Genomic DNA, 68,437 nt, shown 5'->3' with positions numbered 1-68,437 from the left:
CAACAATATATTTGGTTTGTGAGAGAAGGAGGCCAGAGGTGGTAGAGGTGGCTTCAGGCCCCAAGAAATAAGAGAGCAACCCATATCAGTAAGTTCAAACTTTTGACCAAGTGTAAGAACAAATGAGGAGATGAGAGAAAGCTGATTCCCTATCAGAACAATATTTTCAACATTCAATAAGAGAACCATAATGTCAGAAGAGCGGCCAGAAATAAATAAAGAAGGATCAGCTCGACTCTGAACAAACCCAAACTGGAGTAAAAAGCCACTATGTCGCTAAAACCAAGCACGAGGAGCCTGCTTAAGACCAAAATTGACTTTATGAAGCCGGCATAAATGAGTAGGGCGAGTTGGATCAACAAACCCCGGAGACTGAGACATAAAAACAATAGTGTCCAAATAACCATGAAGAAATGCATTCTTTACATCCAGTTGATGAAAAGGCCAACCAAAGGAAACTATTAGAGCAAGAATGGTCTGAACTGTTGTGGGCTTCACTACAAGACTACCTGGTTGTTGATGGAACCCCTTAGCAACAAGGCGAGCCTTGTACTTCTCAATAGACCCATCTGACTTCTGTTTAAGCTTAAAACCTCACTTACATCCAACCACATGTGGCTGAGAAGAAGGAACAAGAACCCATGTCTGATTCTTGAGAAGAGCATTACATTCAGTAACCATGGCCTCACGCCATTCAAGAAAAATGAACAACCTGTGAGAAACAAGTTGGTTCTTCGGGAGTAAGAGAAGCATGAGCCAACAAAGCACGGAGAATAGAATACCGAATGGTGCCGTCAGTGCGAACTCGAGGGCGAAAAGTACCAGCTTGGTGGCAAGTAAGCATAGGATGACGCACAGCAACATGGGAACCAGAATCAGAAGTATACCCATCAACAGTGGGTTGGGGAGCTGTAGGGGAGGATGGTGCAAAATGAGACAGTGGATCATAAGGTGGACGTGGGCGGTTCTGGTATGTCCGAATAGGGGCCACGTGTGGGGAAGATGATGCTTTTGTAGTCAGTGGCAAGATATGGGATTTGGCAAAGTAGCATGATGGGGCACAAGAGGTGAAACGGGGACTGCAACCCATTCACTAAGATGAGGCAAACATTTCTGTGCAGCAAAGGAAAATGAATGCTCATCAAAGCGAACATGGCGAGATATGTAGAGACGATCAGTGGTGCGATCAAGGCATTTGTATCCTTTATGCTGCAAGCTGTAACCTAGAAAAACACACTTAACAGTTCTTAGTAAAAGTTTGTTAGTCATATATGCATCTAAATGCGGATAACATGCACAACCAAAAACTCGCAACTCATAATATGAAGGAATTTTTCCATAAAGACGAGAATAAGGGGAAGATCAATGAAGAACAGGTGAATGAAGATGATTAATGAGAAAAACAGCAAATGAGACAACATAAACCCGATAACAATTAGGAACCTCACTCGAGAGAAGAAGAGTGCGAGACATGTCAGCAATGTGACAATGCTTGCGTTCAGCAAGGCCATTCTGTTGAGGAGTATGAGGGCAAGAAAAGCGATGATGAATTCCATAAGAGGAGCAGAGTGCTCGAAATGCCTCGTTATCATATTCTTTGCCACCATCACTTTGAAATTGTTTTAAGGAAGCAGAGAATTGAGTCGTAATGTATGACAAAAAATTCTTAAAATGAAAAAGAACCTCAGACTTATGTTTCATGAAATATAGCCAAGTAAACAACACATAATATTTATAGCCTTTAACATAAGAAATAGGATATTGCCAAACATCAGAATGCATAAGAGAAAAAGGAGAATCAGTACTTACTTCATTAGAATTTTTAAACTGAAGTTGTGTTGATTTACCCAAAGCACAACCTTTACAAAAAGATTTTTGGAATTTAAATTGGGAACCTAACATGTGGTTTTTGCCTAAAAATGACATTATTTTACTAGAAGGATGACCTAAGCGACTGTGCCATATAGATGATGACTGAAGAGAAGTAGATAAACAAGTAATACAAGATGGAAGAAATGGAAGCTTGTAGATACCGTTCTTACATAGGCCCTAAAAGAGGAGAGAACCATTAGATCGATAAAAAATATAAAAGTGTTGAGAATCAAAGGCACCTAAAACATTATTATCACGACAGAGTTGTGCAATAGACATAAGATTTATACACATGGAAGGAATCACATAAACATTGTTTAGTTAGAGCCGATGAAGAGTGACATGTTACCCGTATAGGAAATAGGCATCTGATCTCCATTGCCAAGGTGAACTGTATCATGTCCATTGTATGGGAGGCATTGCTGGAGAAGGCTCAGATTCTCAATCATATGAGTGCTGGCACCTGTGTCAGGATACCAAGAAGGGTCATGTAGAGAATGAGTGGTATAAGTGGGACCAGGTGAAGGAGTGGTCTGCAGCTGTCCTACAATCTGTAATCCAGCAAATGCAGTGTGCAAGGAGTTGGGCACATGTGGACGGGCAAACTGAGAGAGCATAGGACATGTTGAAGCAAAATGACTTGAGTCATGACAGAGCTGACAAGAGGCAGCAGGTGCTGTACCCAAAACACCAAGAGCTAAGGAACGAGAACCAAAGTTGTTTCAACGACCATTATTCATGTGGTTCCAATTACTGTGCCTGTTATTGTTTTGTGAACCAGAATTTGAGAAGAAAGGCCGAGAGGTACCCTGGGAGGCAAGCAAGGCAACCGGCTGAGAGGAAATGGTAGGTCGAGCGGGACTCTTGAGTCAGAAGACGAGATCGTAGAGCACTAAAATCAGGAAGAGTGTCTAGGCTCTCAAGAGCTGTCACCAACATCTCGTACTCATCACCAAGGCCTTGAAGAAAGATGTTAACCAAGTCTGTATTAGAGACTGGTTCTCCTATGAAAGCTAGTTGGTCATGTAATGACCCAAACCGGTGCCATCCTTTTTCTTAACAGGTCATAAATCGATTTGGCCTCCTGAAGATAATATAAGACAAATCTAGTCCCACGAGAAATCTCATTAAGACGACGCCGAAGATGAGAGGAGTTGGCGGTTGACTTTTAGTAAAGTATTTGGAGATAAGAGACCACAAGGAGGCAAAGGTTTTGCGGCCAACTATAGAAGCAATAATGGGTTTTGACAAAGTAGCAGATAGTGTACTAACAAGAGTCTTGTCTATGTGAACCCAATGATTATAATCAGGAGAAGAGGTGGCTGGACATAGATGAGTGCCATCAACATATTTGAATAAATCTTGTCCAATAAGGAAGGCTTCAACTTGATGATACCACAAGAGGTAGTTATCATCATTAAGCTTCATTGTCACAAGGTGGGTGATGTTGGGAAGTGAATACGTGGCCATGGCAGCAACGGTTGAGGAGGCAGTCGGGGAAGAACTCATCTTAGAAATAGAGGAAGGTGGGGGTGCTGTGATTGTGGTGGTTGGAATCTGATGCGACAAATCTAGAATGGTTGGGCAGCGACGGAACGAGACCGTTTAGGTGTTGTGCGACAGGCCTGAGAAGAAGAAAGAAGATTGGCGTTGCACCTAGAGAAGAGAAGAGAGAAAATAGCAACCCAAAAACCTAAGGAAAGAATTTGCGCTGATACCACGAGAGTTCGTGAAATCTGAATTATTAGTCTTCTCACTGTTGGAGGAAAATATATATGCAGCCAAGCTAACATTACAATAGGAAATATATATATATATAAAGGAATTCCTAGTCTATAGGGATTGACAATTAATATAGTTGACTGGAGAGATATAAACGGTATATACATCAATTAGCTATAAATCAGGGATGCTATCTAACAGAAGTTATAATTTTCCACCTATTTTAAAAAATGTTTAGCATAAAAACAACACATCAACATACAAACTATTATAAATGGCTTGTAACTTCAGTGGTTAAAAAGGGTCATCTCTACACTCAAAGTATTGTGTTCAATTTACGCTTGGAACTAGGGTTCAAAACTCTTAAACCATGCAACCTAAAGATCCATAACTCGGGATAGAATTTGCTGTTCTTTTGTTATGCAACGGACATGAAAGGTGCAAGTTCTTCACTTGATGAGAGACGAAAACGGAAATGTGCCAAGGTTAAAAGCAGTCTTACTAACACGGAAGGTAACTCTCATCAGAATGGTTAACGTCATTGATTCTATTTGTATTATGCAAAGCCTCCTTTGGCTAGTGTTTTGGAGTCGCTCTAAATGGGGAAGTGGGAAGTTGGTCTACAGTTTGCTGATTTTGTAGGAGCAATTTATTCAAATGTTGCTCACCAAATTGAGCATCATGTTGCCTTTGCTGAGGCTGTAGCGAATACAACTAGATGCAAAGAGGTGTCAAATGTTTCTTGTTAAAGCCTAAACCTGACTTGGTATTAAGCTCTTCATCTACTAGAGGAAAACTTACTTACGCCGGAATGTCAATATGGTGGCATACCTAATCAATAACATATTGTCATGTATTTTAACTTTCTCATATAACTACACGTAACTGACAATATAGCCAACATCTATAGATGGAGAGCTTAATTTTAAGATGGGGTGGCAAGTTTTGGGTGTGACTTCAGAGCTGTCAAAACATTAAGAAAACATAACCATTTGGGAAAGAGAGAGTGTCTTTGAAACCATATTGACACCATGTAACAATTCTGAAATGTATACACCAATCCAGAAAACATAGCCATTTCTGATTTCTCTTCAGTATTTTGTTAAATTGTACAAGTGGCAGAATATCATTGGACGGCGTCATCAACACTTCGAAGACAGATTTCTCTCCATTTGGGCGGAGCTTTTCAAGCAGCAACTCCCCTCGTTTTCATGGACAACTCAACTCTTGATATCTCCCCTCAGACCTTCCCACCTTCTTCTTCTCATTGTTCACTCTCATTATCTCTCCCTTTCTGCTTTCTCGCTCCTCAGCTCTTCGGGTCCCAAAAGCCTTCCCTTTTCTGTTCACATTCAACCCTTGTTCTTCATTCATTCATTCATTTTGATCTTGTTCTGAGACAATTAAGGTATTTCCATGCCCCAGTATCAAATTTTTATCTTTGAATAGTTTTAGAATGGCAGCAACATCCCATCTCTTTGGGTTGCTGTGGTTTCCTGGCTGATGCACTCTACTGTCTGATTTTGTCGAAAGAGTTTTACCATTTCCAACCAATTTTACCTTTTTTGTTGTTAGTATTCTGCAATGGTAGTGACGCTAATATTGGTTTTTGTTTGTTTGGTGCAATTGGGTTTACTTAGGTCGCTTTGTTTTCAAAATGGATGCCATAATGCCCATTTGCAAGACTGTAACTCCAAGTCCTGTAAGTACCTCTGTTACCCATATTTATTGTACTTTTGGAATTGGGTTTGGTTTTGAATGTTGAGTTGCGTTCTGATTCGTTGGAACTCGAGTGGGTAATCAATGGATCTTAATTCGAAGTTGATAGTGTGTGATACTGAATCATGTAAGATGGATGCTTATATATAGTGAAATGGATCCACTTTGCAAATGCGTGTTAGTTAGTTTAAGTTCCTAGGTACTGAATTGGTTTACTTTTTATTTCTGTATGGACTGAAGGATGTGGCTTGGTAGATAATTACCTTTTATATCTTCTGTTTTGTAGGAAAGTTCAAAACTTTATGCTTTATCCAATGCAGCCAAACAGATGATAAGTGAAAGATCCTAACCGACTACTAGGGAAAAGTAAAATATTGGAGATCCTAGATAAATTAGCATTTACGAAACCAATGAGGTCTGCTTGTTATATGGTCTTCAGAATGCTGCACCTTTTTGCTTTTATTATGATCTCCAGATCTGTTTTCTGGTTTATTTATTTATTTACATTTGTTCTTGGGTTTCTATTGTCAATGGAAGGGCTTATTTTTTGGGAAAACTAGAGAGATACGGAGTTCCAAATGTAGCTTTATGGTGGGAAATAAAGTCAACTTTTTAAGGCAGAGAGCTCAGGGTGCTCAAGTTAGTTTCAAATCCAGGAAGCATGGGGGAGCTCTCCATGCTACATGTCGAGCTGAAAAAATTCTGGTGGCAAATAGAGGAGAAATTGCTGTTCGCATTATTCGAACTGCCCATGAGATGGGAATACCTTGTGTGGCTGTTTACTCAACAATAGACAAGGACGCACTTCATGTGAAATTGGCTGATGAATCAGTTTGTATTGGTGAAGCAGCAAGCAGTCAGTCGTAAGTGGTTGATCAGTTAAATTTTGTTTCATTGTTTTTCCTCCTTTTCTCCCTCTGTTATGCTGTGATTAAATGAAAAATTGGAATAGTTTAACATGGGGGTTATGTGGAGAGAACAAGGAATCACTTGTGCACTACATTCTTTAGCTTAGTATCACAATAAGTTTTTGTTTATCCTTTGTCTCAGTTTCTGTTACAGATGACAATGGTTGAATGGTGCACTTTGATCTGTCTTTCTACAGGTACTTGGTTGTTCCAAATGTTTTATCTGCTGCTATCAGTCGGAAATGTACAATGCTGCATCCCGGATATGGTTTCCTGGCTGAGAATGCATCATTTGTTGAAATGTGCAGAGAACACGGAATCAACTTTATTGGGCCTAAGGTAAAAATCTTGAGAATGCATCATTTGTTGAAATGTACAATGCTGCATCATTTGTTGTGTTTTAATTGCATTTATCTCACTCTAAATATTCCCTATGTCTTAGTGTGAATAGTGATTGATCCATTTAGGTCATGAACACATGGCTCTGTATTTAGTTACTCATTAGTTAATTCATGTACTGATGTGGGACAACTGTTTGTAATTCGGGTTACAGCCTGACAGCATCCGTGTTATGGGTGATAAATCGACTGCCAGAGACACAATGAAGAAAGCAGGTGTTCCAACTGTACCAGGAAGTGATGGATTACTAGAGGTTTCTACTTTATCCTCAGTTATTATACATTTCAACACCTCCAGACCTAGGTGGTCATATGAATTGATTTTGTGTTTATTGTTGTCATTTTTTTCTTTTTTGTCAACAGAGCACAGAAGAAGGAATCAGGCTTGCCGATGAGATTGGCTTTCCTGTTATGATCAAGGTAAAGTGTCTTGTCTTAATATATCTCATGATAATCAAAACTCATTATACCTTACTGTGTCTTGGAATTTGCGGTGCACACCCTTTCATGTTAACTCTGAAAATTCAGAAGTTAAGAATATTTCTTAAGCAACAAATTGAATTTTGTTTTTCAATAAAACCTTTTGATTTAATATTATAGACATTTATTAAGTATCAATTGTAAATGTGGTTAATTTAGAGGAATACATGCCTATTTATGTAGGTTAGTCGCTCGAGAATTGTGACTGTTTGATTAGGAAAGACAGAAGGCTACCCATTAACCTTGCTATAGTGCTAGACTTTGACCATTTACTATCTCAATGAAGATGAAGATAGTTTTTACGGGTTTTAAAATTTGAGTTTGAATCATGCATGGAGTGGCTAAGAAAGACTTGGCTTAATTCCTAGTACCTATAGGGAATTCGGACTGTTACCTCTGATCTCCAGATAAGGTCCTTTTCATCATTTGGCAGAAAAAATATAAACGATCTTATTTACTAGTATGGTATTTATCTATATTAATGAATCAAACATGAAAATTTTAAGACTTCAATGAACTATAAGTTAACACAGTTACGAGATGAATGGTTATTTTAGGATTCTGACGTTGCATTGATATTATCCTTCTAACTCTGTATTAACGGAGCCGATATACTTGTTATCTGTTATTTGATTTGTTTCTTTGAAGTGATAAGCATGTTTTTCTATTTAAGGCAACAGCAGGAGGCGGAGGACGTGGCATGCGTCTTGCTAAAGAACCTGAAGAGTTTGTGAAGTTGTTACAGGTATGCATCATCTTCCTATTTTGTCTTTGATGATGCCTTCTTTTTTTGTTTGTCTTGTGTGAAAGCATTTTTAAAATCATCTTTGGAGGTATATTTTAAATTTGATATTAATTAAGTTTAACTCTACAACTTTGAACTGTTGGGTTCTTAGTTTACTTGGTCTTGTTTACTGCAAATGAATCTTATATTTTTGTATTTCAATGTTGCTTCCATTATCTTAATTTTCTTCCTCAATTTAATTGTTTGCAGCAAGCAAAGAGTGAGGCTGCAGCTGCTTTTGGAAATGATGGAGTTTATTTGGAAAAGTACATCCAAAATCCTAGACACATTGAATTTCAGGTAATGTACTTGTAAAATTTCCTGGTTCTCTAATGTTATTCTTTGTATATATATTTTTTTGTCAAGTAATGTTATTCTTTATAATTAGTATTCGATTTGACATTTGATGCCTGCCTGCAACCCCTTGATCCATCCCTTGTGTACAGGTTCTTGCAGATAAATATGGTAATGTTGTTCACTTTGGAGAGCGGGATTGCAGTATCCAGGTATTTCAAGCAGCCTTATTGCTTGCATGAATCTCTGTGAAGGTTTTATTTTTAATTATTGTAATACAGTTTGTCTTCTTAAAAATCTTACTTCTGATTTCTTTAAGGCAAGCAAAAAAGGTCATAACCATACCATATAACTAACTCTTTGCAACTCTAGGATGTACTATCTATTCATTTTTTTCTTTTCTTAAGAAACTCCTTCCATTATATGTGTTGAATGGGATCATCTCAGAGAAGGAACCAAAAGCTGCTGGAAGAAGCACCCTCCCCCGCATTGACCCCAGAATTGCGTAAAGCTATGGGTGATGCAGCAGTTGCTGCAGCAGCATCAATTGGTTACATTGGTGTTGGAACCGTTGAATTCCTTTTGGATGAAAGAGGCACCTTTTACTTCATGGAAATGAACACACGTATTCAGGTTAAACTAATCTTTCAAGGATGGCTTTGTTTGGCAAAATTTTTTTTGCTTAGTTATGCTAAATTACTTTTTTTTTTCTCCCGCAATGGAACCACAGGTTGAGCATCCTGTGACAGAGATGATTTCCTCTGTTGACTTGATTGAAGAACAAATTCGTGTAGCTATGGGAGAAAAACTTCGATACTCACAGGTAATGAGTAATTAATTGTGGTAGGACATATATGACACTTCCTGTTCAATGTCTGATGGAGGTTGCTCCACTACAGGATGAGATAGTGCTCAGAGGACACTCAATTGAATGTCGTATCAATGCAGAAGATGCTTTTAAAGGATTCCGACCTGGGCCAGGTATGTGTACATAGCTATGTTCTGGTTCCCTCAGTCATTTCTGTTATCTTGTATTGGTTTTACCGGGTGCAGCCAAACCCTGATGAATGGGTTCAAAGTTAGTTCAGCAGTCAAGGTTTCCATGGATTTTATTACGTTCGTGCGTGCACTGGATTTAACAATGACATTTTGTACTCATTTTATCTTTAGCATACGTAATCTTTTGCCTTTTTTACAGGAAGAATAACTGCCTACTTACCATCTGGAGGTCCCTTTGTTAGAATGGATAGCCATGTTTATCCTGATTATGTGGTTCCTCCAAACTATGATTCCCTTCTTGGAAAGGTTTGTGGACCAATATACCGTTGCTAGTCATGGTTTCTCATATACATATGTACAGTATAAATTTTAGGTTTCAGGCTCCTTTATCTAATCACTTTGGCAATTTTTCTCTCTTAATGTAGCTTATTGTTTGGGCACCAACAAGAGAAAAGGCAATTGAACGAATGAAGAGGGCTCTTGACGACACTATTATAACAGGTAAGTAATAAAGTTCATTGTTGTAATCCTTCCGTTTTACTTACTATTTGTGTCAGCATAATTGTACTTTGTGTGAGCCAATTGATAGCATTGTCAATAGAACAGAAGGGTAGACCAGTAGGCCCAGGCTTCGTCCCTTCCTTGTACCTAAAAAAGAAAGTAAATAGAGGGGTTTAGTTGTATGTGTTGATTTCTTGTTTAAAGTTTCCAGTCAGTTCAATTCATATTCTCAATCTACAATTTTTTCTTTATTCATGACTGTGAATGTAGTTAGCTAGATATATTTTTTCTCTTGATTCGTGGCTGTTATTTAGTATTGCCTTTATTCCACAGGGGTTCCCACAACCATTGAATATCATAAACTTATCCTTGATATAGAGGATTTCAAAAATGGGAAGGTTGATACCGCTTTTATTCCAAAGCACGAAGAGGAGCTCGCCGCGGTAAGAAGCTAGGCTAACCCTGAACATAATTTTGCTGGTGAGGTTTTGATTTTTCATTATGGGTTCTTGTGGAGGTTATGGATGGTGAATGGGGGCCAGGTGTCACCTCTTTTTTTTTTTTTTTTTTTTTTTTTTTTTTTAGGTGTGAAGTAAGTCAACTAGAAACAAACTTCAAACTCTAATTAGGTGATTAGGGTTTTAAAGGTTTAATCAGTCAAATAACTTTGGATTTTGTAAGTTATTTAACACTCAGCTCTACATCCAGTATGTAAGTCCTGGAGAGTTTGTTATCTTTGCATCTGGCATTTGATATATTACGTCACCTTACCCATTCCGAAGAAATTGTATTTCATTTTAATCCATAACTTAGTATCATTAGATGAAGTGGAGATTTTACTTGCACAATAATTTTTATATTTAAAAACAAAAAACAGATTTCATTACGTTTTAGTGGGTTATTGATTATTCCCTTGTGATAGGTTTTTATTCATCAAACTTTTGTTATATTTACTAATACCCTTTTATGTGCCTACAGCCCCAACATTTGGTGCTAAAGAACTAGCTGCTGCATCTGCTTGAAGTGCTACCATCTTCTCTAGTCGACCACATTAGAGAAGCTGCAAATCATTCACTTTTTTTTTTCTTTTTCTTTTTTGTATTTTAGTTGTTTAATTTGTGTTCTTGTTTATTTTTATAGCACTAGGAACATTGACATGCCTAGTATATGAGAATTCCATTTGAAATTTTGATATGTTCTTCTGTTTCAATTGGGTGTTCAAACTTGTATTGCGCTCCATATTAGGATGGCAATGGGTCGAATTGGGGGTGGGTATGCCATTCCCATCCCCATCCCCACCTTCATATCCGCAATATTCATATTGGGGATTTTCCATCCCCACCTTCGTTGGGGAATGGGTTCCCCGACCCGCCCCATTACAGAAGAAAAAATCAATATATAACTACTTTGTTGAATCAAAAAAGTACTAAGGCAAGATAATGAATATATATAGTATATATATATTTATAAGACAATATAAGATTATATATGTATTGGAAGTTAACTATAAATAAGTAGTGTGGCTTAAGGTTTTTATAAATTATATAAGTATATAATATAATAATATAAAATATAAAACTTAGTCAATACAATCACTTTAATAGCATATTTATATATACTATAATATATATATATACATCATTAAAAAATTAATATATATATATATATTCTAAACGGGGAGGGTTTGGGTTGGGGATTAAAATACCATCCCCGCCCCTCCCCGAACACCCTACCCAAAAAATTCACCGTACCTATCCCCATACATGTTTTATGTCCTTCATACCCGACCCATTAGGGTCGAATTCCCGCGAAGACCTTTACTCGAGAAGAAAATTGCCATCCCTATGTGGAAATGATGAAGGTCTTGCAAACTATCCATATTAAGCAAAGATGCTTCCTTCATTGTTAGGTTTAATCTAAAAATACCATTTTGATGCTTCACCCGTTATGGTACATAGGAGAAAAAAAAAAAAATTTAACTAAAAAACTTAAAATAAAATGCATTTCACAAAATAAGTTCCTTATTCAAACATCCAACATAAGAAGCATTTTTAGAAGAGGTTCAAATTATATAGTCAATAGCTTAAAAATGAAATAAAATAACTAAATTTTAAGGATTTCGTGTTTCGGTTACATGTCCATCCGTTATCAATGTGACTAACACTGAATTTTTCGTATGTGTTATCTAATTCAGCTAAAAAAACCATTAATCACAAATGGTCAATACAAACTATCTTTAGGTGGTAAATGCACACACCCCTAATAATTCAGGTGGTATATGTGCAAAATTCATTTTGTTTTATGTATTAAAAACTCTAGTTATTTATTATTTTAAAAAAAAAATCGTTAACCAAAAGTAGTCTTTTTCTTGAAGGTGTTGAGAATTTCAGTTTTTCTAACGTTTTAGAAGCTCTCACTCTATGATTGTGATTAAACATTCGTCCTCGGCTTGATCAGAACATAAAGCTCGTAACATTTCTGTGAATCGCAAAACCTCAAAAAAGAAAACAAAATATGTTAAGAACTCGTTTGCTCTGGTTCGGTCTTGGGTTTTCGTTGACAGGAGCTGCGATTTCTCACCTGGTTTGGAAAGATCTTCTGGTGGACCGCTGCGTTCTTTCCTCTGATGTAACCTACCAACCCATCAACTCTCTCTCTCTCTCTCTCTCTCTCTCTCGTTTTCCTTTCAAGTTTTCATTTTTCTTTGGGGGTTTTTGTAGGTGAAGCAAAAGTTTGATGCTCTTGAAGGTAGAATCGTGAACCTCGAGCGTTCTTTATCAGAGCCGAATCCCGCTCAGGTTTTGGTTTTATTTTATTTCATTTTGTATTATTTTTGTGATTTTGTTGAATTTCTGATAGTTTTATGCTAATGCTCTTGACCCATTCATCCCAATTTTGTTAGAACTAATTATTACCCAAGACCCATCTCATAAATTTCAAAATAAGGACAATTGTTAATCATAGATGGTGAGTTTTAACAATGCCAATGATTTTCTAAATGGGTATTGGTCATAAAGTGCATGTCTTGATGAAATTGCTGATTGAACTTTGCGAACGTTTGTCCAAAGTAAAGACATCTCAAAGCATATGGCATGAATTGCGGGATTCAATTGCAGCATCCTCAATTTAGATTAGCATATTTGTATGTCAAGTTACTCTCTTTCTCTTGTGTCTGTTTCTGAGTGGGAAAAAAACCAATGTGGAGTATCCGATGTTATGATCTATGCATAGACAGAATCTCGATCATGATTACAAATATATGCCTAAATTGATATGGTGCGTTGTTATGATGTTTCAGAGAGGGAAGGTCCATTGGCACCAAGTGGAGCCATAAAGTAGATTGTCTAAGAGGAGCTTTTCTTGGAAAATTGATAGATGAAAGTAATTAGATGTTGTCTGAGTTCAGTAAGTTTGGTTAGAGTATAGTACAAGAATAAGATTGATGCAGTGCGAAGGCAAACATCATCATGCTCATATGCTGGGGAAATATTCATTGGGTGTCTGGTTTACACAAACATTAATTAGATGACTACTTGTGCCGTGATTTGGAGTCACATATGAGTTGATGTGTTCCAATTGTATAATGGTTTATGAGTTCGTAAAATGGGATGTGGGTTAAACTAGTATGTTGATTCTAAGAAACAGAACTATTGAAGAGCACCACTTTCTCTGGTCCAGTCAGGATGAACAATCTGTCCTGTCTGGTTTAGCTTTCACAATGTTGGATGAATTTTAGTGTTGGAGGAAAAGTTGTATTGTCATGAGTGGCCCAGTGCTTTCTAGTTTTCTACTGTATGCGAGCTCCTGTTGACAACCTTTGGGGGGTCGAACTGGCCAACAATTTAGTGTGGAGCAAGCATATGGGATATACATGGGCTTAAGTTTAACTACTTACACTTGACATCGTAAATTGTTTAATGCCTTAGCCAATGTGAAACTTGTTTGAACTGATCCTGCATATTTAAAGGAAAAGAAAATATAGTCTTCTATAATAAAAAAAGAAAGCAGAAGAAAAATAGCGTCTTTTATATGTCGACCTTTTTCTTTGAGAGAGTTTCCGCACATAGATTTGGTTGTTCAGATCTGTTTTCCAATCATTCTCTGTTACTCTTTGAACAACACAACTAACTTAATGATTGTATTTTACTTCTATTTGGCAGGTTGAGGAGTAGATTTTACTTGGAGCTCAATGAAGTTCTGGCTTTCCCTCCTTGTTATCGACTTTATTTGGGTTTTTTGATGCTAAGTTGAACATGATTCTTTGTTAAAGATCACAATGTACTAGCTCTCTGCATTAAAGTCTCAAAGTGATTATATTACTAAATTACTTTCTGCTTATATACTTCATTGTGACTATATTGCTGCTATTTAGGGCCGCAATGCGACTCTTGATACGAATCTTTGTAGAATGAGAGGGTTGTTTTAGGTTTTGCCATAATCTGGATTTTTATTTCAAGGACTCCCAGTGACGGTTTTACTTTTCAACTTCTGGTGTATGACATATATGTTGATCTAACCATGACACAAATCTTATACAGTTTTATGATTGGTAAAACAAAGTTATTAGTTGGAAATATACATAATAATACCGAGTGATGTAGACATTAAATTAAAATCTAAGTCCGTCTCTAAGTGCATAATATGCCCCAGGTGTTTTTTTTCGGTCAAATAACATGCCCCATTTTATAACACTTTTTTTAAGTCCGAAAAATTGTAGGGAAAAATAGCTTGGTTAAGCTCTCCCATCTCCATCCATGTGAGTGGAGGTTTGAAACTTCCTAGCACCTAATGAATATTTGTGTAAACCCCACAATGACTTGTACTAAAAAAATAAAAATAAAATAAAGTCTAAAAGATAGCATAATATCAGGTGCTCCTTGTAATATCATGACTGGCATTTCATACAATGCAAACTATAAATGTCTCTCTTTCAGGTTCATATAAGTTCACAATTTCTCAATAAAATTTCTCCAATCTAATTAAAAAATTATGGCAATTTCAATAGAAGATTGTCGAGACTGCCTGCTTGAACCCTCTCAATTTTTATCTACTGTGTCTTATCCCGGTTATACCCAGTTTTATTCTCATAACCTTTCCCATCCTTTTCTATTATTTACTTATATAGGTTTGTAAAAATGTTCATGCCACAGCGACCCCTGCCAAGAAGACCAGCGGACTAGAGCAGGGTGACACAGAGTAATCCATTGACTTTATTGCTTCAGATCTGCACTTCTCTTTGTGATCGTCGCTTCTAATGTGTTTGTCGCGGCACTCGGTGCTGCAAAATGCTTTTTCACCTCTGCAAACAAGGGGAATTGAATGCTTTGTTAGTGAAGAATCTAAGTTGCATCCGGACAGAAGATGCCAAGTATACTGCAAATACCATCCCCATTTTCAAAGTTATCAGTTGACATCCCAACCATTCCAAATAATTAAGCACCACGTGCAATAACAAACAAGAACCACAATTCCAAAAGCAAATTCTTTCGCTATCACAAAATATCTCAATTATTAAGAGACCTGAAAATCAGATATTGGAACAAAACAAAACCAGGTGGAATTTTCTCAATCAAGAATTGCACCTAAATATCTCACCAACCTGGAGTTTAAAACTGGCCTACCTAGAATCTTGTCTGCAATAATGTTATATCTCTTAACACAATGCATATATTCATTCAGAAAGTTGTCGAGATGAAATTTCAAGATTCTAAGACATTGAAGTATACTTTCAAGCATAACTCAAACGTTAGAATATTTAATCTAATGCAGTTCTCCTAACCACATATGCAAGTGCAGGAAAGAGAAGAATTTCAAGTACAACTGACAAATATTACTGCTTCATTTTGTTGCCAGAAAGAGAAAGCAGTAGTATTAAATGTCAAGGTGATTCTCCAAATTATGGATGCTCCATAACTGAAAAGACTACTTCAATTTTTTGCTAAGAAGATAAAGAAAAGAGAACTTTGCTCAAAAGAGAACAATTTCGCTCACTACCTTCAGTTATGGTGCAGCATTACCGCCTTACTCAACGTTTTCCACGTTTGACAGGTGTGGTTATATTTATGACAAAAATTAACCTTAGATAATACGTATAACATGTGGATGCATTGAGCAGAGTGGTAATGCTACATCATGGTAAAAAGTGGTCGGCAAAATTGTCTTCCAAAAGAAATGACCACTTTCTTATAGGAGTACCAGTACACATCTACCCACTCAACGGTATCTTTAATACCGAACAAATGACTGCAATCAAAGATGTAACTTGCAAGTGGTTATTAAGGAAACAGCTGTCTTTCTATCCTAAGTTTCTAAGGAGGCTAACTTCAATGAATACTAAGACAAAGAAAACCTGGCATTACTTCTTAAGCATGCAACAGTCTAATGACAATTAATAGTCAAATGATTGGTTTACAGCCTGGCATAAAAAATTATACTGACATATTCATAAAATTAAGCCCAATTTCCATATAACATTAACATGGAATAGAATCTGTTCCAATCAACAACATGAGAACCTAAGTTGAGGATTTGAGAGTGATAATCAATCCATGTGCTATATATTGCTGTTAGAGTACTCAAGTCCAATCAACATTGACCGACTTAAATTACTTTGCCTGGCCTGCTTGTATTTTACACTTCAAAACATTACTGTAATAATTACTAGCAGTTTGGAAAATGACAAGGCCAGAACTAATAATCAGCTGAATCAAGCTGTACATGTTCCTTGCAGATAACAACATTTACAGTCTACGTAACAATCACATAAGATTTCCAGTCTACATTTCTGAAATAATATCCAAATCCTAATGGAAACAACCATTCATACAGCTTCTGTACTTACACCAGTCAATGAAGAAGGCAAAATCCTTCTTAACAAGATGTTTAACAAAGGAACTAAATCATTTAAGAAATATTCAATGACAACTCATAACTTAAACCTTGATAAATAAATAAAAATCGAGCAAAATTTGTTAGTAGAACAAGTAGAAGAACACCAACCGCCTATACCACATAAGGTAATCTCTACTCAAAAGAGAAAATTACAAATAAAGAAAAAGTATCGAGCTGTGGATACAGATCTATCAGTCACATCCTCCCGCCAAGACCAACAAATTACCATAGATCAAAATCCTATGAAATGAACTGACCAATTTGTTGAGCATTAACGGTATCACTCTGAACTTAAAATCTATTGCTAAACTAGCAAAGAAGCGAAGCATCGTCAATTCATCCATACCTCTAAAATAACAATGAACCCAAATTCAAATCCACTCAAAACACAATCTCCCACAAAAGACACCATAATCAATAAGCAAAAATTAAGCCATATTCAAAGTTCTGTAAAAGTTTGACTAAGCCATATTCAAAATTTTCTAAAATTTTGACTAAGCCATATTCATATTCCAAAATCTTCTAAAATCATGCTTCACCAAATCATTCATCGAAGGGGGAGAAAGACTACCAAATACACACTAAACACTGATCCTATATAAATTTCAAACTGAATTAATTCATAACAATACATCAAAAGAACATAAATATATGTACATATATAAACATAATATTTTTTTACCTGTACATGAAAATGTCCAGTCCATGAAGCTGCTTGTTGCAAAGATAACAAGAACTGAGAAAATCAGAAGCCCAAAACTCTCTACCCACTTCACCAACACTCACTGGTGAAGCAGAGAACACCCCAGAGGCCACCACACCAGAACTAGGATCATTAACAACTCCACTAAGCTTATCATCAAAATAAACACGTTTCCTTGTCAAATTGTTCCCAAAATGAGAAATCACACAAGTATAACTCTCAGACAATTCATCTACCACAACCCCTGGCCTCTCCATATGAAACCCACCTCTGAAATTAGCAGCAGGTTTAGCTGCAGAGACTATGGGGATTGGGCTTGACCTTGGTGACTTTTCAGACGAAGTCACTTCATTGGGGTTGCTCAAATCAGTCATAGCAGCCACTATGCCAAGTCCAACCACACCCTCTTGGAAATTTCTAGGAGATTTGATTGAATTGGGATACTTATCAGAGGAAATTGACTCAGACAAGGTAGTGAAGAGTGAGAGACTGATGGTGGGTCTTTTTTTCCGGGAAAAATTCTCCATCTTCCGGGAAAATCTGCAATTGGGTACCCTCAGATTCTCTTACTTTGTCAAATGATTGCCAAAATGTTTAGCTAGTTTAAAGGAGGATTGTCAAAGCTGTGGAAGACTGAGATAGAGAAAGAGTCGGGTCTCTTTTTAGGTAACCAGGAAAGATTGGAGATCTAGAGAGAGAGCTAGAGCTTTGTGCTAAATTCAGAGGGAGTGAAGTAGAAGCAATGAAGCAAGTAGAGGGATTCTTTTTTGAAAAATTCAGTGCAGCTTTGAGAGAAGTACCTCCTCTCTCTCTCTCTCTCTAATCTATAAAACTACAGTTTTTTTTTCTAGAGAGAGAAACCTGTTCGAGAGGAAGAGGGGGAGAGAGAGAGAGAGAGGGAAAGAGAGAGAGATGCAGAGGAAGACCACCTTTCAGGTCTCTCTCTGGTCTTCTCTAACGTCTGTGATTTCAGGGGAAAGGGCAATATAAGCACTTCCCCTTCCTACCATAACAATTATATTTTTATTATATTTTTCTTGCAAATAATAGAATTTTTTCTTTTGCAAACATTACAGAAATAATTGATTCTGGAGTTCGACAGTTTGTAATAATTGTTGGCTGTCACTTTCTTTATTCTTTCCTTTTCTTAAATTGGCCCCTCCATGTTTACGTTTATGAATTTTACCTCTTGAGTTGTTAGATTCTTTCTTTTTCAACTTAAAATTTTGTGTGCCAGAAAAAAAAAAAAAAAAAAAAGACTATTGTATTTGGGGAGACTTTGGAAAAGCCCAAAGGAGAGAGAAAAATTTTAAAAGAAGCCAAAATGGACAAAATTGCCCTTATTTATTTTTTGATTTCCTAAGGAATCCTTTACATTTGCATGTCTTTGGTTTGAAAGTTGAGAGGTTTTTCTGTCTTTTTTGAAAAAGCTTTGGCTTTTTCCAAAAGTGAAAATTTTTTTATGGGTAAAACCTAAATTTACTTTGTATTTGTGGTCTAGCAAAAAAAGCTATAATATTAATATTGAGTGAGTTCAAAAATGATTTTATTTGTCTACTTGAGATTCTTTGTTCTATTATTGTTGCTTTGTACCAATCCCACAAGTGAATTCAAAGAAGGGTATAATTGATGAGAAATGTAGTTCCTGTGCAAAAGAATATTTTACTTGTAAGAGTACGACTCTCAATATTTTTTTTCCATTCAAATATTTCTGGGTTATATTTTGAAGGAATTTTTTCCATAGTTCCAATCGTGCCATGTAACTAACTAATTTCAAAAGTAACGCATTTTGCTTTAATAAGGAGTAGACCCTTAGCACACGCGTGAATATATTTCTACGTCATATTTTGAAAGAATTTTACCCATAATTCTAACTGTGCCATGTAACTAACTCGAAAGTCATTTTCAAAAGTAAGTGCATTTTGCTTTAATAAAGACTACCCCGTGATGTGTGCCAATTGGATTTTTCTTACACTAAGTTTTATTTTATATGTTTTAATATTTAAAAGTAGTTATCTCAAGTCCCAAATTGTCCAAAAACATTTGTGCGGAGGCAAATTGACACTGATCATAAAGTTCAGATGACAAATTGGCATATTAACTTATTCAAAGTACAAAAGGGCTATATATATATGCGCTAATATAAAAATAGGTATTCTCTTATTCGGGCGTCTGCACGTTATTATTGTACAGACATCATTATAAAGAGGAGAAAAGTAGGGAGGGGTAATAGAAAATATATGGCGCCCGTACAATAATAACTTCCAGATATCCGCATTGGAGAAAATCTATATATATAAAGCAAAAAACCCTTATATTGGTAAATTTTCAAATGACTCATATTTGTCCTCATTTAAGTAAAATTTTCGTCACACAACTACTTCATTTTAAAAGAAGAAATATGTAAAACAATACTCTTTAAAGGTATGAATAACTAAAATAAAAAAAAATAGATTTCATGTCCAACAAAAATTCTCTTATTTCATAAAAAGAACGAAAGTTCTTTTATAATAGAATTATTGAAAGAAAAAAAATACATATTGACACGTGTGTGGGAAGCTAGTTAATATTATTATTTATTTTCTCTAACAAGGTAGTTCTTTGTGTTCTTTGATGGAAAAATACAAGAATCCTTAAAAATTATTGATGAATTTCCGCTCATTTAAACCTTTCATTAGCCTTTCTGTTAGTATTTGTGCGTTTTTCTTTTGCAGTAATGATAAGGACATCAAATTTGTGTACCAAACTTGAGTCTCAAATGATATGGTACATGAAAAACCTGCTGTAAATTAAATTCACCATTTTCTAATAATTGGAAGCACCAAGTTTGAGTATACAAGAATTTACTAACAATGCAAGCAAATATCAATGTCCAACCAATCCTAGATTTCACAAAATTGCATTGGGTGATATGAGCTAGCCATGCCCAAAACTGGAAATCGGTTACAGAAAATCAATCAGCTGTGATTTCCATGCCCTAATTAGAACCAGAAGGACCATTGTTGCCATCATGTTGAAGAAAAAGAAAGCATCCATATATAGCCATTGTTTTGCTAAGAAAAAGAAAGGGACACTTGACATTAGTGCCTACACCTAATAACGTCCCTCTATGGGGGGATATGCTCTGGCATCTTGAAAGGGAGAGCAGCAAAGGGTGCAGCCAAAAATATTTTGTTGCTTTTGAATCCGTACAGTTCAAGTATTTTATGGCTTTTCCACAGCCCCCTAATTAATTTTCCAGAGAAATTACAAAAATAAAAACCTGCTGATTAAATAAAACTAGTGTTTCTGTAAGTGTTTTGAAGCTTTTGTTTTATTTTTCTTGTGTAAAAGAATTCTTCGTGTGTGTAAGCCTATTTTATTCTTTTCAATAAACATATTCGTTATTTATTTATTTATTTTTTTAATGAAAGGTATGATTTGAACTCTTGTCATGACATTGGAGTAAACTGTTTTATCGTACAAGTATTCTTTATTATATATTGATTAACTAGCATTTAGTGTTCGTTTGGCATTGCTTATTTGGAGTGATAAGTGATTTTTTTAAAATTTTGAAAAGCCCAACCCGTTTGGTAAACTGTGAGAAAATCACTTATTATTAAAAATTGCTGTGAGAGAAAACTATAAGGGAATGAGCTGCTTTCATTTTCTGATTATGCAGGAATTAGTTTCGAAGAGGCGCTAGGTTTAATGATTATGTGGCAATCATTTTTTGATTATGCGTAAAATCAATACCAACAACACTTTTAACAAAAATTTTACCAAACGCCAAACTGTTTTATCTCACAGCTGATTTATCTAACAGCAAATCTGACAGCGATTATTTTCACAGCACAGCAATGCCAAACTGGCCCTTAATCTAACGATACTTATGTCACTAATATTAAAATATGCCCAAATTCACATCTCATTAGCTTTCGGCACTTGAAAATTATATGTATTCATTATTAAGGATATGTGGTGAGCGAAAATGATGTCTCTGTAAATTATTAAGAAAAAATGACTTATTGGGGCTATTTGTGTGTAAAAAAAATGGTGAGTGGAGGTAGTCGCCCTCATTCACCCGGCGTGGCATGAATGATCGATCAATTAGGAACAGATCAAGTAGGTGACAACAAAATGTGGTGAAAACTATAGTAAAAGGATATATAACCTACAAAAGATTATTTTCAATTAGATAGGTATATTTGCAAAGGAATACCAAAGAATTTGAGACAGTTGCAAAATTGTGAAAAATAAAGGACGGATTCTCAAATACCCTAAAAGAAAAAAGCATTGACAAGCAACCTACCAAGGCCACCATGCAAAAAGCCAACAAAGGAAAGGAGACAAGATGAGTTTGTGGTCAATGATTTCACATTTCTTGTCACATAAAATATCAACATATAGAAAGCAATAATAAGTGGGGACAAATCTAAAATATCAGTGATTATAACTTTTGCGAACCTGGTTCTCTTCACTTTTCTTCTCTTCCCTTCTCTTCTCTTGTCTTACATTAACTGCTCTATTTTCCTATGACAATTCAAAATCTCAGATGCACACCATTTTGGGAGATTTACTATGAGCTGGTAGCCCTAGGGCTCTTGGAACCACACCTTCCATGGAGATAACAAAACCAAAATGAACCTCGAAAAATTTCAATATGCATGCATACCACAAAGAAAATGTGTATATGATGTGAATGAATTCAATTTTCTTTTGAGTAATAGTGCTAATTGAGAGCATTTTTTGTTTGTTTTTGTCAACTGAAGAACTTCATTGAAGAAAGAAATCAGTACAAGAAGAAAAACTTATCTACATCGAAAATGTTATTGTGATAATATACTAAGCCAATTAAGTATTATCATACATAACATAACTGCAATAACTTCTCGTTGCATAGAAATCCTCTTTAGTGGCACAATCTACCAAGGTGATTGATTGCATGTTGAGGTGACACAATCTACCAATCACATGCAAATTCATGCACTAAAAATGCCCCAAATATAACATATGAGGAGGATCACATACAAGTACAAGTTGCTCCTACCACTATTCTAATAATTGTCACACACATATTCTTCAATGATCATTTTCCCTATTTGTTTTTCCTTCAATAAATATATTCTGAAACTATGGCCCATTAGAGGTAATAGATCATGATGAGCACTTGAACAAACTAACATTTTAGGTCTCATTCAATAAATTTTGTAATCCAACTGAGTTGAAAAAGTACCCAACAGCATTGTTGTGTGACTTTTGAGGACATGCCAACAAAAGCATAAAACCTAGCTTTTGATAATCATTCTCCTTTTCATCTGCCAATGGTTGAATTGTATGCTCAATAATTCGATTGGCTGCCATCGATTCATACATATATATATATATATATATATAGAGAGAGAGAGAGAGAGAGAGAGAGAGAGAGCCAGTGATGTCCATTATTCCAATTCTACCCACTAATTAACCATGTATGAATTAAAAACCACAAGATATATGGACCTGTCATTTTTCTACTATTTTTATTTATATTCTTCAAATCTAAATGATTTGATTTGGACCACTGCGCATATACAGAGTAAGAATTATTATTTATAGAAAACATCTTACTTTTCTTGCAGATATTCTAATTTAATTGTTTCATGTTTCTTACGGCAAGTAGCTTCATATCCATGCATTGCCGTATAGATAAAGGTTGGCTAATCTAATGGTGTACAATTGAATCAACTGATTGCCCATTTTTCAGAAGAGTGTTGCTATTTTTACTTAATTGTCTTTTTTTTAATTTTATTTATTATGTAAATTTAAAAAATACAGTCTTATTTTTTCACTTATTATTATTCTTAAAATATCTTTTAATTATTAATTCAAGTAAAACTTAAAAATCAAGCAAAAAAGTAAAAAAAATAACCCAAACAAACCCAACATCCTCTTCCTATTCTTCTTCCAATTATTTTCTTCAATCACAATTCCAGAAAAATCCCCGAAAAACAACATGTGACATTGGACTGGCCGGCTTGTAACTAGACGTACCATCTCTACCTAAAGATATGGCTGTGCACTGTCATCAAATCTCATTACCCAGGCACTAAACAGAGTTCTTACTAAAAACACAGAATAATTACATATATATAATGGTTTTCATGGCTGAGAGTAGAGACAACTTGGCAGTAAGAATGATTCCTAACTCAATTGTTTATTTCCTTTAAAATTATTTATTTTTAGTTTCACAAAATATTAAAAAAGATTCGTAGTTCATTTCTAATACATGCGTTAATGTTGCAGTTGGATTTGGAAAGAAACAAACTAGCCTAGTATGCGATTCAGTTTATGGTGCAGAGGAGGGTGATACGTGTACTTTTGTCTTTGAAAAGTTCAATTTGAGTTTTGATTTCTTCCTTTCTATCAACCCTAATATCAATTGCAACAACTTCTTTGTGGGTCAATGGCTTTGTACTGAAGGGACTGCAACTGAGCTTCGAGTTTAGTCCACGGGTTGGTGTTTGACAAGGATGAGGGGAGAATAGGTGGGTTACGGGAAATAAGAAGTCATTTTACGGGAAATAAGAAAGGGTGTCAAAAGTCATTTTACAAAGAGGTAATTTTGTTTTTAAAAGTTCGAAGATAAAGTGGGTGGGGAAATAGGACGGGAGTTGGAAATAGCAGCACTCTTTCAAAATTAGTGTCTTCACGCATCTTTGCAATTGCTTGCTGGCCTCAACTCTAATATGGAATTTATATTGTCATAATACAGAATGCGTCACTAAATTGAGGTGTGAAAGCCAACTCCAGTTCCCACATTGGAGGCTTTGTGGTTGATGGACTTTTGTGTGTGTTTTTCTTGGGTCAGTTAAGGATGGCACAAATCTCTGTTGGGCCGGATTTCTGTTTGGTCCCCAACCCTAATAGGAGAAATTTCGGGGCAAAATCGAGGAAGGAAACTGAGGATTTAGGCCGGGTTTGGGATGTAGCCCTACGACGAGGGATGGTATTGCTGGCATCATTGTTGAGTTGAAAAATCAAGGCCTTTAGTTATGCCGGCATCGTTTGTTAAATTTGGCTTGTCTACTAGTCATAATATGTTTTGGTTTGAGAAATGCCTTTGTTGATGCGAAAAAGTGGCTCGTTTCGTATTTCGCCAACTTAGTGATATTATGCCTTCGGTAAGTGTCTTTCTTCGGAAGATGTTTTACTTCAGAAGGGTAAGTACCTGCAAAGGACACATTCGGTAAGTCCTTGGGGTACCGGTGTGGTACCGGCCGAAGGCTCTCCGATGCTTTAGTAAGTACGGTTTTAGTAATGTTAACTGACAGATCAATCGGATGCGTACCGTTCGTTCTGATCCCTTCCTTTTGGGGATAGGGGTCTTCTTATATAGGCCTTGGGAGGTGTGCATTGTGCTCATATTTTCGATGTGGGACTGTAGACGCGGATTGTGAGCATGCCACGTGTCTGGTAGTAAAAGGGTCAAAATGGACGGCTTCGGTAGGCAACATGCCGAAGGGTTTCTGTGATCAATATCGATCCTGTCCACGTGTTCGGTGGTCATAGGCCGTTTATTTTCGGTATAAACAGCCTTGATTTCATCTTTTTCAGCATTGCGATCTTAATTTTCAGTGACACATAACGTAAGGTCTCATTGCCCACACTAATGATGATGTGCTGAACAATTGGACCAATACTTCCAAAGACCAAAGGAACAAAGCTTTGGATACCTATGAGGCTGTCAAGGGTTGCAAGACAAAAGATTACGTCCCCCTTGTAACTTGTAAGTTGGATTGTTGAATAATGCTATGTTGAATATGGTTGAATCAATGATGTAGTTGCCCAATGCATGAGGTTATGTTCCTAGAAATATTGACAAAGTGGGTATAATTTCACCTCACCATCGTCACTTAAAAGTGGATTCTACTGTCAATTGTTGAGCTCAAAGAAATTAAGAAAAAGAAAATTGCAAAGCATTTAATAGAAATTTTGGTTCATTGTTTCAAACTGCAAAGCCAATTGAAATTTGTAACTAGACACTTCCATTAAAGTTTTTCAACTGAAGAACTGTCAAGGAACTACTAGAGAAAACATATCAGCACTACAGATAACACAAGAGAACATCAGGCACTTCAGGCATAGGCGGCCACTCCCCTACAAATCTGGAACAAAATAAACAAGAACACGAAAATATGTGAACTTGTCAGATAAGAAGAAAAGCACGTTACACATCAGGCATCAGGCACATCAGGCACTTTGTGGAAGAGGACGTTGCGGCACTCCAAGCCTGTTACAAAACTACAACCACGTATACAAAGACCAGTCTAACCATATTTATCAATGTTTGCTTCGAACTTCTTGTTCTCCAAATTGAGTTTAGACGAAAGATGATTCAAATTTAGTCATAAGTTGTGTTTTATGGCAACGAAGCGAGAGAGAGTTGAGAGATTGAGGGGGAGAGTTGAGAGAGCGCGAGAGAGTTGAGAGGCAGCGAAGCTCGCGTGAAAAAAGAGAGTGAAAATGGAAATTACAATCTGAACTCCATTTTTATTAGATTTCAAAATCAGGCCCGATTTTGAAATGAGTTTTCACTTTTTTAACATCTGAATACCTCTCAAAGGATGCAAAAATATCTCCTTTTTTTTTCTTTTAATGGCTGCATGAAGTTTTAAGTCATTGTTTATTTGCAAGTTTATTTACTATGTGTTCGGATTTGGAGACTTGGTATAGACTATCGGTTGTAGTTTAAACTTATCTGCAGAGAAAATTATTATCTTTAAGTTTGATTTATGCCGGTTTATAAAATCTAAAAAATCAAACGAAACCAAACCGTATATAGTCCGATTCAATTTTTAATTTTTTTGTGATAAAAACCAAACCAAACTGAAAATTATAGTTTAAATCGATTGATTTTATCAATTTGGCCGGATTGATGAGACCCTAACTTTTGGACCCAAATATGATAATTTAGATATTATATTGATGTTACAATAACATATACTTGGTTGACTATATCGATTGAGAATACAAATACTTTTTTTTGGGTCAATAAGCAATACAAATACTTATGGACCACAAAACTACAAACTTTACTCCCTTCCCTTTATAGAAAAAGAAAAAGGAAAAGAAAAGGCCTCGATGCAAAACGCGTCGCTTCCAACTTCTTTCAGTTTCCAACATTGAGCTGTGTGTGAAAATGGGGGGCACTCTTCTTCTGAGCACAACATGTGTTTCAAGTTCTCTCAAGCCACAGCATCTTTCTTTTTCCTCCCATCAACCACAGTCACAGAGTCGAGCCCTGGCACGCAAGGTGAGTCTCCGTTTCTATTATGAACAGACGATTTTGGCTTATTTTCAGTTAATTAATTAAAAGTATCTGTAGTCACTTCAAAAGAAAAAAAGTACTGTATTTGCGAAATTGGGACTTTTATTTTAAGCAAATTCTGGTTCAACAAATGCCCATAATTTATTTCCAGCACCTTTGCATCTTATGTAGCACCAGTTGGATATTCAAGAATTTTGTTGTTTTAGTGTGACTTGTGTGTTTTCTTATTCGGAAAAAGAGACTATTTTTCTATTATACTACGAAAAAACTTTCTCATGCTTTTTACCTTTTAGTGTATTCAACATCTTATTACTACTATTACTGCTATGTTTGCAGTTCATGCGTGTACTCAGTTATTTATTTCTTGGTCTATATACATGGGCTTGTAATGCTTGTTATTGTTTTAGATTTCTTGATGGATATGTGTTTGAATGCCTTTCATTTGGGGTGTGCTTAGAACAGATAATCCGGAAATGGAAGCAGGAAGAGTGTTTTGATGGCAAGGGTATTTACGTAGATTGTGTGCCACTAATACGAAGTTTAAGTAGACAAAAGATGCCTCATGTAGCCCAGGAGCTTGTACTTGAAATGAAATCCGATGGTCTTTTGCCTAGCAACTCCACTCTATCTGCTTTGATGCTATGCCATGCGAACAATGGTCTTTTTCCTCAAGCTGAGGCAATTTGGGACGAAATGTTACATAGTTCTTTTGTGCCTAGTATTCAGGTTGTTTCCGAGTTATTTGATGCTTATGGCAATGTGGGATGTTTCGAAAAAGTGAATGAAATTTTGGCTCAGATAAGGTCTAGGAATTTAAGTTTGTTTCCAGAGGTTTACTCACTGGCTATCTCTTGCTTTGGGAAAGGGGGGCAGCTTGAATTGATGGAAGGTACATTGAAAGAAATGATTTCAAGGGGTTTCCCGTTGGACTCTGCCACTGGTAATGCCTTTATTAGATACTATAGCATTTTTGGTTCTCTGACTGAAATGGAGACCGCTTATGGCCGCCTTAAGAGGTCTAGGTTTCTTATAGAGGAAGAGGGAATCCGGGCAATGTCATTTGCGTATCTGAAGAAAAGGAAGTTTTACAGATTAGCTGAGCTCCTGAAGAATGTTGGTCTAGGTAGAAGAAACTTGGGAAATCTTTCATGGAACCTTTTGTTGTTATCTTATGCTGCCGATTTTAAGATGAAAAGCTTACAAAGAGAATTTCTGAGAATGGTGGAAGCTGGTTTCCATCCTGATCTTACTACATTTAATATTCGTGCTCTGGCCTTTTCTAGGATGTCTCTACTCTGGGATCTCCATCTGAGCCTTGAACACATGAAACATGAGAAAGTTTTTCCTGATCTTGTGACTTGTGGTTGTGTTGTTGATGCTTACTTAGAGAGAAGACTAGGAAAAAATATGTATTTTGCTCTCAATAAAATGAATTTGGATGATTCTCCACTCATATTAACAGATCCATTTGTGTTTGAAGTTTTGGGAAAAGGGGACTTTCATGCAAGCTCAGAGGCATTTTTGGAGTTCCAGAGTCAGAGGGAATGGACTTATAGGAGGTTAATTTCAGTATATTTGAAAAAGCAATATCGGAGGAACCAGATCTTTTGGAATTACTGACCAGTGACCTGCACTTCGTGTAAAGACATGTTTGATCGATTGTTAGATAAGGATTGTCACTGACAATTGCATGTCTATCAGTTACAGTTCTCATTCTATTGGTTCAACAAGTGCTTGTATGTATACAAGATGATAATTGCAGCTCAGATATATGCATCGCCCTATATTGTGCATGGGTATGTCTCTGCACTTTCTTCTTATGTTCATTCTGGATAACAGAAATTTTCCTGATCTCCAAGGTCTTATGTAGGCTCCCCTTGTTCAAGCTGAAATGAAGTTGGATATTGGTGATGGATAACGTGCCAATATAATGCTAGAGATGCTAACCTGAACTTACCAAATTTGCAACGAAATGCTGCATTCACTCAGACTCAAAGTACACTCAGAGGAGTAAGAAATAAACGTAAGAGTAGTCCTACTATTTCTTTTGAATCTCACATGCTGAAACTAATCTGTCAGTCAAAACTAATTCCCCTCGTGTCTGTTTCCCTTGCTATTTACTGCAGCTTCTCTTTCTGTCTATTGGCTTTGATGCGTGTTCTATGCTTCACATAAACTGCTATGAAACCTTAAATTGCACAAATTGCTTTTCTCCTTTTTCAAGTTTTTATATTTATTTGTAACTGAATTTTCACCCTGCTAATGATACTCTAACTCAAAGATATGTGTGTGTTTGTTATTTGGATGAGGCTCCTGCCTGGGTTAGCTCTTTCTTGGTGGATGATTTGTTAGGCGTTGCTAGGCCTCGCTTGATCTATATTAGTTATTTGTCGTTTCTTTTTGGGGTTTTATCCCCCCTATCTCATTTAAAAAAGAAAAAGAAAAAAGATATGTGTGTGTTTGTGTTGTCTTTCTTATTGTTTTCCCTTTGATTTCCTTGGAGTTTCATTGACTTTAAAAAGTACCTTCTTAAATTAACAGATACAACTGTTGAGCTTTATCACTTTTGCGGGAAGCATATATTGTTGGAAAGTCGATGATATAAATAAATAATTTCCTGCTCAAGATATATTCTGGCAAAAACATCCTGTCGTGACTATGTATAAAAATAGACCTTAAATCAATATGTGTGGTCATAATACTGTACTGTGGGAGTCTTCGACTAATTATTTGGTGACGCTGATATTTAGGCAAGAGGCGAGGGTGTTCTTGGTTCTATTAGTGATATTATGTGTGATAGAGCAACAACAATCAGTGTACTCATATAGTTGACTTCAAAATATGCTATTGTTTCTAACAGGTTTCTGGCATTGTGCACCGACACTCAGATTTTACATCCGCTGGATGGACAATTGGACTGGAGCTGGAACTCTTAGACCATACTCTTGAGTTTGGATAAATGTTTGTGTTAGAAAATAAAGTAACTGTTGGTCACAACCTTATACTTTAAGCTTTTGAGGAGTGTGGTAAACAGCAAACTCTATCATGGTATCAGAGCATGATATTTGAAGTATGACTTCTGTAAAAAAACAAAATGCCACTCGTGTATTGCAAAAGAGCATTTAGCGTTGACGTCTCGAATGTCAGATGGCCTTGCCTAAGAGGAGATTTGTTTTTCAAAAAATAAAGAATTTATGGATACATATTCAATAGACTCACAGCATAGTCCTAATTTCCTAAACAATCTATGGGCAGGTTTGGATCAAATTGGATTAAACCTGGAAGAAGTTGAAAAGCTGTATTTTTAGGGAAAGTATTAGTTTCTTCCATAATTAGATGATGCCCTTGAACTCCTCCTTGAGCTTGAGCTATAGTATCCAGACTGTGGTAGCTCAACGTCACTTATAACATCCTGAAAGAAAAACCCCAAAAAGTTAATAAGTAAGTACAAATGTTCACAAAATATCCAAAAACAAAAGAGCTAACAATCTTGTGAAGCCTTCACAGGCTGTATGTGGTATGAACCTCATTCAGTTTGCCAAAATTTGAAGTTTCTCTAAGCTGTATGTAATATGAACCTCGAGTGCAATGCAAGGTTTATGTTATGAAACTCACTTGTATTGTGGAAATGGGGCCATGACTTGGTGAAAATTCTTCACCACCACCGATGATGCCACACGTCTTGTTATCTTCGGCTAGTTTTCTCAATCTGTTCAGCTCAGGTAGCACAACATTTCCAAGATCCGGTCTGTCTTTACGCCTCATTTCGGCACATTGTAAAGCTATCTTGGCAAACTTTAAGGCTTCCTCAACTGGCCAGTCAGGAACAGCAGGGTCAAGCATCTCTTGGAAAGTCCCGTTCTCCATAGCCCGCTGAACATGATGAGTCAAACCCATTGGTGGCTTGGCTGTTATTAGTTGTAGAAACATGACCCCAAGTGAGTAGATATCAGATTTGATTCCAAGCATCCCAGTTTGCTGATACTCTGGGTCTATATAACAGAATGTTCCGGCTGTTGATGTCATATGATATTGAGTGACTGAATCGGCTACTGATGGAGGGACTAGCCTGGCCAAACCAACATCACTGATCTTGCTCACATAGTGATGGTCTAGCAAAATGTTTCCGGGTTTCAGGTCACGGTGTACAAGGGGTTCTGGCTTGGTATGATGAAGGAACAAAAGGCCGGTGCCAATTTCTGCAGCTATATGGAACCTTAGTTGCCAAGGAATAACTGGGGTGTTACCTCGCCGGAAGAGACGGTCTTCTAAGCTTCCATTAGCCATGTACTCATAGACCAGGCAACCATACTCTGGGCAGGCTCCAAGAAGGAGAACCATGTTTGGATGGCGCATGCAACTCAATACTTGAACCTGCATAGTTAAGAGTTGCCAGATATATTTCTCAGAAAGACACAAACAATATAAATGGCTTAGAAAGAAGAAGCTTATTAGCCTTTGAGAGTAAGAAATATCAATAATCCTAGCATTTCTAATTGAACTGTTACAACTTGAAAGGGTTGGGGGATTTGTATTAACTACTTTTAGATGTACAATAAATCACTTGAAGAACTAATTGATTCAACTCTTTGTTTGATGCCCGAGCAACTTCTTAAACCAGAGAAGTTATCTTTTTATCTATTTAAGTATTTCTATTCTCTCTTTTTGTTTTTTAAGTAATTTTTTATACTCGTGTTCCCCTTCAGTATCATAAGAAAATCATTGGATCTGTCTGCTTTTGTTTTCAAACAACATGTTCCCAGTTTTGGCAACAATGTGAGAGTTCCATCTTAAAGTTTGATAATGAGCAAAGTCACCAACCTCTTGCTGGAACTGTGACCGTCCTTGAGCTGCGTCAGGACATAGAACTTTTATTGCCACTGGTGTGTGGTCTAGTTCACCTCTGTATACTGGCCCATAGCCTCCTTCCCCAATCTTGTTTACGTTTGAAAAATTATTTGTTGCTACTTCGATCTCCTCAATTGTGTATTTCCTGTACATGAAATCATATGTTTTTGCTTCTAATGCCTTCTTCCTCTCAGTTTCTCTAAGGGCTTTCATTTCTGCATTCCTCCTTTTCTGTGCTTCCAGTAATGCAATCCTTTGAGCTGATTCTGCAGCCTCCATGGCTGCCATACATTTTATTTTCTGCTCATCTGCAAGTGCCAATGCAGCTTCCTCAGCTATTTGTGCCTCGTGTAATCTCCGTTCTTCTTCCAATTTCCATTGTTGAAGTTCCATTGCCTGTGATGATATGTTATTAGAATTTATGGATGAATAGTTGTTCTAAACCCAAGATTTATATTCCACCAAATGAATTCATCTCTTTTTGTGTATAGGACATGTAGCTTTGTTATTTCAGCTGTTGCTAGATACACTTGCATCTGCTTGCACCTTTAGGAATTGTAAGAGGCATAAGATGCACTATGTGACACTATATAGAAGTGTCCCTATATATGTTTGTGTGTGTGTGTGTGAGAGAGGGGGAGAGAGAGAGAGATGCAGGGCTAACTGTATCAACTAGGCCTACTAGATGATGATTCTCAAACCTTTTTTGGGATTTTCTAGGCTGCATTGTGAAAATGTGAGGTGAAGAGAGGTCATATGTACACTGTTTGGTAGAATGTTAAAAAAAAATTTCCGTTCTTACATGGATATTACTATAGATTCATTACATATATCAATGTGTACTCACCATTTGTCGTTGATTTTATCAAAAATTGAAATTTTATGGTTGATTCCAAAACTTTGTTTTAGTCTATGCCCAAAAAAAGCTATTGCATCAATACCTTCTGTTTTGCCGTGAGTGCCTCCTTGCAGGCTGTACTGTACATGTCCATCGTTTGCTTGAGCTCTAGCCTGAGCCTCCTCATTTCAGCTTCCATTTCATCCTATTATTAGCAATTAAGTATTAGTATTCTGAACCATTCCTGTGTGTATGTTTTTGTAATATGCGCGTCTTTATGAATCGTGGCATTAAAATTACTCAAACCAATGGCAAATATTGGTAATTTAATGTATCAATTGTTGAAGGCACACTATGGGAGCTGTCTCAGATAAACATTTCTGACGAAAGTGATAAAGCTCCAAAGCTTGAAGGTTGGTGGTGCTTCAAGTTTACTATGCTAGAAAAATTGTCTTACCATATTCCGTGATGACCATGAATTTTCACTTTCAATTGAGGAGGATGAGAATTCGTGTTGTAAAGAGTTCATGTCAATGAACTTGTGTCCTGAGTAAGATGATGTAGAGCTTATGGTGTCCATATCTGAGCTGATTGAACTCCGAGGTCCTGATTCCAGACCATCATAGAAAGAAGGAAACAATTTATCCACACTTGGCCTTCCACTACTCACGAATGATATATCGGTCTCTGACGAGAGCTCATATGATTTGTTATTTGAAGCTGTTGCTCTTGTGAATGGCGACCTGCATATATTTTATTAGGTTAGTCCTTTCGTTAATTGTGCATTCACGTACTCTTTTTCAGTATTATAGTTGTTGCACATAAATATCTAGCCATTTAGAAGCCTTTTAACACATTTAACTGAAACTTCATCTAGCGAATGCCTGGGCGAGCTATGCCCGGCAGTACAGATAGTGCATGCTTGAATGAGAGCATAGGCAAACATTTCCAAATGAAAAGTCGCCTACAAACTAAACCTTCAAATACTGTTTATATGGATGCATATATACATAGACAAATACAAAGATACATACAAACAAGCATGCATACATACCTACATAGATACATACATATAAACATACGTGTTTGTGTGTGTGTGTATATATTAGACAAAATAAGGAGTGCAGCTAACTAGTCACTATGTACACCTCTTCCATGATTAATTGCTTTTGGCATCATTATCTACACGTTTTGTCTCCCAAACAACAGTGTACCGGAGATTACCTGATTTCAATGCCATCTAGTATACTACGGGGTGGATACTTAGTCCTCGCTGATGCTGTATTGATCAAAGAAACTTGAGTGAGTAATGACAAAAACCAGATATATGAGGTGAAAAACAAGTTTTATATATATAACATGAGGCTGGAACACAACCTAACAAACCTCTAGGATGCTGGTTGCGATTGAATGTATCATTTGATTCAAAAACTTTGCTGGGTTGGTCCTGTATTTGATTATGTGAGGAAGCTTTACGGGGCAATGTTCTGGTAGCACAATGCATAGATGAGACCTTTCCTTTGCCAATGACATACACAGTGCAGAAATCCGGTGCCTCTTTTGACACGGTGCTTGGAACGTCCGTAGTTCTGAATCTGTTACAAGATAGATATGTATTTAGGAGGCATGCTTAATCGTTGTCTTCCAAGAAGCACGAACTAAGGTATGACACTAAATCACTGATTACTTCATTGGTAAGGTTAGATTGAGAACCAATTACCTGAGAAGGCCGTGTCTTGCTGGTGCGCCAAGTACCAAAATGTCAATTGAATTATTGATAACATAGTTAACCAGTGCTTTTGCTGTATTTGTATCCTCAATTATGACTTCATTGCATTTTAGCTGTTGCAAAGATGAAAACTATAAGGAGAAGAAATTACGTTGGGCAAACAAAAGTAATGATATTATATAGAAGTATGACTCACATCCTTTTTTGCGCAAAAGCAGCGGAACGGTAGAAACAACTCGTTGGCTTGAGCTTCAAGTTGGCTTTTGTGCGCTTTTGAAGCCTCCTCTGTAACTTCAGATATAGGAACCATGCCCCTGGCTGCAAAATAAGATGACGAAAGCAGAACGAAGGTATTATTATAATCTTAATTAAGATCATGATAGATAGAGAGATTGATTGACTGATATATACTTTGGCTGGAAACTGCAGTTCTGTGTTTAACATGGAGCAGTGTGAGAGCTTGGCCCCTGGTGAGAATATTTTCAACTGTCCATTTGATAGCATATTGACTTGATTTGTCCTTGTCTATTGCCACTGCCACCGTATCTACGCTGTTTTGTGCTTGTCCTCTTCTCATTTCTCTTTCTGTGAATGAATTAATTAAAACCCTCAAAACTCTCCACGAAACTGAAACCAGCTAGCGTGATAAGGATGTCTGAGACTCTTAGAATTAAAAAAATCAGTAATGGAGAACCTCAGTATTCTTGGCACCCTCTTATGTTCTCCTCGGAAGGTTTTGATCTCGTATGACTCACCGGCAATGCCTTGCCACAGAAGCTGTGTTATTCTCTCAAAAACCAATTACGTTCACCACCCTTAATGTGTTTCTCTCTCTGATTATAGAATAGGCGTCAAAGTACATTATAGGATATAAGGCTTCCAATATATATGCAATGGAGGGAGCAGTTGTAACTTCAATCCACTGCCTGTTCCAAAATTAGAAAAACTTGCCCCATAAAGGTCCTAGCAGAAAATCTAGAAGAGTTGAAATCAAAGCCCAAGAAATCTAGAAGTCTTCTTGAGGCAGTTGCATGGTTCTGGCCTTTTTAACAGCAAAGACTGGTGAGTCATTTTTTGTTGACTTTCTAATACCGGAGTTTTTGGATGGATAATCAACTGCACAACTGCATGCGTAGACCAGGAGAGATAGGAAATGTCAGCAAAATTCATCTTTATATTTTCATTAGCAAGGCATATGGAAATTGTTAATTTGTTAGACAACCACTAACTCCAAAAGCCGAAAATGTTAGAGAATGGTAACAATGTATATTTGACGCACCCTTGCGTGTAGCCTCTTCCGACACGTGGAGAAACAGATAAAAATGCAATTAGAGAAAAATATATAAGTACAGCTCCAGGATGCTTCTTGTAAATCATAAAGAATTGGGGAATGAAGATTGCAGGTTTTGACCATAACAGCGTTTTGCAATTGAGCTTCGATACCATGTTAGACAATCAAGATTTTCGTAAAATAGCGGTTGTCTAACAATAATCACTTTTAACTTAATAATAATATATTAAAATTAACAAATTAATAACCACACTTTTCCTATCATGACGTAATGAGCCTCTCATTCTTATAGTGACATATAAACTGACCAGTCCTAGCCAGGTTGTTACAGTCATATAAAATTTATTATGATGCTGCCAATTTTTCTTTTCTTTCCTTTTTGTTTGGATATGATTCTGTCATTCTGTAAGTTTAATTTGGTAATTTTAAAACGTGGAGTAATTATTTGTTGAGCAAAATATGTATATGTGATTGACAACATAGTCCATATAATCGTATATGTCCTCATTATATTTTGGCCTTCAAAAGAAATTTTAAGATTTTGCTGCTAGATTTGATTGCAGCCAAATTCTTATAAACCTTTTGTCATGTTCAAGATATGAGCCAGAAAATTCAAGGTTCAATATAGATCAAATACAGGACAACGATCTTTCGACCACTCAGGACAACGATCTGGGATTTCTTTTTCTTCAATAATAAAGAAAGATACATAATGGCTACATAATTAATGCTGAAAGGGTTAACTAGTTTCCTTGCATATAAACAAAGAAAAACACTTGTAAATCTTGTTGAAACAAGTTCACCACTAAAATAGTGAATAGTACAAAGAAAATAAAAATAAAACAACTAAAATATGAACTAAGCTTTGGTATTTGAAAACTATATGAGACTGGCCTAAAGCATCCAAAACCCTTTTCTTCTCTTCATCATTAGCCTCTCTTAGAGCTTTGAAGATCTGATCTGCATTTATGGTCCTTTGCAACTCTTTCTCAGCAAACCGCTCAGCTGCTCCGCCATCAGCTGCCAAAATTGTTGCCTTAGAGTTGGCTCTTTCCTTCTCCATAGCTGCCAGAGTTGCTTCTAGGGCACGTCGTGTATCTTCTAGTCTTTGCCCTTCTTTCATTTTCCACTCTTCCAGCTCAATAGCCTGTATTGAATGAATAAGATGAAAGCACTTCAATTTAGAATAATAAATGGAAAACCAAATACAACTAATACATGAATCAAATGATAAAACAGATGAGCTTCTTTAAACCATATGCTTGTATAAATTGTTTTGCTAAAATCTTAGAAGGTAAGAGTTGAATTTATATATGTCCTTAAAACCATGAGAGTAAAACTATGTGATTGTGAACACATAAGTGAATGTTTGACTCTAAAACTTGATTTAGATGGGAAATGCAAAACCTAATTGAATGAAATGTTTGTCTCCTTAAGCAGCTAGGAAGATTAGAGAGGGTTCTAGGGTAGATAGGACCTTCTGTTTTGCTGCCACTGCTTCTTTGCAGGCTGCATGGTACATTTCCATCGTTTGCTTCTGCTCCAATCTAAGCCTTTTCATCTCATCTTCCATTTCATCCTGCAAGTACAAGTTTTCACATGCATGTCCAAATTAAGTCCACATTCAAATGATTCTAGTTGTCTGACTTTTACTCATATCCTTTTTCAGATGACTTACCAATACTTTCTGTGACAGGAATGGCATTCCTTGGGCATTTGATGACAGTTCATGTGGAATGTTCAAATCGAAACTGCCGAAATCTGATTCTAGTTTTGCAATACTCTCCAAGTAATTTGAGGATTCTGAAAGAACTCGGCTCATATCAGCAGACCCAAAATTTTGGTAAAAAGATATGCTATCAGTACTTGGTCTTCCAAACGAGATGTCATTGTCAGGCAATGAGACCTCATCATATGCTCTGTTGCTTGGAGCTCTGCCTCTAGAGAATGACATGCATCAACCAAATCAATTAATCAATAAATGAGTCAAATAAATAAAAGATAGATTCATAGCAGCAGTTTGAGTGCAGTCCAGAATGCGGACGACCACACTTAGATGCTTATTTACGTTGTCATGTTGTGAATCTGAATCAGATTGACACTTGCTTACACGTGATTAGATTCTTCTGCCCTCTCATCAGCTGCTCGAATGTTTGGTAGAGGACGAGAGGCTTCGCGCCCTTCGCATACCCTACCTTGTTTGATGGTGTATACAGAGCAGAAATGTGGTGCCAACTTTAGGACTCTGCCTGGAATAGACTCAGATGCCTTGAACAGACGCCTGATTGAACAACATGTTTTGACCATCAGATGAGTTTGAACACACAGAAACCCAAAAACACACACACACACACACACACACATATATATATATATACATATCAGTTCTCTTATTGGAATGTCCAGATTTTCTTACCGTACGGACGCCATTGTTGCAGCTATATTTCTTACATCTAAAGCTTGTTTTCTAAACCCACTGCTGCTCGTTGAAGCATATGAGTACAAAAGACATGGAGGAAAGCAAAGAGGAAAACTGAAAGAAACAATGGCGTCCATACGATAAGAAATTCTGGACGTCCTGATAAGAGAAAACGTGTATATATGTGTTTATATGTATACCTAGAAAACCCAATCCTGGATGTAGCGGTAGCACCAAGAACAATAAACTCAATGCCATTGCGGGAGATGTAGTCAAGTAATGCCTCGGCCACATCTTGATCCTCCAGCACAACAGTCTCACATTGTACCTAATAATATTAATTAGTTGCACAAATCAATCAACCACATGATCTACTTATTATGATTCCAAATCATTCAATATAGCTAGCTTCTTGTACTAAAAAAATAAATCCAAGTTTAGAAATGAACTCACTCGTTTGCGAGTACAATAGCACCGAAATGGAAGCATGAAGTCCATGTTTGGAGCTTCATGAGCTTGCCCTTCATTAATTGCGTTGTTCCCATGCCACCCCAGAAACCAAAACGTTTCAATCATGCTTGAAAAAATACTACAATTTGTACCATCTCAACATACGAAACTCACTGCACTTATGTGAGACATGTGAGTCATGCGTCTATTAGAGGACAAATTATTTGGTCTGGTGAGACCACCGCACTCGTCCGGCTGAAAACATAAACAAAGAATTTGGTCTTGTGTATGTCTATGGGCGAATGAGTGAGGTGATCTTGTTGGACCAAAGAATTTCTCCTCCTATTAGAGATATGATACAACACCTAGACAAATAGTTATTCATCACGCATCATATATATGAGAGAGAGAGAGAGAGAGAGAGAGAGAGAGAGAGAGAGAGAGAGAGAGAGAGATACCAGTTGCATGGGGGGTATTATTGGAATTAGAAGGATTAATAACATGGAGAAGCTTGATAGGAGTATGACGGGTAGATCCATAGAGAAGATGATTAACAGCCCATTTCAAAGCATTTTGGCTGGCAATGCCCTCGTCTACGGCCACTGCTATTGTCCTTACGCCTTGATGATTTCCATTATCAACAATATTCGACATTCTCTCTCTCCTTGATCCCTCCTCCTCCTCAACTCTCGAATTCAGAGATAACTTCTTCTTCATCAAACATACAATACAGACACGACAACATAAATAAATTTTTACAAAAAATAAAAAATCAGAACCTTTCAATTAGAAAAATAGGAAATTTAATGAAAAGCTCTGTGTCTCTGTGTCTCTCCCTTCTGTACTCTTAAACCGCTCACATTCTTAAGGGCCATGGAAGTAATTAATTAAACCTACTAGAAGCTAATTAAAACAAACATTAATTTGGTTCCGAGCTAACCCCCATATATGATATATGCATGAGCATGATTAGCGGGAAGTTAATTAATTAGAATTAACTTTGACCCTAACTAGAGAAGATGCATGCCAAAACGACCCGTTGGTTAACATTTCTAATATTAACCAAGTCTATCAACAAAGTTAATCAAAGTCCTCGGTACGTACCGTTACGTTAGAGAAGCCTCCCATGCAATCCAAGAAGTTGAAGAACAATGAAAAGAAGAAGAAGAAAAAACGACATTAGTATATTGTTCAATGACTGATCAAGAGAATTCATTTTTATGGCCCTGTTGTATAAGAATCAGAGTTCTCCTAATTATTAGGATCAAACGACATTAGTAGTAGTGATTTTACTTAATTTATGTTAGTATTGAGAGAGAAATTGACAACTGTTAAGGAGAAACACTTCAAGAACCAAACTATAGAAAAAACATTTTCTCTTCAAAAAAGAGTGCTTTAAGTGCTAAACTACTCTAATGTGGGGCAGGGGGGATTGAACTCGGGTACAAGAGGACGAGCATATTATCTTAGACAACTGATCTAATTCACATAATGATTATTTTTATCAAACTATATATAATTCATTTTTACTTTTTCATTAGGTAGGGGTTATAGTCAATATAATTGGAAGAATTAGAATTGTACATTTATTTATTTATATTGCTGTTTTTAGGGAAAACTTCGCAATTTGAAACATGTGAAAGGCAAATTCTATTTGCTTAGGAATATTTTATGTGTCTATACTTTTTTCATAAAATGTTTATGGGCTTGTAAGGATCTGATTAATATTAGATGACTAATGGTTATTAGAATCAATTTATATATGTTATGAAATATAAATATAGTACTTGTTTAAACCTAGAGAGCTTGCATATAAAGCCAAATCTTATAGACAAGCAGTTCATTGTTGTCTCTCATCCTGGGGGATTTGGGACGGAGATACAGATCAAGAGATTGATCATGGCGAAGGAGAAAGAAAACTATTTTTGATGATATCAACCAACAATCTTTGTCATGTCGCCTTCGCTAGCACAAGAAGATAAAAAATCTTCATCGCCATGATTGTTATCTCTCTCTTTCACCTCTTCAATCCTCTCCACAACCTCTTTCAAATCCCATCTCTTCTCCACCTCCCCTTCACAACAACCCAACCCAATGTTCAAGAGCTTGAGCATCTCCCCCTCACTATTCTTGCCTGCCCCCATATCTCTATCAAACACCTGACTGAACCACTCGTCCTGAGGCACCGAGTTGACCCAGCTCGCCAAGTCCTCCTCACTTGCCTTCCCATGCTGCAAAAAGTTGGTGGGCAACTTCCCAGTTAAGATCTCCAAGATCAGCACGCCGAAGCCCCACACATCAGTCTTCTTCGTGATGCGCTTGCTTTGCATGAACTCTGGGGACTTGTAGGCCACCATGAGGGTGTGAGCATGCTCTTGGTTCACCACTGGGATGAGGCCGTAGTCAGTGAGGAGGGGCTCGTAGGACTCGTTGAGAAGGACATTTGAGGATTTGAGATGGCCATGTGGTGCAACTAGGCTGGGAAGCTCATGGTAGAGATAGCGTAAGCCCTGGGCTACTCCTTTGACAATCTTCAAACGGGTTTGCCAGTCTAAGCTTGGTTGGCCTACGGTTTGGTGTCCTGATGAGAAAGTGCAAATAACACCAAGTAACTATTGATTAGGCATTACTTCAATCAAAGTGTTTTCGAGTTCCATTTAATTTGCAAATGTATATTTTTACCATGCATAAACTCATATCCCAAAATATGTGTATCTTATCAAAAAACTAGATATAACACATCCACGAATTGTAAGTGATATTCATTTGTATCGGAAATTATTAGTTTCACTTCCATTAGAGATGTGATTTACAATATAGTCAGAATATATGACTTTTATGTCAAAACCAATTGATGTATACTTAACATACCCAAAAGTTGTGTGATATTGCTTATGGGAGAGGGGAAAGGGAAAAGGGGAAGGGCATGATACAACTAAGACACAAATGTAAGACTGTCCATAACCATATATGAACATTAAACATGCAAATTACTATAGAAGCAATACTATATGGACCACATTATAAACCACATCCCCAATCGAAACAAAATCCACCCATACGAATGCATCATGTATTAAAATGCGGTATACAAATAGTTTTATTATTAAAATAATAGGATGCATCAACTTATCTGTAGAACAACTAGTATAGAGAATATGATCGTGCAATGCATCTATATGTTTAAAAAGGAACTTACCATGAAGATGAACAGCCAAGCTACCCTTTTGAACATGGTCAGAAATCAAGAGCTTCTCTTCCTTCTTATAATAATAAGCCACAAGTGGAAGCAAATTAGGATGTGCCAATCTCCCTATCCTTCTCATATGCTCTTGGAAATCCTCTTTTCCTACATTGTTCATCTGCTTATACCTCTTCACAACCATCACTGGTCCGCTCAGCAAAGCAGCCTTGTAAGAAGACCCAAAACAACCACTGCCCAACACCTCGGCCGAGGCTCTCAGCAAGTCTTGCATATCAAACCTCTCCCTGTCATCTCTCACAAAGGAAAGCTTCAAGCTCTGATCAGCCTTATTTTGCTTTCCACTTACTTCTCTCCCATTCAAGTTTTCGGGTGAGCCTGGAGCACTTGCTTGTTGCTCTGGTTCGTTTCGAACTGATCTGTTCTGGACAGTTGCTGTTGATGGCGGTGGATCCTCTATTGATGATTCAGATGCTTTGTTGCGGCGTCTGAGGATGAAGAACGCTGCAATAGCAATGGCTGCGAGTGCTACTATCACGATGATCACAACCACCACGATACTCCAGGTTGCGGGCTTCTTTGAGGGGCAAGCTTTTAATGTCCCTCCACATAGATCTTCATTACCTGCAAGTTCAGGCGGCAAACTGTTAATTTTCTACTTCTTTAAAGAACAAAATTTTGTTTTCTATGTGCACTCTATGAGTTTGGTTTGCTTAAAAAGAGGCTTATAACCTAATTCATCAATTAATGTTTGAGGTAGCTAGGAGAGGAAGTTTTTTTTATGCAGATTCTTAAACTCCTCATGTCATTAATCTTGAAGATGCAGTGTGACTCCAATGCTTTACGACTTAAACTATCGTAATCCTATCCCGTTTCCCACCCTACCTCACCAACCTGTAAGTTCTCCTTAGGGGGGGAAAGGTGTTTGTGTTTGATGTAACACCCCAAATAGGCATTTCATAAGCTAAGACAAGGATGCTGAGAAGGAAGGATACGCCTGACTTTTCTTTATGTAACTTAATCCACGACTCTCGCTTTTCTACTTTTGGTTGAATAAGAAAGATGTGGAAAAAAAAAAAGAACCACCCTTTGTTTGGTTCTTGAACGAAAGGAGAGGGAAATGCATTATAAACGCAGTTAGCAGAATACATGAGCCTTTAATTTCTTCTATTGATTCTTTCAGGGGACCTTGAGAGAGAGAGAGAGAGAGAGAGAGAGAACTTATGACTCACCAGCGAAGGAGCTTGCATCCAATTTTCGAAGGCCTTCCGGGATCTCACCCTCCAATTTGTTGTTAGACACATTAAAGGTTGTGAACCCGGCGGGCTGCCTAAAATCTGGTATTTTGCCTTTAAATTTGTTATTTTCAAGACTCAGCTCCACCAGCTTGTCCAAACCTGTCAACGACCTAGGAATCTCCCCTGTAAACTGATTATTCGCCAAGTGAACCTTCTTCAACGAAGGCATTCCCGCGAACCAATCGGGAGGAATGGCCCCGGAGAATTTGTTATCGGACAAGTAGACAGTTTTTAAGGCAGTAAGTTTCCTCAAATCAGGCATGGGACCATCAAAGTTGTTCTTCATAAAGCTTATGGTTCGTAAGTCAGGCAGGTCCTTGAGTATGTCCACATTGATGTCACCATTGAGCCCCATTTTCTCAAGCTGCAGACCCCAAACTCTCCCCTTTCCATCGCAACGAATTCCAACCCAATTCGACGTTGCTCCTTCGCATGGAATGGATGAACTTTTCCAATTGGTCAATTCATCCGTGTTCTTCAAGGAATCCTTGAACTTGAGGAGGGCTTCGCTATCAGAAGCCCCAGCAGAAGAGGCAACACGAACATTCAACAACACGATAACGAAGAACAGGATCATGGTACTAGACAACGATGATGCCCGAAGCATCATCATTACCATGATGTTCTTCTTGTTACGTTGTTGTTGTTGTTGGTGGTGTTCCATAATGGTGGTGTAGGTACGTAGCATAATAGGGTTGTACGTACACGCACAAGTAGGGGCAGCGTGTGCGCCCTTTTAGAGGGGGCTGCGCTGCAAAAATTGAATCAGAGTGCGGGTGAAGAAGGATTTGAAGGTTGATAGTGGTTAATTTTGATGGCATTGAGAAAGAGAGGGGAAACAGTGAGTGATGAGAGAGAAAGAGGAGATGAGAAAGAGGCTAAGAATAGAAGTTTGGAAAGGCTGTTTACAAGGGTCAAATGGGGAGGGATCATTGGGGAAATGGGGTTGTCTAAAAGTTGACAAAGTCTTTCCCTTAATTCCTGTAATTTTGTGCAACATGGGTTATGTGTGTATTTGCATGAGAATTATCCGGTCCACCTTTGAAAAATTTGAGCATGAGATTGATTAACTATCAGCCCTCTTTCAACTCTTTCATTTTATTTTTGTTATCTATCAGCCCTCTTTCAACTCTTTCATTTTATTTTCGTTTTTCTTCAAACAATTGGTGATTTACTGGAAAGATAAAAGTGTCCTCGAATTAAATGCCGACAAAGCAAAACGAGCTAATCTATGTGCCACTACATTGACTTCTCTAAAAACATGACAAAAAGTCGCACCAAAAATCTATCGGAGCAAGGAAAAAATTCTAGAATCAACCCCTTTTAATTTCTGTTCACTACACCTTCGTTCGATGGTGTGTGATTATCTGATGATTCTATAGGTAACCAAAAAATGTTAATTAAAAAAGGAATTGAATAATATTAATTGTGTATTTCATAGGGTGCGAAGCACCAAAGTTACAGAAATTATGCATGTGAGATGTGACTAAGAAAGGAAAATACAATAACAATAATCAAGGAGAAAAGTTTCCAACAAAATAATAATAAAGGAGAAAATTAGGGTATGATGGAAGTTAATCAACGCATGACAGATTTGGCAACAAACAAAAAAGGAGAATTCAAGGCATGACAGAGATTTGATGGAATTGATGATGTTGATGGAGTTAGTCAAGGCATGACAAAGATTTGATGGAAATGACGATGTTGATAAGAGTTAATCAAGGCATGACCGAAATTGATGGAATTGACAATTGAGGATGCTGATGGAGGGATTTGAAATAATATGACAGGAAGGTAATTAAAACACAATAAAACTAGAGACACGTCAGTAGACATATCAGTCTTAATGGGAAAAGTAAAGAAGGAAGTCCCCTCGGAGAGAAGTGAGGGGTATAACCCACCAAGAAAGTATGATCCTTGTGGGAATCATAGCTATAGCTATGCCAAGCCCTGGTAGTTTTTCATGTCTTCTGAAAAAATAAATCAGGTTTTTTATTTTTATTTTTATTTTTTGGGTCGAAAGACTTGCTTGTTCTAATTAGATGAGGCCGAATGGACTCAGATTCGAATAAATGATATGAGTTCACAGCTGAGCTCAAATTTGGATAAATGACAATTGAGGTCGAGTGGGCTCAAATTTGAATAAATGAGAGACTAACACATAATTTGCTAAACAAAACTTACATTAGCCCCACTCACATCAAACCCTACTATTCCCTTCACTCTTGGTTGAAAACGACATAAGATTTTAGGCATCGGACCTGAACTCATAGAATTTGCAAACTACGGCCAAACTGGATTTTGACATATGAATATAATGCACGAACCCAATGGGTGTTAGAACAATAAGCAACTTCATTACTTCTCTTACTAAACACAACTGACTTGATTGTATCACAAGAATTAAACTGGAATAGCCCTCACAACAAAATTTGACATTTCTGTAAAAATTTCAGCAGCAAGGAGTTACATGTGAAAAAATAAGTGTTTTGGATAGGTTGAGATTCATCGGATGACTTGCATTTCCACCTAATACCAAAACAAGGGTTTATCATTGTTTAATGTGTTTGCTTTGTCATATTCACTTTAAAGATCGGAAGCTACCTCTGCATGAATGTCACTGTACATTCACTCTTTCAAGATGAGGCAATCTTGTGGATCAAATTCTTCATAACCCACATCAACAAGACATAAACCATCAGGGGGTGCCGGGGGAGCAGTGGCACGTCTGCATGTAGCATCCATCAGCTTTAGCAATGCATCCTCATCTGCACCCGCAGCCGCTTCCCTTATTGAGGTTGCCACAAGAACCCGAACCATCTGCAGAAAATTGTAACCCCCAATTTTTTTCTTTTGTTAATTTTGGCTACGAAGTACCCCATAGAAGTTGGTGGAAATGCAATATATCTAAAAGACCATAAGATTACCAGCAGGATTAGTAAAATCTGGAAATGATCTCAAGAGGACATTCAACGATGCTAATATTGCAAGAACCAAATGGAAACCCACCAACCAAACAAGACATTAAGTAAAAATGAAACCTTTTTTTTTTTTTTTTAATCGTGCTTCAATTATATCAAGTAAATTCATTACCCTGCGTAAGAATCGATTAGCAACAAGTTCAATACACATAACCCTTCTTCCTTTCTCATGCTCCTACACATAACCACAGTGCCATTAGTAATTCATATACACTCGTGGGTAAGTACACATTTTGCTGGATCACTACATTGACAACAAAAGATGTAATATTTGAGCCTGAAGCTCATATAATTAGAGTTATGAAATTTCTGCAAATAAAATATCAAATCCATTGCAGGCAAGGCACGGCCAAGAGCATTTTGTGCTCACCTAAACAATAGTTTGGAACAATTTCACATCATTTTAATGTATAATTCAGCCAATTCAAACGAAAAGGGAAAGTAACCACGTACATTGTGCTTAATCCAATATGTTCTAAACATTATATTCAGATAAATCCTGCAATCTAACTATAAATTATAAGCACACATTTATGGACACAAGTACTCATGCCTTTAAGGTATAAGATATTTATGATTTAGGGCAAGAAGTGGTTAGAACGCTTTCAAAGCCTGTCCTCACATAGTGGAAAGTTTGAGGACTAGAAACTGCAAGATGATACTGAAAATTTTCCAAGAATTTACTTCCTGAGGCTAGGCCCTCATATGATTTTTTTTCCGGTTTTTCTGATTCAGTTTATTCATGTACGCTTTGTCCATCCAAATTCCCATCGATATTATTGGGAGAGGGAGGCAATTGAGGTCCAAAATTATGTCATGCGTTATTCCCATCAGTGAACATGATTACTCGTGTCAGTCTCATGTGTATATATATGGGTGCAGAAACTAAATAATTGAGTCCCATCCTACACAATAGATGTGAACTTAAAAAACCTAAATCACAGAAGGAAAATATAAACAGAAGAGACAAGATTTGCAAGACTAGTAATAGCAGCAAACTCATACTGAACATGGTAGTTTGGATTCTTTTGCTCGAGCATGGTAGAGAAAACACTCTGTTGGCGGACCCCTGAAAAGACAAACAGATACTGTTAGAACATGGAAGAACAACTTCCCTCTGCTAAGGCAAGTCAATATTAAAGGGATATTATTTCGATAGGAAATATTAAGGGGATATTCAGCTAGCAAAGTTATTTCCTTGTGTATGAAATCATGATTGATTCAAAAGACCCTAGACAGTGAAATAGCATTTGAACCTCTGCCATCCATTTCTACACAAGACTAGTCATTCCCAGGCACCTATATATCGGGTTGGGAAGTTGGATTGGGATGATTACAGGAGATATATCTGGCTGGATACACATGAGAACTCATTATAATCCTTTCAATTTTTCCTCTATATAGAATCAAGCCAATGCAAATTATAATGAACTTCAATCTCATCAAAATTGCTTCACTATTTCTGTTATCCTGAGCGGTATAAATATACACACAATGAAACAAATGAACTGAGGATTGTGCCATGGCCATGTGGCATGAAAGATAAGTAAACAAACAGAAACAATAAGAATTCTGAAAAACAAAAGCTTACACCAGTGCATGACAAGATGAGAGGATGACAATTAATATGGTCTTGGCCAAACTAGTCAAAGGCAGTGCATGCACCAGTGGTTACCAAATAATACAAATTAGGGCCACTGAAAGATCAAGGCCAAGATTATGCAAATTGGAGTTGCGAAGGAACAGTCAAAACTATAATCTGAAAAATGATACGCCTCCAAGTACCGATGGCAAATCGAATCTTAATTCTTACTCATTTCTGGATGGTTTGGTATCACGTGCAAACATCTTATACGATAATAACTTTCCTTCTAGTTTCTGTAAAAGTTGGTTCACCCTGCTTACGGTGAATTCCCGAGGTTTCAGAGTTTCAAGGTCTTCGTTATCGTTGATAACTAAGTTCCCAACATTTGCTTCATTGCATTGATCACATCCATTTTTATGCTCATGATAATTCTCTAGACTTTTAAAATTTTGAGCATTCTCTCCACTCTGATTACTTTGCTCCATGTCCTCCTCATCATTAAATGGAAATATATATAAATAATGCCTCCATTTGGCAGTAAAATTTGGATGGAAGGCACGTGATACCTACAGTAGACAGACTAGCTATCAGAGTACTAAAATTAAAAGTAAAGAAATAAATATAGACATTATGAAGAAGATAAAGATCTGATGCAGCAATGATAACAAGGTCAACTTGCTAAAAGAATTGAAGCAACCAAAATATGATTAGTGGATTTCACTTTGAACCTAGGATTTTGTAGGAAAATCTGAACAAAACATCACCTCAGTAACTGATACGACCCTGAGTTTTCCTGGTGCTGCACTATTGATGGCATCTGTAATATCTTGAGATTTGACATCCTTTCTCCAAGTATCTAAAAAAGACAAATGGAGCAATGTTAGAAAATTTGCAAACCCCCAAATGCGCCAGTTGGCAGAATCGAAAAATGGAGAAACACTGGAGAAGACTACCGTACATCAGGCATAAATGAAAAATACAGTTGTCTTAGAAAAATTAATACCAAACACCCAGTAGCAAGTACATAAACAATGACAGCTTCAAGGAAAATGGAGGAAATATTATGCGTATATGTTAGCGCAAAAGAATGTGAAACACATATAAGCTATCTAATTGATATAGACTCATTTTTAAATGATGCAAACAAAAGGATCACTCATGCTTAGAAAAATTGTTCTAGCAAAAGGATAAACAATTAGCCTTATACAACCCCAGATGACATCAATATCAAGAATTAAAACCAACTCTATTTCGGCAAGGGAGTTGGTGGTTCACTTTCTTTTACTATTCTTTTCCTTTATGACAAGTATGAACCAACTGCCAGAGAACTTCCTGAGCAGATCTTTTTCAAACTAAAACAAATAAGTTACAATGAATGAGGTTGTAACATACAAAAAGAACAAACTTGATGAACGGCAGTCACTCCTTTGTCAGTGCGTCCGGCAACAAGAGCAGCGCCTTCTAATGGCAAACCTTTGTCTTTCAGCATCTGCGCTTTCCTCTCATCAACAAATTTTCCCAGAGATTTTTCCACCACACTGCAAGTGCCAACACAAGAGCAAACATCGTAAACACTTGAACAAAGAACAAAACCACAGTTAAAGCCACATGGGCAATTTTGCAAGGTACAAAAAAGCATCAAAGATTGTCAAAGCTAGCACCTTTGAACAGTGTTGAGGCCTGGCTGCCTTTGCCAGCCATCAAAGGAACCACCATGATACGAAACAACAATCTTGAATGTTAGTCGTGCCCACCTCCCACCCTTATCTTGAGATGGCGGTAGACTCTCTAGCCTATTGTTAATGTTACTCTTACTCAAACAAGCTTTGCCCAACAACGCTGATAAGGGCTTGCGGTCCTTCACCACATCCGAATAAAAATCCATAACTTGTTGCCATGGCCTGGCAGACATGAACTGGAAGCATTCTCTGCCAAAACCCATATTTAAAAAATAATTAAATTTAACAAAAAAGAAAATAAAAAAAGGCAAAAAAGAGGGATGGAGGTAAGTACTTGGTAGTCCAACGCGCAAATGAGCAGGGATCCGTGTGGTTGTACTGAATTAAAACCTTGTTTTCCATGTCAAGTTCTAATTCTACTTCTTGATTGAAAATTTGCAGTTTGTCTGCGTCTGTGAGGTATTCACGTTAATTCTAATAACCCTCTCTTGCAGCCAGCCTGCACTGGCAGCACTGATGATGATGACAATTTTAGTCTTGCAGAAGCAGTCAAAACCAGGAAGCAATTATGCTCAGAATAGGCATAAGAACCGGAGAACCACAAAACCGAGCCGATCCGAATTATACAAAAAAGGGAAAAACCCGAGTTGAATAAAAAGTTAACAAATAATTTAAAAATCGAACCGAATCAGTTCAGATCGGTTTCAAATTCGGTTTTATCTCCTCCAAAACCGTAGTTAATCAAGCCGGACCGAATTAAATATAAATATAATTTTTTCAATGTAACCTTTCATTTTTCTGCTAGATTCATCTTTTCATCTCCCCCACTTTTCTTTCTTCTTTCTTCCCGTTTCTTTTTATCCCTCACTCTCAGTCTCTTCTTCTTCTTCTTCCTTTTATTATTATTATTTTTTTATCATCTCATCTTCTTCCTTATCTTTTATGTGTTAAATTTAAAAAAATGAAAACAACCGCTTTAACTGCTTCGTGAACCCTGAAAACAAAATAACCATTAGGAACTAATAACTGCTCAAACGATTGCAGTTCCACCACATGCGAAGCAGAATGATAGCAGCCTACAAACTCACATAGTGGCTGCCATGGGAGACATAGACCTCCAAAAGATTCTCTCCAAAAGGGTTGAATAATATCCCCTCTCTCCCGTTTGAAGTAAACACAAGCATCTTCGATAAAAACAAAGCCACTAACTAACAAGACGACAAAGGAAAAAAAAACCATAACCACATGCTCTAATGAAAATCAAGATAGAAACCAACAGAACAACTCTGCCTAGGAGGGAAAGACCAACAAAGCAACTCAACCCATAAGGGAGAGACCAACGATAGGTTTCTCCTAATCAGATTTGACAATCTCTGCACACTCAATCTCCACAAGCTACTTAGCTTTAAATATGAAAAGTTGACATCATTTGCTATATTTTAGGTTTCACTAAAGAACTAGGGGGCAATGATTTGAGCCAATCATTGTACCAATAGTAACACAAGCGTTTGGTCATTTTTCTACCCAAGTAGAGTTCGACAATGCAATATTTCTTTTACAAGAGAGGAATCCCAAGGCTATGAGCCCAAGATAAAAAGTGGGCTTTGCAGCCATTATCCAACAGGTTGTTGTATGTCATGACCCAAACATCGCAACCTTCTTTTTGGAACATTGTTTCACATTCACTTCGGCAGTCTTCTTTTAGTATTTGACATACCCACAAAATTATTAATTAAAAAAGAAAAATAAGTAATCAAATAGAGTGGCTTCACTGATCAAGTAACCGCGAGCCAGCCAATAGAGTAAGGAATAAGAAAAAGACTTGGCACGATTGAAAATTGCATTTATAGGAGGATATAAACATTAAAAAATGGTTGAATCTTGAGAATTATCCCGGGTACAAGATCGCCTCAGCACAAGATTAGTCGCAAAGGTAGAATATTAGATCATTCTCAGCTCATCACACTCAGGGATGGATCCAGAAATCTTATCTCGTAGGGTCATAGTGTAAAAATTCAAATTTTTTTTTAAAGATGAAAATAACGTTGAAAATGAAACTATAGTACATTCATTGATAATTCATGTAAAAAACAACATTACAAATTACAATTGGCCACGACGAGGTTTCATATTTTGAAAACGTAGCATTATAGCTTCATTTTCAATACAATCAAAAACATCCTTCTCAACGTAAACAAGTAAGCTATCACTCAACCACTGATCTCCCATTTTGTTCCGAAGTGGACCTTTGATAATATTCATGACGGAAAATGCCCTCTCGACTGAAGCAGTAGCAACCGGTAAAACTAGAGCCAATGTAATAAGCAAATACACATAATTGAATGCTCGATGCATCTTTGTCTCCACCATTTTTTTTGCAAGATCACCAATCCCTTGCAAGTTAGAGAAATCACTACTCGAACACACATAATGAATATAAAGCTCAAGTTGATCTTCAAGTGCCAAAAGATCCCCATCCGAAAAGTCTTGAGGATAAAATTGAGCAACACGAAGTAGCTTTTGTTTATCAAAAGCTACAAATGAATCATTCGGACTCAAACATGCCAAAACAAATAAGCAACTCAGTATTTACCTCATTAAAACGATCATCCAACTCCGTAAGTTGCTCATCAATGACATAAATAAAGAGCTCCACACGATAATGATGACGATTTGTCTTTATTGGAGCATTACGCCTTGACCTCCCTTGAAGTACGAATGCCTCATCCATGTTAGGAACATCAATATGATGTTTGTCACAAAATGAAGACACCTCTTCAACCAATGCATCAAACCCATTATTCCTCATCCAATGTAGCTTTTCCTTGCATGATTTCACCAAAGCCATTGCATTCACAATTTCTTGATCTTTCTTTTGCAATGCTTGTGACACATCATTTGTGAGTCCCAATATAGCTTTCATTAAGAATAAGTGAAACACAAACTGAAAAGTAAGCATTTCCCTTTGAATCTTATTTGCTTCACCGGCACTATCATTGGGATTATCATCAATAATCATTTGAAGCACATGAATCACAGATGAAAACATAGAAATGATGCTAATAATGGTACCGTAATGTGAGCTCGATCGTGTGTCACCGGCACGTTTGAGACTTGTTTCTTAATGCAAACCTAGCCCCGTGATAAGACAATCATTTTCAAAAGCTACCACAAGCTCTTCTTGAAGTTGTGCTCTAAGTGCATCACGCCGCTTACAAGATGCTCCAACATGGTTAACCACACTATTAGTGGTTGTGAAGAAAGAGGCAATATCAATATTCTTCTTTGCTACGGCAACAAGTGCTAGTTGAAGTTGATGAGCAAAGCAATGAACATAGTATGCACAAGGTTGTTCTCTCAAAATCTTTGTTTTAAGGCCATTCAACTCACCTCTCATATTGCTAGCTCCATCATAACCTTGTCCTCGTAACTTAGAAAAGCTCAAACCATTGGAAGAAAAGAATATGTCAATGGCATCCTTTAGTGAACTTGAAGTGGTGTCGGTAACATGTTGAACCCCCACAAACCTTTCAATTACATGCCCGGAGTCGTCCACATAACGCAACACCATAGCCATTTGCTCTTTCACCGAAATATCACGTGCTTCATCCACCAATATAGAAAAGAATCTATCTTTTAAACCACTCACGATAACATCAAGTGTTTCCCCCGCACATGCATTGACAATATCTTTTTGAATACTTGGAGCTACTAACTTGAGATTCCCCGGAGCATTTTCCAACACAACTTCTTTAACTTTCTCATCATTGTCCGCAAGGAATTGCAATAGCTGCAAGTAATTTCCCCTATTGCTTGAAGTGGCACTTTCATCATTTCCACAAAAAGAAAGACCTTGTCTCAATAGAAACTTAGTGCAATTGATTGATGCAATTAAGCATCTTCGATATGCCACACGAGCTTGTTCGGAGTGTTTGCTCACAGCTGTTTCAATATGTGTATTTTGATTCATCAAATTTGTAGCAGCAGGTCCCTTTGATTTGGTGTGTGACCCCATGGGCTGAAGAAGAGGAGTTGCAGAAGAGTGAGGACGAAGAAGGTGAACAGGTTCTGTTTTTTTTTTATAACAGAAGCTGGCCGAAACGGCGTAGTTTTGGCCCAGCTTCGAATTTTTTTTTAAAAACCGGCTGGCCAAAACGACGTCGTTTTGGCCCAGCTTTTAATTTTTTTTTTAAAAAACCGGCTAGCCAAAACGGCGTCGTTTTGGGCCAGCCAGCGAATTTTTTTTTAAAATGTTCTGGCCAAAACGCCGTCGTTTTGGTCCAGGCCTTTGAAAAAATAAAATAAAACAGATTCTAAAGGGAACAGAACAGCCCAGTTCAGTTCGTGAAAAACCCCCACCCTCAGCCAGCCTTAGACCTCCAAAACCCCCATTTCCTAAACCCTCAAACCTAAATCCCCGACCTCCACCCCCCACAACTCCTCCATTGCCGCCACTACCAGCAGCGCCGCCACTTCCAAAAGCTTGCCTCCGCTTCCACCACCTCACAAATTCACAATTCAAGGTAAATACTAACTCTAAACCTAAATTACATTGTTTTAATTTATTGTATGTTTCATTTATGAATTTGTTGTGGTTAATGGTATAAATTTGGTGTTGTCTTTAATTGATTTTAGTTATTGTTTTGATTTATTGAATGTTTCATTTATGAATTTTTTGTGGTTAATTGGTATAAATTTGGTGTTGTCTTTAATTGATTTTAGTTATTGTTTTGATTTATTGAATGTTTCATGTATGAATTTTTTGTGGTTAATTGGTATAAATTTGGTGTGCTCTTTAATTGATTTTAGTTATTGTTTTGATTAATTTATGTAGCATTATGGAAAGATTTGTTAAGAGAAAGTCATCATTGGGTAGTTCGGATAGTGTGGGTAGTTCAAGAACTTCAAGTTCAAGACAAAGTGAGTTAGATGAGGTTTTGGCTAATCTTCAGGCAGACCCGGGACTAAGAATTCGTATGATGGAGTATGATACTAATATTAGAGATGAGGTTCGAAGAGCATATCTACAAAAAGGGCCTTGTCAACCTAGAGGTCATTCTTTCCCACAAAGTAATATCTCAGGAATTAATCGACGCTTCATTCCCCAATGGTTTGATGAATTTGATTGGTTGGAGTATAGTGTATCTAAAGATGCTGCATTTTGTCTTTATTGCTATCTCTTTAAATCCAATTTTGAACAAGTGGGTAGTGAAGCCTTCACTGGAGCAGGGTTTACGAATTGGAAGAAAGGGAGAGAAAGAATGAAGGTGCATGTTGGACCGGTTGGTAGTGTTCATAATAAAGCTAGAGAAGCTGCTACAAATTTGATGAATCAAAATACACATATTGAAACGGCTGTGAGCAAACACTCCGAACAAGCTCGTGTGGCATATCGAAGATGCTTAATTGCATCAATCAAGTGCACTAAGTTTCTATTGAGACAAGGTCTTTCTTTTCGTGGAAATGATGAAAGTGCCACTTCAAGCAATAGGGGAAATTACTTGGAGCTATTGCAATTCCTTGCGGACAATGATAAGAAAGTTAAAGAAGTTGTGTTGGAAAATGCTCTGGGAAATCTCAAGTTAGTAGCTCCAAGTATTCAAAAAGATATTGTCAATGCATGTGCGGGGGAAACACTTGATGTTATCGTGGGTGGTTTAAAAGATAGATTCTTTTCTATATTGGTGGATGAAGCACGTGATATTTCGGTGAAAGAGCAAATGGCTATGGTGTTGCGTTATGTGGACGACTCCGGGCATGTAATTGAAAGGTTTGTGGGGGTTCAACATGTTACCGACACCACTTCAAGTTCACTAAAGGATGCCATTGACATATTCTTTTCTTCCAATGGTTTGAGCTTTTCTAAGTTACGAGGACAAGGTTATGATGGAGCTAGCAATATGAGAGGTGAGTTGAATGGCCTTAAAACAAAGATTTTGAGAGAACAACCTTGTGCATACTATGTTCATTGCTTTGCTCATCAACTTCAACTAGCACTTGTTGCCGTAGCAAAGAAGAATATTGATATTGCCTCTTTCTTCACAACCACTAATAGTGTGGTTAACCATGTTGGAGCATCTTGTAAGCGGCGTGATGCACTTAGAGCACAACTTCAAGAAGAGCTTGTGGTAGCTTTTGAAAATGATTGTCTTATCACGGGGCGAGGTTTGCATTAAGAAACAAGTCTCAAACGTGCCGGTGACACACGATCGAGCTCACATTACGGTACCATTATTAGCATCATTTCTATGTTTTCATCTGTGATTCATGTGCTTCAAATGATTATTGATGATAATCCCAATGATAGTGCCGGTGAAGCAAATAAGATTTAAAGGGAAATGCTTACTTTTCAGTTTGTGTTTCACTTATTCTTAATGAAAGCTATATTGGGACTCACAAATGATGTGTCACAAGCATTGCAAAAGAAAGATCAAGAAATTGTGAATGCAATGGCTTTGGTGAAATCATGCAAGGAAAAGCTACATTGGATGAGGAATAATGGGTTTGATGCATTGGTTGAAGAGGTGTCTTCATTTTGTGATAAACATCATATTGATGTTCCTAACATGGATGAGGCATTCGTACTTCAAGGGAGGTCAAGGCGTAATGCTCCAATAAAGACAAATCGTCATTATTATCGTGTGGAGCTCTTTATTTATGTCATTGATGAGCAACTTACGGAGTTGGATGATCGTTTTAATGAGGTAAATACTGAGTTGCTTATTTGTTTGGCATGTTTGAGTCCGAATGATTCATTTGTAGCTTTTGATAAACAAAAGCTACTTCGTGTTGCTCAATTTTATCCTCAAGACTTTTCGGATGGGGATCTTTTGGCACTTGAAGATCAACTTGAGCTTTATATTCATTATGTGTGTTCGAGTAGTGATTTCTCTAACTTGCAAGGGATTGGTGATCTTGCAAAAAAAATGGTGGAGACAAGGATGCATCGATCATTCAATTATGTGTATTTGCTTATTACATTGGCTCTAGTTTTACCGGTTGCTACTGCTTCAGTCGAGAGGGCATTTTCCGTCATGAATATTATCAAAGGTCCACTTCGGAACAAAATGGGAGATCAGTGGTTGAGTGATAGCTTACTTGTTTACGTTGAGAAGGATGTTTTTGATTGTATTGAAAATGAAGCTATAATGCTACGTTTTCAAAATATGAAACCTCGTCGTGGCCAATTGTAATTTGTAATGTTGTTTTTTTACATGAATTATCAATGAATGTACTATAGTTTCATTTTCAATGTTATTTTCATCTTAAAAAAAAAATTGAACTTTTACACTATGACCCTACGAGATAAGATTTCTGGATCCGTCCCTGATTGCCAGTGCATAAGGCATTTTCACTATCATACTTTGATGTTCTCGATGGGCAACTCCTGGAACAACCACCTCTGGATTTTCAACGCAAGTTCCTTCCTCCTCTGCATGAAAGGAGAATGGGGCAACTGGACGTAGGACTAAGAGAAACCCTAGCCTTTTCGTTTAGGCCTTCACCTTGGCTTTGTTCAAATAGTTTCTCTTTACCATTGCGTTGTCTTTTATCTTGGTCCGAGAACAAATTTGATGGCTCAAAAAGTAGCAAATTGTTAACATCATCAACGTTAATTCTGAGCTTCATTTGTGTTGGACCCCTCCAACTTAGTAATGACAGGGCCAATATTGAGGTTGGGCTCATGAACTGCATCTTCAATTGTTATCTAGGATTCATTTGTGTTGGACCCCTACAGCTCAGTAATGATAGGCTCAATATTAAGGTTGCACTCAGGGACTGTAGAGGTTTATTCAAAGGCGCAAGGTGGGATACTTTTTGAGTCGCACCAGTTGCACACCAAAGACAATCCTTGGACAACTAAGGTTAGGGTGCCATTTCTGTATAGCGAATTGTGGCTTTATGGGTCCCAGAAGGTTAGGCCATGTAGGTCTGCTACGATGGCAGCAGATTGAATCGTCCCAGGTTGCAGATTTATTGTCTGATGCATCGATTAATACTGTGGCTCATGTTGTGATAGGGCTGTAGGATTTGTCTCATTTATTGTTGTGTTGACCATGGACTCTCCAGTATTGCACATGTGAATGCCCATTCTGGGTTCGTCATACAACCTTTCACTGTTTCTCTCCCAGCGATGACTCAAATGACTCCAATCGAACACATCATCTGGTTTGACAAGAGCCGAACCCTTCTAAGGATAGGAGAGAAAGCTTGACTATTTTTTAGATAGGCCGTGTTCGCATTTTCTAGTCGAATTTCCATCCGTCAACAAGCATAGAGGAGTTTTTAGGCCATTGACAACATATGCAGTGGCCTAGACTTCCACATTTCATATAGAAATCCTTTAGTCCCTGGTATTTCAAATGGATTATGCACTTAGCAGCCATTGGGCAAGGCATGACAAACCCTGGAGTTAGTGATTTTGTGGCATCAAGGTCGATGTGCACTTCAAGAAGCCATGAAAGCTAGCAACATTGATATATTCAACCTCAAGCACCGACCCAAGTTAAGCATACCCATTTGCCTGGCATTTATTGTTGTGAAGAGATTATGGGGGATACCATATGCCTGTACCTAGTATGCTGCTCGATTTGTCTGGATATTATTAGAAGAATGATAGATAGACCAATGTTTCACAATTATGGTGTAACCTTTGATGAACAATGGACCTCCATCAATCAATCTTCTTGCAACTTCTTCTTATCCCATCATGATGGAGCATACATTTTCTTTTGCTTTGAGGAGCTTCATAACACCCATCATGCTCTAGACCACTCTTAGAACTTCCTTGACAACATACTATGGTGGTTCACTGTCCGCAATGAGAAGTCCAACATGAGCAATATTGTTTTTGATATGTTTTTCCAGATCCTTACTATCTTTGGAGTGAATGACCATTTCATCTTCATATGGATAACCATCTTTCATATTGAAGAGTAAAGTTGAGACAATATAGTAGAAAGGGAGAAAGAGAGATGAGAAGGAAACAAACTTTCTGTCTCACACCGGAAGAGGAAACTGTAAAGGGAAGCCTCACATCTAAGCATTTTCATTTCACCCATAAGGGTCTAGCAGTTTCCAGTTGTAAAGGGCTTCCCTCAAGCTAATTCATTGTCTATAAAACTTATGTAAAAGGCTTCCCTCTGGCAGTTCACCACATCTTGATACAACAAATATCAAACTTGCCACTGCTTCTCCAACACTACTAGGCATATCTTGCACAGTCCTGCAGCAACTAATTCAGATTCGAAATCAGCCCATTTCCAGAACTTTCAAATCTTTCGGCAACCCTCTCTCCTACAATGGGTGGGACCCACATTTAGGCAGCAACCCTACACAAGGAAATTTGTGATCCGAATCAAAAAGTCACGATAATTGTAGTTCACTTTTGTATGCATTTATTTGAGAGAGAACCTTGAGATGCTTGTTTTGAAAAAATATGATAGATGAGAGTATGGACATATACCAGTCATAAAAAGCAAGGGTGTGCATAAATCCGTAAGTACTGTTCAAGTTGGTCAAATCAAATCAATATGAAACGATTTTATTTAGGTTTAACACTAAAAATTGAAATTTTAGATCAAACCAAACCAAATCGCAATTAGTTTGATTTGGTTTAATTTAAACTATTGAAAAATCCTCCAATTCGAATCAAATTGCATGTTTTTTTTTACACTCGATATTTCGTTTGATTTAGACTATTGAGAAATCGTCTAAATCAAACCAAACTACACGTTGTTTTTTATACTCAATATTTTCTTATTGGTTTTATCACTATTTGTTAGTATGCTCCATCCCACATTGATATGAACCATTTAATGCAAAAATACTAAATTCCTAAAACCATTCGAATTTAATACCATCTCTCAAAATTTCTCAATTTTCAATTCCTTCCCTATTAGATGGTATGTTAAATTTGATTTGTATGGTGATAAAATCCGTTGTGGATATTCGTTGTAAATTTTTTTATGTTTAACAAAATAAATAAATAAATAAATTTTTAGACCGACTGCCACTTTAGTAAATATGTTCGATGTGATGCCCGAATTGAAAAGCCCAACTCGTCCTCGACCTCGAGTCACTGACAACTCAGAATCCTGGAATAAAACTCTTTGTAAAACAAAACTCTCACAAGCTCATCCCCGAAAAATCAAATATCTTTATTTTTTATGCAATATGCAGGTACTTATTCTCATTATTATAACCGTTGTTATGATGATTATTAATCTTATTTTTGGTGTTTGTTTCCTTCTTTTGATAATTTTTGTGTCTGTTTTTTCTTTCTCTAGGGTTCGATTCCATTCAAAGCATTGGACTTCCTTTATTTTTTCCATTTACTAATTTTCAATATTTTCATCTTCTTCGTTCCCACCCCTTCAATTCTGTAGTTTTGAGCCGTTGAGGCCGCAAACAGAGAAGTTAAACAATGGGTTCGTCTTCAAACGCAGCTATACCACAAATGCAGGTAATATATATACATACATGGGTAGCTATTTTTGTTTTAATCTATAGGATATTGGAAGCTATAGAATAGTTGCGACTTCGTCCATATGTGATATGTATTTAATAAAACAACCACGGAACATTGCAAGTGTTAATATTTCCCAGAGGAAGGGCTTTCAGGGCCTGAACGTTTGATTATGGCTGGGAAAATTTGTATTTCCGATTAAATTTATGTCGGAACATGATAGTTTGGAGTACATCAAGTTGGGTGAAAGACTTGTAAGTGGGGATAGTCACAGTAACATTGGTTTTTTTAGCTTATGTGGAAGGACCTCCTTATGTTTTCTGGATGGTCTTTAAAAGGAATGACATCTCTAATTATGCGTTGGCTTTCGTATGAGTTGCATTTTATTTGCCCATGAAATAAAATAGAAGATGGATGAGAAATTTTGTTAGGAAATATCCATTGAGCAGGTGAAGTTTCTGTTGAGTTTATAGTTTGAGGGACCTTTTGGACGAACATTTAGAATTTGGAGTTTCTATCAAATTTATTAAATATTGGCTTCTCTTCTTTACACACTTTGCTTAGGATTTTCATTTTCCACCTTCTGTGTAGCATTATGGTACAAGCTTCTCCTTTCTACCTGTATTCCTCACTTTCTTTGTTTCATTTTGTTATACAAATTCCCAATACTGTACACAAATTCAGAAGCTCCAACTAGCATGATTCTGCTACTAAAAATAAATAAATTATATGTTTACACTCCAATTTCTATCTCAATTTCTTTTCTTCTCTTGCTTTGCTGGTATGTTATTGGTTGGCATCAGAATGTTAGTTTCAAACATTGACTTTTAGGCAAGTAAGTGCAGAATTCTATACTTTTATGTACGAGAATTCTATACTTTTATGTACGCTTGTCTGTGTTTGAGTGCACACATGTTTCTGTGTTCATCTCTTGTTTTCTGTGTCATGGTTGGACTTTCTGCATCAAACTAACATCTATTGGCAGGAAATTATGCTGGAGTTTCGTGCTGGTAAAATGGTTTTTGAGGGGAAAAAGGTTGCTCCTGATACCCGTAAAGGACTTGTTCGCATTGCGAAGGTATTTCATTATTCTAATTCTAGCCTTCAGAAGTTGACATCCATTCTATCTAATATTTATTTGAAGTATTTCTGGCACAACATTTTAGAGTAAATCTATCTTCTTTCTGTATCAGGGTGATGAGGGGTTGGTGCATTTTCAGTGGCTTGATCGGAGCCAAAATGTTGTTGAAGATGTATCCTGGATTATTTTTCATTTTTTCAAAAATCTTTTTCCAGTTTCTATGATTGTTGTTTTCATAGTTGTATTTTGTTGTTGTTGCTGTTTTTGTTATTGTTATTATTTCTTTAAGTCTTTGTTCTTTCATACTTGTTCAATTCTCCCTCTTATATTTGTACGTCCTTATTTTGTTGTAATTCTTGTTCACTTCACAGTTTCACTATTTCCATGTTTTTGTGTGTTTCCTCTTTCGGTTTATATGTATCTTCTGTTTTTATATACTTTTGCTAAAATTTCCTTAACAAAAATACCACAGGATCAGATCATCTTTCCCGATGAGGCAGTTTTTGAAAAGGTATTTAGGATTATTTGGGATTTTTGTAATGCAGATCTGCCCCCTCCCAAAAACCTAATATTCAAATCATAATTTTTGGTTCACTCAGGTTAATCAAGCATCAGGAAGGGTTTACTTATTGAAGTTCAACACTGATGATAGGAAGTTCTTCTTCTGGATGCAGGTTTGGTTTATTGTGAATCTATTTTCTTTTCTTACCATTCAATGTGTAAGTCTTATAAGATTCTAACTTTCATTGCTAATATGATATTAAGGAGCCTAAAGCTGAAAATGACTCACACTTGTGTAGCTCAGTCAATTACTACCTCAATCGACCATTAGGTATGTCAAATTCATTTTGTTGCTTTAGGCTACCACTAACATTATCTCTATTATATATTTTTAAAAAGAAGTTTCCGTTAACTGCACCTCTGCAATGTATTAAGCTTTATTTGAATTATGTACATGACACGTACTTCCAGTCCTTGACATTTAATGGCATGATATTTTTCGATAGATATTCATATCATATCGTATCACATCATATGGCATTGTAGAACATTACCTAACATGTGAAATCTCTCACTCTAGAAAATCTTTACGAAGGCTTCAACTTTGACTTTCAAAACCTGAAAGTTCAGTCTTTGTTTTGTTGCATTTCTGCCTCAAGTTTGATATTGTATTTATCTTGCTGCTTTGGCAGAGTTCCTTGATGAAGAAGGGCCTGATGCTTCTGTTCCTCTACAAGTTTCTGAAGATGTGGTTGAAGATGATATTTCATCAAGGTAAAGTTGTCATAGCATAGCAGTGAAACTTGCAACCTTTGTCCTGTTAGTAGCCAAAAGAGGGAGAAGGGGGAGGGGGGGAACAAAACTCCACAACAAGTAATAAAACATGAGTGGCGGACTTATAGTGGAATTTCAAATAAGTTTAGGGTTCTTTCAAATAGGTTGACATCAAATATTATATTACAAGATGAAAAAGGCTGCCACCAAATACTGTATCAGAATATAATAGCAAATTCTCAATGATTCCAAAGGCTGAAATGGCTAAACATAAAGCAATTGTATTTTTAAGAAATGCTGGTGAGCTTATTGACCTTTTTATCGAAGATGGTCAACTCCTAGTGACTTGTCAAGGAAAACTAAAATTTCCCCTCCTGGTGTAGTACTCACTGTAATGTTAACAAATTATGTTGTTATGATTGGACTCCCCTCATGGAAAGCTAAGGTGGGGAGGGTATTGGGGACATGGGCAACCTTTAATAAGATTTTTACAGTGTGCTCTGCATCTGGGCTTGCCGTAATGATGTAAGTTATTTTTTAATAATGCATGAAATTGTGGCTTGTCTCTACCCCTTTTTCATTTTGACAACATGAGCATTCTATAAGCGAACTGTTCATCAATCACTTGATGGTTGGATGACTATTGTGCCAGTAACTATGTACCAAGTTTTCTAAGCACCAGAAATCCTTTGTGTGGGTCCTTGGTCACAGAGGTATAGTTGGGGAGTGGGAATGGTGATTAGGATTTTGATTATCCTTCCTTTAACTTGTAGGACTATATTTCATGACCTTCAAGGTGGTTTTCCAGCTTGTGCTTGTGTTGTAATTGTTTTCATTCATATGTTCTACACAGTCCTATAAAGTCTTTGATTCATGATTTGAACTGTTCCTGAATTTAAAAACAAACTGTTTGTTTCTGAAAGTGATTATGATGATATACTTAATTTCTTGCATGCGCAATACCTTTATTATTTTCATTTGAAAACGTGTGTTTTTTCTTTTTCTCTGTGTATTCTTGGAATTTGCATAACATTACTCTGATATGATCAATGTTATGTCTTCCAGAGCTGGAATATTGGTGGAACCAAACTTCGGTGCAGAAGTAAGTAGCGATGTGACTTCTTCATCTGGCCCAGTGAAATTGGAAGATCTTCAAAGAATCTTAAGCAATATTGACCCAGCAGGTATCAAGTTTTCTCCTGATATTATACATTTGTATATAAGTCTTTTCTCTCATGTCGTTGAATTACTCTACCTTCTGTCACTTCTTGTGTCATCTGCAGATACTGCTTTGGATCCAGATGAGGGTGAGATTATGATCTTTTATCGTTGGTGTTGTTTTAAATGGACACAAATGCCTTACATCCAAACTTTTTTGATTTAATATGTAGAGGTTGCCTTGATCTAGGAAATTTCTTACGCTTTTCATTATCTGAACTATCTAATATATTGCATAGTTTCAATGCAAAATGCCCTTCATATTTTTTATTCAAAAGAAGTAGCAATATTGTGGAAGATTCAATGTGTTGCTTATTTCCTGTAGTGAAATCCTTAATGTTTAAAAATTACTTCAACGTGGCATGATCAAGTGTTTTTGATCCCCATTACAAAATAGATTAGAACGTGTACTCATAAATACTAGGTAGAAATAAGAAAGATAAATGAATTTCTACAAATGGGTCCATATTTTTAACCCTGTTTGCTTTTAGCATCGGAGGTCATCTATTTCCTTAATTCAGCCAGTAAATGACAATTTTTATGAACACTTTGCCCCGAACCATTATGGTGCTTCAGTATATGCCTTTCATTCAGTGTTTAGGCCCTTTATTGAGTGTTATTATTCAAAAAGGATGGCGTGGTGGGCGGTATTCCTGGAATGTTCATTTTGCAAATTGCCATACTAGCCTGTTTCTTTTCTCGTTCTTCCTTGTGGTGGCCTTTCTCCTAGTTGTTTGGCCAAATAATCAAGTTACTTGTGGGAAAAGTTCACTTTGCTCTGATGTAAGTAAATATGGTAATTGAGGCACAATTGGGTTAATTTAAATGGCAGAATCTGACAGAATTGATCCCAGAGGTTCAGGTGGTATTCAATGATTTTAACAAAACTGAGAGTTTTAAAAGCAAGGTGACAATGTGAATTTGGACCATTCACAGAGGATCTAAAGTGATTTTAATCCATAATTTTCGTATTAACGTCTCTATTGGGACCTGTCAATCATTATTTAAAATTCTAACAATTGGCATACTGGCTGATTGTAGTAGAGTATCTTCTACAATTCTTTAAAATATGATATGGCTCTAACATTTGACTTGCTTTTGTCGGGCTAGGCTTGAGTTTGGGGGACATATTGAAACCTGATTTGATTATGCCATTGATTGAGACATTGCAACTAGAGCAGCGTTTAGAGTCTTACTTACCTGAGGTATGCATCATTCTGGTACTTGAGTTCTCTGTTTTGTTATACACTACTTTTGCGCCATTGTTTGATTTGGTTGAGGTTGCAGGGTCAATGGTCTCCAGAGGATATTTTGGAGTTGCTGCAGAGTCCACCATTCCGCCAACAAATGGATTCATTTGCTTATGTAAGAATTTAAAATGTCATCTTTTGGAATTGTAATGCTGTTTGGTTGTTTTTTTTAATGAAGGTAGTTCGTTTCTTTTATCATCATTATCGTGCTAAACTTTCTTTTATCTTTCCCTAAATGTTTATAGGTACTTCGAACAGGACAGATAGATTTGTCTCAGTTTGGTGTTGACCCAAGTAAATGTAAGCAATCTATATGAGCAGAATCTTGTAGTTTTCTATTATATTCATACTTACTGAATGATTTATTTATTTATTTTACTTTTTTTTTTAATTTTTAAAATTTGATACTGTCAATGGGCGAATTCTGAAACTTGACAATAAGACATAATAGCATGTGAGAAACATCAACTACTTGTGAGATGCATCTTAGCCATTGCATTACCATTTGTGGAGAGAAATAGAGGAGGGGAAGAAGGGGCGGAGGGATAAGGAGAAGTAAGACTGGTAATCTCAGAGGACGAAAGTGGAAAACTGGAGGGGTGAGTGAGGCATCCACCTAGATCCACCATTTCAAATACGTCCTAATGGGTTATTTACTGAGCAGGAAGGAAGATGGAAATGCTGTGACTTGTATTTTTACTCCTTGACCTCGTCAGATTAGATTTTGGTAATGTTAAAGACATCAGTAGTTTCCCTTTTCCATTGCCTACTGTGTTCCATACTAAAATCAGGAGGGAAAGCAAACTCTCCATTCATACTATCCAATCCATTTTTCTTATTTTCCTTCCTTTGTGTTAAATACTGTGTCAGAAAAGATAACTCTGCTCTCCATCCAGGTTCCCCAATTCGACTATCAGCTTACCTCTAAATGGGAAAATCACTACCCATTCTTACTAGCATTTTTCAGACAATTCTAGTTCCATTTTAAAGTTCCTTTGGCCTGACGTGTGGATGAATCACATTTGCCATATGCAACTTCATTAAATTGAAAGGGCCTGATGCTGATGTTATTTTCCAGTATTTTGTATCCACTTGAGGATTTGAGAGCACCTCAACATGATATCAAATGAGACATAACGCTATATCATGATAATCCATGGTATTGTTACTTATGGTTTTAACTACTTTTCTCCTCTTTCTTGCAGACAAATTCACTGTATTGTCTTTTCTTGAGGCACTTGAGGATTCGGTTTCGAAGGCTTCAGAGTCTGATGAGTCGAGGCAAGACAACAAGGATTTAAGATCTGAATCTTGTAATCGTAACGATCCCATGGATGAGTCCAAGTAGTGGAGACACTTGTTTTTACGCGTTTCTGTTCATTTATCCTCCTTTCGTTTGTAGGACTTTTATCCAGTCTTCTTGTAACACTCTATACATCGTTGGTTCAGGAAAGGGAAAAGATGCAACAAGAAATGGTAAGTGTTGAAGATTTATTTAGAGTTCCTACTATTTCGTACACAGATCAATAAATATCTTAAAGGTTTCGTAAATTTTCCTTGTACATGTTGAATCGTTCATAATACTTGAACATCAAAGTTAACAATGTAACATGTCAAACTATTGGAGGTTAATGTGCTAACGTAGAATTGTTTGATTGATTGTTTTTTCAGTAAGATACGACTGCCATGGCTGCAACCTCCATGGTGATCAAGTTTATTAGTTGTATTTTCTTCAATTGCACGTATATCCTCTTACGTAAATTTGCAAAAGGTTGGGTGTCTAGAGAAATCGAATGCGTCTAGAAAAAAGCTTGGGTGGAAATAAAATCAGACAAACGAAAAGAAACTTGGGCTTTTCACATATAGAGAAAAATCTTTCAAGTTGAATATTTTAGAGAAATCTCCTGTTGTAGTTTTAAATGGAAAAACTAATACACGCTAAGGGCCAGTTGGGCATTGTTGTGTTGTGAAAATAATTGATGTCAGATTTGTTGTGAAAGAAATCAACTGTGAAATAAAATAGTTTGGCGTTTGGTAAACTTTTTGTTAAAAGTGATGTTGGTACAATAATCAGTTTTTTGAGTGTTTGGTAAATTTTTGTGTGAAAATGTTATTATCTGTGTATAATGACTAAAAATGGCACTATGTTGAAATGACTTTTCTATTCAAGTGTTTGGCAAAAAAAAAAAAAATAAAAATTACTCACTCTCTCTTACATATTTTTTTTGTGAAGTATGTTCCCATCACACCTTAAAAATTATTTTAATCATAAAGCAAATAAAGTATCATATCAAAAATATAGTGTCAATAATATGGTATTAACAAAAATTAAGCTAGTCATAAACAAGGAATCATATATAATTTTTAAATAGATGAACTCATTAAACTGGTGGCTATATGATTTCTCAATGCCTCCATTTTTTATGCTACTGAACCATCTTCTTGGTGTGCATCAACCTCTCTCTCAATCTCTTCACTTGGATGTCATTTAGGCCATCTTCACTTGAAAAAAATCATATATAGCAGAAATCAAGCTGTCATCCTCCTATGTTCACTCACTGAAATCACACAAAACATTTTCGTTTGACATGTACACTACTGTATAAAAACAAGAAACAGCCATATAAACACAAAGACATGGCGAATACTGTTTAATTCTTCTAGCTGTGATGTGAGTCACAGAACGCCGAGATATATAGCAAAACAAAGAGAACAAGAAAAGAATCAGACAACTAGACAAATTATTAATTAATTTGTTAATTAGAGTAGGGTATTTTACGATATGTTAAATCTGTAGAGGGTAGGTCAGGTTTTTATTTTATGTTTTTTAAATATTTTTTAAAATTACGAGTTTACCTTTAATTTGGATGGAAATTTGGATAGAATTATAAAATAAAATTAAAAAAATTGGTGGCAGGCCCTCAATTGACGATATTTAAACAATTGGAATCCTTAATTTATCAAAAAAATTGTTAAGAGCTAAAATAACAATATGCAAATAGTTCAGGGGCAAAACCGCAGAAAACCCTTTAAAAAAAAAGTGGATGTGTACCCGCCAAAATGACTCTGTCTGAATGAAGTCGCCCTTTCGTGTCCTTCCTTCTCCAAAAATAAAAGGGCACAGAGAGGAGAGAGCAAGAGAGACGCAATGCCTGAACGAGACGAGAGAGACTCTCTCTCTAGCGTCAGGATATTTTCTTCTCATTCTGTGAGGAAACGAGAAATACGTCGAGTACGACCTGGAGAAGCAGCGCGACCTCAACCCTTACCGCGACACTGCCTTCGCTCGTCTCTAAGGTGGCGTCAACGAAAAAATCTAAGCTGCTCTTCAGGTTTGTTTGAATCTCTTCTGTTCTTCATTCCGTTGTTTCTGTTTGGTTGCCGAGAAAATGTAGCAACGGAGAGACAGGGGAAACTGAAAGATTTGAGTGCCTGGTGTTTGATTGTGTTCTGAAATGTGCAGAAAGCCGAGATGGGTGAGTAATCGGGCTGTGGAGGTTGCAACGAATGTGAAGATTCAACAGACCAAAGCTTGATTGTTGGAGGAAGTTCCTAACCTGCCGAAATTGGCTCAAGAAAAGGTTTATCAAATCATCTGTTTTTTAATTTAAAATTTAAAATTTATGTATTTTTAATTAAGCTTGAATTTTAGGAAATACGATTGGATATGATTTGGTGGCTGTGGGTCACCAATTAGGCTTTTTCTCCAATTGTTTCTTGGTTTTGGAAAAGTGGTGTGGATTAGGCCTCTGTTGCTCTCTGTCTATCCATGATGCACAACAAGAGCGTTGTTCTTGTAGTACTAGACTAGAAATAGGATAACTGTAAAAGAATCTGGAAGGAACTAGACTAGGAAGTCCAATTGGCATTTCCTCTTTCTTATACAAGTTTAATTCTGAAATAATTAAGAATAGTTGGAGAGGTTTTACACACCTGACAGAATGTTGACAATTGGAAGATATCTTACTGATTTAGATAAACTTTTGGCATATATATGTATATTTGACCCATGTTAGAATATCATATTTAAGCGCCTATCTAATTTAATTGAATGGGGATCGACAATCCATGGATGAATACATCAATAGTGGTACCTAACATCTGATTTTTCATAAGATTTGGAAACAAGCAGTTGCAGCTCATATAGTTTAGCTGTCAAGATTGTGTTATTGGACTGCGTTTGTGCGTGTTCTGCAATGTGCTTAATAAAAATTGTTGGGAGCATTCCTATCAGTCACTTATCAAAGCTATAGTTGTTTAACCAT

At 36.8% G+C, this 68,437-nt stretch overlaps 10 protein-coding genes across 16 annotated transcripts; 5 read left to right on the top strand and 5 right to left on the bottom strand.

Annotated features, from left to right (window-relative positions):
* Positions 4,700 to 10,887, top strand: LOC18791474 (biotin carboxylase 1, chloroplastic). Of its 3 annotated transcripts, XM_020555999.1 has the most exons (17): positions 4,714 to 5,002; positions 5,235 to 5,296; positions 5,600 to 5,728; positions 5,851 to 6,176; positions 6,419 to 6,560; positions 6,775 to 6,873; positions 6,983 to 7,039; positions 7,773 to 7,844; positions 8,094 to 8,183; positions 8,330 to 8,389; positions 8,625 to 8,810; positions 8,908 to 9,000; positions 9,077 to 9,158; positions 9,376 to 9,482; positions 9,602 to 9,677; positions 10,011 to 10,120; positions 10,656 to 10,887. In XM_020555999.1, exons 4-17 carry the CDS (start codon positions 5,902 to 5,904, stop codon positions 10,680 to 10,682), a joined length of 1,476 nt encoding a protein of 491 aa, XP_020411588.1. In that variant the 5' UTR covers positions 4,714 to 5,002; positions 5,235 to 5,296; positions 5,600 to 5,728; positions 5,851 to 5,901; the 3' UTR covers positions 10,683 to 10,887. The 3 variants fall into 3 exon arrangements, with proteins under 3 accessions (XP_020411587.1, XP_007222341.2, XP_020411588.1); XM_020555998.1 differs by lacking the exon at positions 5,600 to 5,728 and having other exon boundaries at positions 4,700 to 5,002; positions 10,011 to 10,157; XM_007222279.2 differs by lacking the exon at positions 5,600 to 5,728 and having other exon boundaries at positions 4,706 to 5,002.
* On the top strand, positions 12,022 to 14,162 carry LOC18788843. Its single transcript, XM_020566131.1, has 3 exons — positions 12,022 to 12,305; positions 12,398 to 12,475; positions 13,838 to 14,162. The coding sequence occupies exons 1-3, from the start codon at positions 12,192 to 12,194 to the stop codon at positions 13,847 to 13,849; spliced, it is 204 nt and encodes a 67-aa protein (XP_020421720.1). The 5' UTR covers positions 12,022 to 12,191; the 3' UTR covers positions 13,850 to 14,162.
* On the bottom strand, positions 14,534 to 18,292 carry LOC18791458. The gene is made up of 2 exons (XM_007223801.2): positions 17,251 to 18,292; positions 14,534 to 14,976 (listed from the first exon to the last, which is right to left on the bottom strand). Exons 1-2 carry the CDS (start codon positions 17,796 to 17,798, stop codon positions 14,817 to 14,819), a joined length of 708 nt encoding a protein of 235 aa, XP_007223863.1. The 5' UTR covers positions 17,799 to 18,292; the 3' UTR covers positions 14,534 to 14,816.
* LOC18792491 (pentatricopeptide repeat-containing protein At3g42630) lies at positions 26,401 to 29,692 on the top strand. 2 transcript variants are annotated; one of them, XM_007222392.2, is made up of 4 exons: positions 26,401 to 26,545; positions 27,023 to 28,356; positions 28,431 to 28,583; positions 29,421 to 29,692. In XM_007222392.2, the coding sequence occupies exons 1-2, from the start codon at positions 26,432 to 26,434 to the stop codon at positions 28,178 to 28,180; spliced, it is 1,272 nt and encodes a 423-aa protein (XP_007222454.1). In that variant the 5' UTR covers positions 26,401 to 26,431; the 3' UTR covers positions 28,181 to 28,356; positions 28,431 to 28,583; positions 29,421 to 29,692. The 2 variants fall into 2 exon arrangements, with proteins under 2 accessions (XP_007222454.1, XP_020411200.1); XM_020555611.1 differs by having other exon boundaries at positions 26,403 to 26,545; positions 27,018 to 28,356.
* On the bottom strand, positions 29,791 to 38,261 carry LOC18788946 (U-box domain-containing protein 35). Its single transcript, XM_020555522.1, has 16 exons — positions 38,139 to 38,261; positions 37,886 to 38,013; positions 37,377 to 37,547; positions 36,945 to 37,206; positions 36,744 to 36,845; positions 36,161 to 36,413; positions 34,387 to 34,560; positions 34,172 to 34,293; positions 33,967 to 34,088; positions 33,633 to 33,841; positions 33,471 to 33,525; positions 32,704 to 32,989; positions 32,350 to 32,451; positions 31,382 to 31,804; positions 30,176 to 30,934; positions 29,791 to 29,972 (listed from the first exon to the last, which is right to left on the bottom strand). The coding sequence occupies exons 1-16, from the start codon at positions 38,259 to 38,261 to the stop codon at positions 29,877 to 29,879; spliced, it is 3,387 nt and encodes a 1,128-aa protein (XP_020411111.1). The 3' UTR covers positions 29,791 to 29,876.
* LOC18789065 (pollen receptor-like kinase 1) lies at positions 39,980 to 43,405 on the bottom strand. The gene is made up of 3 exons (XM_007227386.2): positions 42,570 to 43,405; positions 41,335 to 41,961; positions 39,980 to 40,716 (listed from the first exon to the last, which is right to left on the bottom strand). Exons 1-3 carry the CDS (start codon positions 43,321 to 43,323, stop codon positions 40,070 to 40,072), a joined length of 2,028 nt encoding a protein of 675 aa, XP_007227448.2. The 5' UTR covers positions 43,324 to 43,405; the 3' UTR covers positions 39,980 to 40,069.
* On the bottom strand, positions 44,969 to 49,709 carry LOC18793789 (tRNA pseudouridine synthase A). 2 transcript variants are annotated; one of them, XM_020555165.1, is made up of 9 exons: positions 49,215 to 49,709; positions 48,863 to 49,129; positions 48,594 to 48,739; positions 47,966 to 48,057; positions 47,430 to 47,767; positions 46,622 to 46,685; positions 45,729 to 45,791; positions 45,240 to 45,455; positions 44,969 to 45,164 (listed from the first exon to the last, which is right to left on the bottom strand). In XM_020555165.1, exons 1-8 carry the CDS (start codon positions 49,280 to 49,282, stop codon positions 45,264 to 45,266), a joined length of 1,230 nt encoding a protein of 409 aa, XP_020410754.1. In that variant the 5' UTR covers positions 49,283 to 49,709; the 3' UTR covers positions 44,969 to 45,164; positions 45,240 to 45,263. The 2 variants fall into 2 exon arrangements, with proteins under 2 accessions (XP_020410754.1, XP_007222727.1); XM_007222665.2 differs by having other exon boundaries at positions 44,969 to 45,455.
* LOC109946770 (zinc finger MYM-type protein 1-like) lies at positions 50,984 to 52,895 on the bottom strand. The gene is made up of 3 exons (XM_020555519.1): positions 52,013 to 52,895; positions 51,474 to 51,796; positions 50,984 to 51,397 (listed from the first exon to the last, which is right to left on the bottom strand). Exons 1-3 carry the CDS (start codon positions 52,893 to 52,895, stop codon positions 50,984 to 50,986), a joined length of 1,620 nt encoding a protein of 539 aa, XP_020411108.1.
* LOC109946765 (zinc finger MYM-type protein 1-like) lies at positions 53,719 to 56,073 on the top strand. The gene is made up of 2 exons (XM_020555517.1): positions 53,719 to 55,045; positions 55,262 to 56,073. The coding sequence occupies exons 1-2, from the start codon at positions 53,719 to 53,721 to the stop codon at positions 56,071 to 56,073; spliced, it is 2,139 nt and encodes a 712-aa protein (XP_020411106.1).
* Positions 58,945 to 65,831, top strand: LOC18790345 (26S proteasome regulatory subunit RPN13). 3 transcript variants are annotated; one of them, XM_007222658.2, is made up of 14 exons: positions 58,945 to 59,062; positions 59,269 to 59,345; positions 60,334 to 60,426; positions 60,542 to 60,601; positions 60,902 to 60,940; positions 61,029 to 61,103; positions 61,195 to 61,261; positions 61,623 to 61,704; positions 62,770 to 62,888; positions 62,988 to 63,011; positions 64,033 to 64,127; positions 64,210 to 64,287; positions 64,418 to 64,472; positions 65,378 to 65,831. In XM_007222658.2, the coding sequence occupies exons 2-14, from the start codon at positions 59,307 to 59,309 to the stop codon at positions 65,518 to 65,520; spliced, it is 969 nt and encodes a 322-aa protein (XP_007222720.1). In that variant the 5' UTR covers positions 58,945 to 59,062; positions 59,269 to 59,306; the 3' UTR covers positions 65,521 to 65,831. The 3 variants fall into 3 exon arrangements, with proteins under 3 accessions (XP_007222720.1, XP_020410862.1, XP_020410861.1); XM_020555272.1 differs by having other exon boundaries at positions 58,950 to 59,062; positions 59,170 to 59,345; XM_020555273.1 differs by lacking the exon at positions 62,988 to 63,011.

The sequence above is a fragment of the Prunus persica genome, chromosome G1 (assembly GCF_000346465.2).
Source record: "Prunus persica cultivar Lovell chromosome G1, Prunus_persica_NCBIv2, whole genome shotgun sequence".
Classification (NCBI taxonomy): domain Eukaryota; kingdom Viridiplantae; phylum Streptophyta; class Magnoliopsida; order Rosales; family Rosaceae; genus Prunus; species Prunus persica.
Note: the sequence above shows the minus strand (reverse complement) of the source record. Positions and strands in the feature narration are given on the sequence as shown.

Coding starts and splice junctions, on each gene's coding strand:
- LOC18791474 (XM_007222279.2), top strand. CDS start 5,252: ATGGATGCCATAATGCCCATTTGCAAGACTGTAACTCCAAGTCCT. Junction 7,040..7,772: donor GCTTTCCTGTTATGATCAAG/GTAAAGTGTCTT, acceptor TTTCTATTTAAG/GCAACAGCAGGAGGCGGAGG. Junction 7,845..8,093: donor AGTTTGTGAAGTTGTTACAG/GTATGCATCATC, acceptor AATTGTTTGCAG/CAAGCAAAGAGTGAGGCTGC.
- LOC18788843 (XM_020566131.1), top strand. CDS start 12,192: ATGTTAAGAACTCGTTTGCTCTGGTTCGGTCTTGGGTTTTCGTTGACA. Junction 12,306..12,397: donor GCTGCGTTCTTTCCTCTGAT/GTAACCTACCAA, acceptor GGGTTTTTGTAG/GTGAAGCAAAAGTTTGATGC.
- LOC18791458 (XM_007223801.2), bottom strand. CDS start 17,798: ATGGAGAATTTTTCCCGGAAAAAAAGACCCACCATCAGTCTCTCACTC. Junction 14,977..17,250: donor CTGGACATTTTCATGTACAG/GTAAAAAAATAT, acceptor CCTTGTTTGCAG/AGGTGAAAAAGCATTTTGCA.
- LOC18792491 (XM_007222392.2), top strand. CDS start 26,432: ATGGGGGGCACTCTTCTTCTGAGCACAACATGTGTTTCAAGTTCTCTC. Junction 26,546..27,022: donor GTCGAGCCCTGGCACGCAAG/GTGAGTCTCCGT, acceptor TGCTTAGAACAG/ATAATCCGGAAATGGAAGCA.
- LOC18788946 (XM_020555522.1), bottom strand. CDS start 38,261: ATGATTGAAACGTTTTGGTTTCTGGGGTGGCATGGGAACAACGCAATT. Junction 31,805..32,349: donor CACTCACGGCAAAACAGAAG/GTATTGATGCAA, acceptor ATATCATCACAG/GCAATGGAACTTCAACAATG. Junction 29,973..30,175: donor GCCCCATTTCCACAATACAA/GTGAGTTTCATA, acceptor TTTTTCTTTCAG/GATGTTATAAGTGACGTTGA.
- LOC18789065 (XM_007227386.2), bottom strand. CDS start 43,323: ATGCTACGTACCTACACCACCATTATGGAACACCACCAACAACAACAA. Junction 41,962..42,569: donor GGATGCAAGCTCCTTCGCTG/GTGAGTCATAAG, acceptor CTGAACTTGCAG/GTAATGAAGATCTATGTGGA. Junction 40,717..41,334: donor CTTGGCTGTTCATCTTCATG/GTAAGTTCCTTT, acceptor CTTTCTCATCAG/GACACCAAACCGTAGGCCAA.
- LOC18793789 (XM_007222665.2), bottom strand. CDS start 49,282: ATGGAAAACAAGGTTTTAATTCAGTACAACCACACGGATCCCTGCTCA. Junction 48,740..48,862: donor GGCCTCAACACTGTTCAAAG/GTGCTAGCTTTG, acceptor TGGCACTTGCAG/TGTGGTGGAAAAATCTCTGG. Junction 47,768..47,965: donor GGGTCGTATCAGTTACTGAG/GTGATGTTTTGT, acceptor TGTCTACTGTAG/GTATCACGTGCCTTCCATCC.
- LOC109946770 (XM_020555519.1), bottom strand. CDS start 52,895: ATGGGGTCACACACCAAATCAAAGGGACCTGCTGCTACAAATTTGATG. Junction 51,797..52,012: donor TTGTCTTATCACGGGGCTAG/GTTTGCATTAAG, acceptor TCTTAATGAAAG/CTATATTGGGACTCACAAAT. Junction 51,398..51,473: donor TGGATGATCGTTTTAATGAG/GTAAATACTGAG, acceptor GATAAACAAAAG/CTACTTCGTGTTGCTCAATT.
- LOC109946765 (XM_020555517.1), top strand. CDS start 53,719: ATGGAAAGATTTGTTAAGAGAAAGTCATCATTGGGTAGTTCGGATAGT. Junction 55,046..55,261: donor TTGTCTTATCACGGGGCGAG/GTTTGCATTAAG, acceptor TCTTAATGAAAG/CTATATTGGGACTCACAAAT.
- LOC18790345 (XM_007222658.2), top strand. CDS start 59,307: ATGGGTTCGTCTTCAAACGCAGCTATACCACAAATGCAG. Junction 60,427..60,541: donor GACTTGTTCGCATTGCGAAG/GTATTTCATTAT, acceptor TTTCTGTATCAG/GGTGATGAGGGGTTGGTGCA. Junction 60,941..61,028: donor ATGAGGCAGTTTTTGAAAAG/GTATTTAGGATT, acceptor TGGTTCACTCAG/GTTAATCAAGCATCAGGAAG.